This window comes from Astatotilapia calliptera, chromosome 3 (genome assembly GCF_964374335.1).
Source record: "Astatotilapia calliptera chromosome 3, fAstCal68.1, whole genome shotgun sequence".
Taxonomy (NCBI): Eukaryota; Metazoa; Chordata; class Actinopteri; order Cichliformes; family Cichlidae; genus Astatotilapia; species Astatotilapia calliptera.
In genome coordinates, this window is record NC_137424.1 from 30,271,991 (window position 1) to 30,332,938 (window position 60,948).

Consider the following 60,948-nt stretch of genomic DNA (forward strand, 5'->3'; position numbering starts at 1 on the left):
ATGTTCATCTTTCAGACAAGCACTACCTCAGTGTCACTAACTGAACTGTGCTTCGGTAAAAGTGATCTGTACGTAAAGAGGCGGGCTGTGCTTTTATATGTACAGTCAGACTGACAGTGACGGTGCTTTTAGGAGCACGAGTGCAAACTGACACTGAGTAAGAAAACTAGGCATCGTTAAAATCCAGTTTGATACAATTTTTCATGTAAGTAAAGTTTTAGGGTAAAGGGCTAACTGCTTACAAGAGACGTGTCAGTAAATTTATACAGTATTAGATATTCTTTGTTGTTTTTTTGTCTAATATTTATCACAGTCATTATTCAGTTGGTTTTGTTACTGTTCACAAGTTTTGGTGCAGACTGCTCACTTCACATCTGTCTACAGACGTGAAGTTAAGTGTAACTTCAGTAAGTAAGCTCTTTAATCACTCGTTTGCTTTCTCTGTGTTTGACTGCTGGTTTATTCTTTATCTCACCTCCACTTTCCCAAACTGTAAAACTCAATGCTGACATCATTGTTCCAGTCCAATCATCTTTTTGCCCACCTTCTTCAAGTCAGTCAGTCAGCCTCCATTCTGTGTACTTGAAATCACACTCCTCATCTTTCATTCTTGCCTGCAACCTTCTTCGTAGGGACTCTCCAAGTCTTGCAGTGCTCCAGCCAACCCTCTATTCTACCTTTAACACCACACTCGGGAGGGTCCTGTCCTAATTCCAAACCCCACTTCGTTTTAGTTCTGCTATAATGAGCCACAGAGTTTTTCCAAATACCATCATTGAATTCCCTTTACCAATAAACGATGTTCAGTGTCTTCTAATGACCTGTCCTTTTTGAAATGCTGTGCACATCAGTTCCATTATTGAATTCCATCCGAGTGTCTGGAGGTTTTTCAGGGTGTGCACCAGGTGTAGGAAAAGATTGGATGTCATGTTGAATTTGCCATTTTGAAATCCTTCATAGAAAGTCACATTGCTCTCAGGGCTGATAATTGATGAGATCCAGCTAGCGTTGAATCTGTTGGTCATTCTGAACCAGGATAAGTAAACACAAAAATGCTAAGGTTGGAGCACTGCAGTGTGACTGCTTCACCAGGCTGAACCTCCACATAGTGAAACTCGAAGGCTAAGACAGAGATCCAACCTGGAACAAACAATGAGTATTAATAAACTTAATATTCAATAACAGTCCCTGTGACATGTCAGCCTGCATAATTATAAACAGTATTAGTCTTTATCTTTATCTGAATAGGACTCCCTAAAGTGTTATCAATTCCTGGAAGAAATTAGTTTAACATTTAAACCTTTTTTCTGCACATTCCAGCACATAAAATAAAACATTTCTTTGTGTTTACACTCACTCTTTCAAATAGATGCAAGTAAAACACAGCAGAAAATAAATAAAGTCAAAGACTAGCGGTCCTGTTGCTCTACTTTCCACCTATAAAGCAGGAGTACGGTAGGCGGAGGTTTACCCTGGTGCAGGTGTGCCGCAGCGGTCAGTGGAAGAATCCGCGAGTTTCTCTGTGAGTTTCCCATTACGTCATAGCGCACTCGGTGCTTGCTCGGAAATTATGGGGTCTTTTTCGCTGTAAAAAGAAGTTTTCTTCCCACGCACAACGGACACTAATGTTTTTGTCACTTTTTATGGAATCAAACTCAAAGTAAGGTCAGTGCTTCCACGCTTTAAACGCTGCACGCTCACACTCTCTCCTGCACTGATATATTATCCATTGTTGATCTGCACACAGCTGTTGTCACGAACGTCGCACTCGCTTACGTCACTGTGATGAGACATTCTTGCAAAAAAATCACGGTTTTAGTAACGCAGTAACGCAGCGTGCTTACGTGAAAGTAACGGTAATCTAATTACCGTTTTTATAATAGTAATAGTAATAGTAATTCCTTACTTTACTCGTTACTTGAAAAAAGTAATCGGATTACAGTTACTGCCCATCTCTGGTTATAATGTCCATAGTGGGAGGGTGGGAGTGAAGCAAGATCCAAGGTTGTCAGCTGAGAGACACTTTAATCTGTTATTAATGTCCCCATGTTTTTGATTACTGTTTTTGTTTATTCAACGTCTTTTTTTATTAAAATTAAAAGTTAAAAGAAGTTAGACTTTCTCTATGTATTCTTGTGTCTATTTTTCATTTAAAGAGTAAATATAGGAGGCATGTCAGGAATATTCAGAAACAGCCTTGAGAAGAGCACACAGAGAAACACTAGTGTAGTGCAGGGAGTGATTGCCTGAATGTCAGACTTCAAGATCAGTCTTTCCAGAGCCTGACAACTTCCTGCTGGAGTTTTCCATCTCAGACCCTCCTTCACCTTCTTTGAGGAGTAGGTCACACTGCCATTCATATTGTTTACCCCAAATTCTGACCCTAACAGACCTGAATAATGTGACAGCAGTTTGTCAGATCAGGGACTGTTTTTGTCCAGTTTTACTGAGCCTGTTTAATTTGATTTTAAGCTTTGTATTTTTAGGTGTCAGCACCATTTGTGGTCTTCTGCTGCTGTAGCCCAATGCAATGGGAATAACATGCTATGTGTAAGGTAACATCAAAGTAATATAATGAAGAATATAACAAATCACTTCAACAAAGAGTACAAACGTAACGTAATGCACTGTATTTAAAAATGTAACAAGTGTAATATGTTTCTTTTAAGTATTTTGTGTAATTACACCCCTAACATATACTGAAGTGAATCTGAATTGTTCGTGACCAATCAATCTGTTATGGGCTGTGAACACCAGGCAGAGAAGATGTCTCAATAGCAGACAAGGATTGAAAAGTGAAGCATTTTCAGTCTCAAGTCTTTATAAACACAAGAGGAAATAACAAAGGAATCGAGGTGATAGTCAAGGTTAGGAGGGAGCGCCACTTAGTGAAAGTATAGTTTGGTTATTGGTCAGAAACGGATATTAAGATGTCTCTGAATGTGACTTGGGCAGTGAGAGGGGATTTTCTGCCTTACTTGGTGCCAATGGCAAGTGTGATGTGGAGGGAGGCAGGTGGTTTAAGGTAGGAAAGGAGCGCCAAGAGGTCAGACAAAAAAAAGTGTGCAGAGTGTAAGTGGAAGCTCAAAGCAAGGACATAAACATCTTAGAACTTGGAAACTGGAGGTTTACAAGAAGTCAATTTACCATGCAGAGTGAGCTAACTATCTTGCAAAGACTGAGTACCCACGTCATTCAAGTACATTGTGTGTGTGTTTGGATTAAAGTTTTTGGGTTTTTTTTTACAAACTGAGACCAAATCACAGTAGGACTAGCCTGTCACTGTCACTGCTTCCATTGCTGCCACTGCTACTGGACTCTCATTGCACTACTAATAGAGTAATGCAACACAGATATGCTGTATAAGGTAAATGAACCACAGGCATCAACTAGAATTATGTGAAAAGTGTAGCAATGACACTGAAGAACTGCCTCACTGTGAACGTATCATCCATAAATAGAGTATAATCTGCTGTATAATCAGGGAACACTGGTGACACCAGTAATGTGTACTGATGCGTGTTGTGTGGCGTACAGTCATAGACAGTGCAAATGCCACAAACATGTTGTTAACCTGCACAGGTGATTGAAGCTGTTTCCGATAAAGTGTGAGGTTTTCAAAATTCATTATAGTTGGAAATTTTGTGTTCAAATGATGTAGAACGAAATTTTTTCCACCAAAATTATGAAATGAGCAAATTTTTATGCTCAGAAAACAATTTTCATGTCACAGTTGGTGACCATATAGAAATACGGCTGCTTTCCCCCTCTATTTTGTTGAATTAAAATTGCGTATACATGCTGAATGTTGTTCTTGTATTACCATTTATATTTCTCTACTTGACTCACTGATATTTAAACTGGTAAGATCCATTTGTAAAGCATTTTTTCCAACACTTTTAAATACAAGCAGCATTTTGTTGTAAACCATCATATGTGTAAATATATCCTTTGTGCTATGTGACTACCTGATTAGATATTTCTGTTAACTAGCAGTTCAACAGGCCTACTAACAAAGTATGCTAACAATAAAGACATTACAGAATATCTATTTATAAACTCCATTTTAATACTAGAATATTAAAATACAGTTTAACTACTCCTTGTATAATTCCTACAGTGGTTTCAACCTTTATGTTCAATGACACTGCATGACCATAACCACAGTCATTTTAAGACAGTCATGGCGCTCAGAAGATTATGACCTAAAAAAACAAATGTTTGTAAGACAGCCCTGTGATATTTTCAGTGGTATTCAGACCACAGCGTTTTGTCTCTTCCTGTTCAACATATCTTAAACACCTTTATGCCCCTCTCACTATTAAACTAAAGCAGAGCCTCACTAACTCTCAATACAAAAAATAGTCTTCATTATTTATCAGTCTTCACTAACTCCTCCTCCATTACCTACCTACCAATCACAATGGTTTGCTCTCAGATAAAGTCAAAGCAGCTGCGTTGGGAGACGGAAAGATAGCTAGAAAGTGAGAAGGTATTAGCAGTTACTGCACATTTTTGTATTAATCTTTATTAGAAAAAGTGTTTTTTTGTTAAAGGTGGTTGTAAAAATTTACATACACCAACTGTACAGAACTCCACAAGCAGATAAATATGATAGCTTTCACTTTGTGCTGGTGTTCCTGTTATTTTGTGAGTCTATCTCGTAGCAGCGTACAAAACATTTGGCTCCAGCTCCCTCTGTGGTGCAGGCCTTCTCATTTTTGTTCTGGTATGGAAACTCAGTGCTGCATAGTTCATGGCATCAGACTCTGCATTCTGTAATGGAAAATGTTTAAAGTCACTCCTCTCAAAGCATTAAATGTTAACCTGTTGACATCCACCAGGTCACAGGCAGTCCATCAATGGATAGAGCTGTGGTTAGTATAAGATTGACATCCAACTGCTATTTATTGAAATTTAATCTATTGGCAACGCCCAAATGGGAGAGATGGAAATATGGTAACATTTTCTGCATTTTCAGCATGCAGCTCAAAATATTAAACCATAACTTAGATGGATTGCTGTTGACTGATGGAAGCTAACAGTTTAAATAACTGAATCAGACAATATATCAATAAATCAACTGGAATCCAAGGTTAAAATAGATTACCTCACTGTGTTGCAAATTCTGCATCTCGTCATGAGCTAAATGACAGAAACAGTACATCTATCAGTTCTTTACTCAAAAACTTTGCAATTTCAGTTTAAATTCAAACACATAAATACCTGTATGAAGTTTCCTGATGCTAACAACCAGACCAATGATGACCAGTAAAAGGAAAACAGTTAAACTGCCGAGGATCACAGTTGATAGATTGGTTAACCCATCTTCTAAAAGAACGTCAACTGAAAAAAAGAAATAGTACATATAGGATATTCTGCCTTTGTGACAATTACTCAAAAATCAAAGCAAAAGAAAAATCTTACCTTGAACCTTCAAATATGTTGCAGTATAAACCTTTGGCCTTCCCATGTTCAACTCTCCACAGAAATATAACCCAGAGTCAGATGAATCCACTTGTTTAACTTTGAGAAATAGCACAGAGGTGTTGGATGTCATCTTAAATTTAGTATCTTGAAATCCATCACAGAAGGTAGCACGACTATTAGCAGTGGGCATAAAAGAGATACAACTGGCATTGAGTCTGTCGGCCAGTCTGAACCAGAATATGTGGGTTGCAAAACTGCTAAAGTTGGAGCACTGCAGTGTGATTTCTTGTCCAGGCTCAACCGCCACAGTGTAAAACTGTGCGAGTGAAACAGATATCCAGCCTGAAACAATCAACAAGTATTCATAAAAGACAATTTTCCAAAGAACGAAACAACACCTAAAATTTATGTTGTCAATAAACTTTTGTAAACGTAATTTAATGGCAACAACAAATTGCAACTAACTACTGATAAAAAAATAGATAGGTGTACTTACTGAGAGTATAGAGTAGAAATGATAGCAAGTTGAAGTTCACCATTGTGCACACGGCCACTGCAGTGGCACTAACTGAATGGTGCTCCTGCAAAAGTGATCTCTAGACAAAGAGGTGGGCTGTTCTTATATATTTAAACTGACTGCACTGACTGCAGACCAACTGCACGGGTGCTTGTAGAAAAGCGCAGCAACTAAAATCAGGATATCATCGCTTGTTTGTTAGGTTTGTTTGTTAGACAGTCTCAGTAATGCTTTTGTAAACCTTTCCTGACACTGGCACATTAACTTTGTCTTTGATTTTTATAACTGCAGGACATGATAATAGTCTATGTGATTAAGCTTTGACTAAACCAGCATCTCTCTATCTAGCTAGCTGGATAGCTCCTGCAGTTAAAAGTTTATATTCAGGTTAGTATTTTAGAAACAGTCATGCAATAAGAAAGCCAGTTGCTTCATAAATTGCAGGCTGGCGTACATGCACACAAATAACACAAGCAAATTAACAACATGATTATATCTTTAGTGGATATCTGACCTCTATAAAAGTGATAATTAATTGATAGCAATGGAATGATACCAGTATAAGTTCAACCTTGAGGGTAGTGATGTTAGTTTATGCAAGTCTTACAGTGGCTTGCAAAAGTATTCAGCCCCCTTGAACTTTTCCTCATTTTGTCACATTACAGCCACAAACATGAATTAATTTCATTGGGATTCCACGTGAAAGACCAATACAAAGTGGTGCACACGTGAGAAGTGGAACGAAAATCATACATGGTTCCAAACATTTTTTACAAATAAATAACTGAAAAGTGTTGTAGAACCACCTTTTGCTGCAATGACAGATGCCAGTCTTTTAGGGTATGTCTCTACCAGCTTTGCACATCTAGAGACTGAAATCCTTGCCCATTCTTTATTGTTCCTCATTTTAACGTAAGATATCATTCTTAGCTAAGAAAGAACTTGACACATGTTGTGATAAGCTAAACTTCAGAGCTACCAGGACACACCCACCTAGAGGGAAACAGTACTGTTGTTATTTGCCCTCCAGCCATCCTTTGATTTTAATTTAGCCAGAATGCCAGACAGTTGCTGTGCTAGATGTGATAGGTGTTTATTTACAGCTGTCAGAAGGGCAAAGAGTATAGCACCAACACTTGAATACACTTCTCCTGACCCTACCTTACAGGCCACATCGTATGAATCCCTGCTTCTCCACAGCAATTATGGCTGTCAGTCGTAGCTCATTTAAACGGTAGGAATGCTTTGCCCGACACTGAAAAATACTTGGTCAACTTTACTGTTATACCACAAATTAATGCTACCTGAACTTTTCTGCCCCAACACTGCAAATGTCCAAGTCAACAATATGTAAGATTTACATGTGGTAGTTTGTTTAAGCTAGCTATGTAGCACTGACCTTTGCTTTAACAATGAACATTTCTTTTGTTCTTCTCCAACACAGTGGAATTATTTACATAATCAGACTGAAAATACATGTAGCTGTCTGCACTTGCTTTCAACCTCAGTCCAGCAGGTGGCAGTAAAGAGTATTTGAAACTACTGGCTAAGAGTAAGTGTAGATTTAGTAAAATTGAATTTACATTGGCAACAATGACATCTGTTTGCTGTAATTGGAGGTCACTAAAATTAATGTTGAGCTGGTGTGTAACTTTGCAAAAATAATATTGGACGAGTTTTCTCTGGTCTTCTGTAATTAGAGCAGTAATGACACTTTTCTTTGTAACCCACTGGCTGTCTCAGTGATGCCCATAACAGGGCTTGACTCTCTGGTATCACTCTTACACACACAACTTAAAGCATTTAACACAAAAACTGTTGAGGTTTACACTCATTTAAAAATTTAATTGGCCAGGAAAAGCTGTTTGTTAGCTATTAAAAAAGCCCTCAGCAAAGCAAAGCCATCTTACTATTTATCACTTATAAAAGGAAATAAAAATGGCCCAAGGTTTTTTTTTAGTGCTGTACCCAGGCTGACAAGGAGTCAGTCTGTCTGAAGTTTTAAGTGCTGAACATGCATGCATTTCTCCTGTTGTGTAGAGATATTTACACCAGAAGTGTCAATGAGAATAAAAAAAACCCCACATTTGTTATGAGGATGATCTATTTATTGGATATTGCTTCTAAATATGTTTATTTAGGCTTTCACAGTTTATTTCCCTACACAGAAAAGCTGCCTGTTTTATCATCTACTCGAAACCACAGACTGTTTCTATTGTGATTGTCATACTGCAGTGTGCTGCTCTCTGCTGATAGAAGTCAATGAAACTCACCCATTTGTCTCTTTCTTTCTGCAAATTAGGATGTCCGGTGCAAAATGAAAAGCAGAAGTGACAACTCTACCCACAGGTGTCTCACAAACAGCAGGGGGGAAATAGCCATTCGTTACACTCTGAGCAGCAATTCACTTCCCTTCTGAACCTGTCTGGTGGCAGCATACACAACAGTTGCCTGTGGCCCTCTTTTGTTTTTGATAAAAAGTTACTGTGGCATCGTCCCTAAATATAGCATGTTTAAGGTATGTTAGTTTTGTTTAACTAAGTTGTATGTTTAAAATATCAATAAAAGACAGTATGCAATAACTTATCATATCAATATCATAAAACTGCATTTTATTTGACACAGAACACAGAAACACGCATGTTTAAGCTTTTTAAGTAAAAAAAGAAAGGTGATTTTTTTGTTAACAAGTTAGGTATAAACAAAGTAAGTGTATGAGTCAAAGTATAAAAGACAGCATAAAATCTTTTCAGTCATGAAGACAGATATATATCTAACGGACACACAGCGCTGTGTGTTACCACATCGGTTCACATGTATTTGTATTAACTGGTATCTTTGATTCAGATTCAGACATGTGGTTGCACATGTAGTATGCATATATATATATATATATATATATATATATATATATATATATATATATATATATATATATATATATATATACACAAGTCAAAGTTTGATCCAGGTTCCACAATGAAATACTCTGTTGTTCAGAAATGTAGGTGGAATTTACTGTTTTATTAGAGATTCTGTAACAAGAAAGATGCAACTTAACAGGTGTCAGAATTTTCATCACAGTTATGTTTAAACCATGCACCAAAAAAGGGCCACTAAAAAAGGAGAAAAACTAGAGACTATCTGGTAGCAGCATAGATCACACTTAAATTTAGTCACCTCACTTTGGTCCAGATGTTGTTGTTCTTTAGAAGCTAGAAGGCAAAAACACCACAGTTACTGTCTGTTCATTACTGCACATCATGAAGATTAAATACAAGAAAAGCTGTTGTATGTTTTAAAAAGTACCTTGCTTAAGTTTCCCGTTTTGAACAACCAGTCCAATGATGACCATTAGGAGGAAAACAGACAGAACACCAAAGGTGACGTTCGTCAGCTTAGCTGCAACGTCAGACTCTTCTACAAGAAAAATGCAGAAAATTAAAGCCTCCAAAACTGTTTTATAGCTTTTAAATCATGTACATGTGCACAATAAAATACATTTTTAGAAAAATCTTACGTTTACATTTGCTGTCCATGTCATCCACAGGCTCATCAGTGTCTTTTGAAAACAAGACACTGAATTAGTTTTTTATTGATTCAGTAATTATAATTATAAAAATATAGAGCATCCACATTGTTGTACAGTGGAACCCCGACTTATGAAATAAATTCGTTCCAGAGGGTCTTTCGTAAGTCAAAATTTTCATAAGTAAAAGCACCTTTTTCCATCGCCTTTTGAGTGAGGCGATGCTGGTGGAGGAGGACTTTGCTCATATTTATCAATAATTTAATATCAATAATCTCTTTGTTTCCATCGAGACTTTACGCTTCTTTGTTCACTCGAATCACTTGCAGAAAGTTTTTTTCACACCATTATGAATGAACAATAGGCTAAATGCAAACGAAAAGCACATGAAATAGCGCAATGCAACAACAATATGTCTTTCACGTGGAACAGCAAAGTGCAAGTACAAAAGCCAAGGGGTTATCACATCATTCGGAAGGCATTGTGGGCATTCTGAGCTCAGCCAGCGTGGGCATTTTGCCGTACCACAGGCAGAAATATTGCCGTTAAGTGCCTTTGTAACTTGAATTTTTCATTTAATGGGGTCTTCGTAAGCCGGGGTTCAACTATATATGCGACCGTGGCTCAGGGGGTTGGGAATCGCATCTGTAACCGGAAGGTCGCCGGTTCGATCCCTGGGCTCTCTGTCCTGGTCGTTGTGTCCCTGGGCAAGACACTTTACCCTACTTGCCTACTGGTGTTGGCCAGAGGGGCCGATGGCACGATATGGCAGCCTCGCTTCTGTCAGTCTGCCCCAGGGCAGCTGTGGCTACAACTGTAGCTGCCTCCACCAGTGTGTGAATGTGAGAGTGAATGAATAGTGGTATTGTAAAGCGCTTTGGGTGCCTTGAAAAGCGCTATATAAATCCAATCCATTATTATTATTATTATATGCAATGTAGGAAGTGTAGCTTAATGATAAGGCAAGGCAAGGCAAGTTTATTTGTATAGCAGTATTCAACAACAAGGTGATTCAAAGTGCTTTACAGAGACATTAGAAACAAGAACAAATAAAAAGCATGATTTAAAATTGAATAAAACAAGCAAATAAACTAACTAACTAATTAACAAACAAACAAACAAACAAACAACAGTATATAAAATCAAAACAGATAAAATCAGAACAGTAGATAAAATCAGTAGTTAAATGTAAGTTTTGAAATTTAAGCTTAAAGTGTGGATTTGGTGCTTTATTCAAATGCAGCTGAGAACAGGTGAGTCTTCAACCTGGATTTAAATAAACTGAGTGTTTCAGCTGATCTGAGGCTTTCTGGGAGTTTGTTCCAGATATAAGGAGCATAAAAGCTGAATGCAGCTTCTCCGTGTCTGGTTCTGACTCTGGGAACTGATAAAAGACCGGATCCAGATGACCTGAGGGATCTGGATGGTTCATACTGGGTCAGGAGGTCATTGATGTATTTTGGTCCTAAACCATTCAGAGCTTTATAGGCCAGCATCAGAACTTTAAAGTCTATCCTCTGACGGACAGGCAGCCAGTGTAAGGACCTCAGAGCTGGACTGATGTGGTCCACTTTTTTGGTAAAGAGAAATATTCAAAAAATGGGAACCAAATCAAAACAAAGACTACAATAATACAATAATCTTACCACCAACGTTTAAATGCGTCACACTGAAAACCAGACATCCATCATAAAATCCACAGAAATACAGCCCAGAGTCAGATTGATCCACTTTCTTGATTTTGAGGAAAAGAGTGGAGATGTTGGTTGTCATTTCAAATTTTCCATTTTGAAATCCATCACTGTATGTAACCTCACGTTTAGAAGTTAAAGAAAGAGAGATGCAGCTGACTGTGGTACTGCTGACCATTCTGAACCAGAAAGTCAAAGAGTCCCATTTGGAGTTGTTAGTGCACTGCAGAGTCACATCTTCACCTGGCTGGACCTCTACAGTCTGAAAATCAGAAGCTGAAATGGAAATTCCCCCTGAAACAATGAAAAAAACAGACAAATGTTCTTTAGAGACTTACTGTCAGATAACATGATGGGGAATTCGATTTTCTAAATAGTAAAGTTGGTAATAAGCAAATGTAGTTGATGATGGGTTAAACAAACAATAATAAGTTAATATTGATGTTAAGTGTAATAAACTATACTTACAGAAGCTACAAAGACTTAAAGCTGTTATAAAGCAGAAGTTCATCGTTGTGTGTCTGACGCTCTGCAAGCCCGCAGTTGGTATATTCACAAGAAAGGTTGCTCTCAGTGTACTACTGTGAATGCGATAGAGGCGGAGTGTCATGTTTTACTTAAACCATTTCAAAGGGGCCATGTGAGCTTTCTCAAGACAGTGTTTATTCCTGTTTGGCCATTTTGTAGATAGTAACATCGACCCACACATTACTGTTAACAAGTAACAGCAAATTTTATTTAATCTTCATTTCCTTTCACTTAATTTTCCCAAGATGAATATCTATTTGATTTACCACTTTCTAAATACAGATGTTTGCCAATAGGGTCAATAAAAACTTAAACAGAACAAAATAAGAATATATTAGATGTGAGCAAACAGGTCAGTAACCACACCCTAATTTAATTACCCTGCTAACCCTGATAATACTGGCAAGTTTTAGAGCTTGAGCATGTTTGGATCACTTCCTCGAAGTCCATTCTTGATACGTAGAAGAATTTACTCCACTATTCAAAATGAGCTTTGTAGCAGGGCACCTCAGTCAAACACTGCATTTCTGTACTGAAAAATCAAGTGTTGTGAGAACTGCAGAAGGTGTATAGCCAGCTTCTGTCTTCAAGTAACTGGTAGTGATGGGATTTCCAGCTCTTTTTAGAGAACCAGCTCTTTCGGCTCCCAACCGGCTCTTCAGGTTGTTTTGCTGCATTACAGTGGCTTGCAAAAGTATTTGGCCCCCTTGAACTTTTCCACATTTTGTCACATTACAGCCACAAACATGAATCAATATCACTGGAAATCCACATGAAAGACCAATACACAGTGATGTACACGTGTGGTACTATATTAAAAAGCTGGCAGTTGTTACAATGCTGATAGTGTCATGGTTGGCTGTGTGGCAGGCAAAGGTTGGTCCCTAATGAAGGATGCAGAACACAAAGGGATGTACAAAAGGAGGGAGTTTTATTGCTGTAAAGTTATAAACCATAGCTAAACACAAAACTTTAAAACTAGAAACTAAGAACTGGAAACAAAGAGCTAGAATAAAGGAGCATCGATGGAAACAAGGGAAACAAGGAAACAAACAGCTATGTGAAAGACACGTAAGCAGAGGAAAACATGGAACACAAGTAGAAATAATCAAACCAACAGGATAGTAGGAAGCAAAACTGAACAGAGCCTGTCAATCCCCCCCAAAAACAAACAAACAAACAAACAAAAAACCCAAAAACAAACAACAAACACAACAGGAAACAGGAAACAAACATAGAAACACTGGGTCATGGACCAGGAACCATGACAGATAGTCACAGTCAAAGAGTTCTTGAGTTAAGATAAGTCAACACTTTTTTGACAACAAAAGATATGCTGTTATATCATGAAGTTGGGTTTCAACTTCCATTTGATTTACAACTTCATGTTCCATAGCAAATGTTTTTTTAAAAAAAAAAAAAGAATACATGATCAAAAAATGCCATCTACAAAAGACCGAAACACAGCGACAGGAGGTCACTGAAAAAACTGTTCTCCATCATGGATAACCCATCACACCCAGTCCACTGTGGTCTGAAACTTAGAACCTAAGACAGAAACCCAGCCTGAAACAGTAGAAAGATGTTTCAAATGAACATGATGCAAAATCTGTTGTAAATTTACTTTACAGCCACCACCTACATGCTTAAAAGCTGGTACAGTTTGAAAGACTCACCAGTCCTCCAAACATACCTCAGTTTTTGTCTTATCTGCCCATAAGACCTTTCTCCAGAAAGCAATTATTCTTTATTCTTCTGATAAATCGCAAGAAAGAAAAAGAAACAGAGTCCACAGTGTAGCAGGTGTGGTCTGCGATGCTGCTGCATGTGAGATGGATGCATCTGTGTGTCCCAGGACCGGGCCAGCCAGGGAAGGAGCTGGCCCAAATGGTGGCCGAAACCTGCACAGCCCGACGTTGGGGAGATGGAGGGACTGACGCCAGCCGAGCCGCCTGGGAGCCCCGGCGCACTTCCACGGCTCTTGTGCCTCCCCTGCCACTGGATGCGCGGGCAGTCCAACAGAATCCAGGCAGCACAAACAGCCAAGAAAAGGATCCAGCAGCACAAGAGTCAAGGGACAGTGAACTGACCAGAGGCCCGTGAGGAACACCAGCCGGGTTAATGTGACACGATGAGATAGAGATGATGCTCTTATTTCCCTTTCTTGCAAATAAGATGCAGGTGCAGTAGCAATAGCCTTACTACATAAACTTGATGACATGACTTTAATAGAAATACCATAAATCCAATTAGAGCCATCATTGAGTTCTGTTATTTCTTATTAGGAGACTCAAAAGCACATCAGGGTGTTTAGTTTTAAGTACCATCACTTTTGTACCTGAATTAAACAAAGTCATTTGATAGTTGTTGTCAGTGGTTAAGTTCTCCTGTGACAGACAGACTTTGATATCAAAGCACAAGTAATAAATAAAGTTTTAGAGGTGCAGGAAATTTAATTTTTTATTACTTGACTGGGCAGCACGGTGGCATGGTGGTTAGCACTGTTGCCGCACAGCAAGAAGGTCCTGAGTTCAATCAGGCCAGGGTCTTTCTGTGTGGAGTTTGCATGTTCTCCCCGTGTTTGCGTGGGTTCACTCCGGGTACTCCGGCTTCCTCCCACTGTCCAAAGACATGCATGGTTAATTGGATAATCCAAATTGCCACTAGGTTTGAATGTGTGAGGGAATGTGAGTGCGAATGGTTGTCTGTCCCTGTGTGTTGGCCCTGCGACAGACTGGCGACCTGTCCAGGGTGTACCCTGCCTCCAGCCCCATGACAGCTGGGATAGGCTCCAGCACCCCCCGCGACCCTGAAAAGGATAAGCGGAAGCGAATGGATGGATGGATGGATATTACTTGACTTAAATTTAATTATATCCCAAATATTCCCATATGGAAAAGAAATAGTAAAAACGTGATTACGGCTTACATGATTTACTCATGAAAGTGGCCACTTTCTCATTACTTTCATATATTGTTTTAGTATCCAAAACATACAAGTTTCATTATATAATTTTTCAAGGGATCTTATATCTGTTTTCACTCTTATATGCTTTTCATACAAGTTTCACACAAGACAGATACAAACTTTATAAGATTTATATACATCTTTTCCATATGGGTTTATACACATACAACATCTCATATTATCGTGTACATTTGTTTTGAACTTGGCTATAATGCTCTGCTGTATGTAGAGGCCTTGTGAGTTCACTTGTGCTCAGGCCACAGCCCTACCTCCCCTGGAGGATTTGACTCTCCTTTTGAGTACAAAAAACAATCATCATTTTCCATTTTGTCTGCTCACCAAAAAAATGAATATGCCCTTTTTTTCTTCTTCTCTTTTTTCAAATAAAGATCAGGGGCAGAAAAAATACGAAAACGAAATACAAAATCGCACTAAATAGAAAAAGGGACACTAGCATTGAAAACTTTTGCGAGATCTCGCAACACTTTTGCGAGAGTTTTTTTTGCGAGATCTCACAAAAGTTCATCTTAATTTTTTTTCTCCCATGTCAGAGTCTACAGTAAAAAAGTGAGAAATTGTGTAGTTTTTTAATTTGTGTGCACACGTGTGCACAAAATTGAATCCTTGCTCCTCGCCAGCTGTGAGCACCAAGCATCCTGTTTCTCTATAGTAGTTTGTTCACATTTGAGGTGACTCTGGGGTATAAACTCAAATTATTACATGGACACAGAACTGTTTTTTATTCCTGGTTTATTGCTAAGTGTAGATATTATTCAAGTTACAATAAAGTGTGGACAAGAAAGTGTTTTCTTGCACTTTGAATGTGCACAAAGAGAAATTAGGATCTCCAGTGCATTATGAAAAGTAACAACTCCACCCACAGGGGTTTCACAAACAGCAGGTGGGAAAAGGCGTTTCTTCTACTCTGAGCAGCAATTCACTTCCCCCTGAACAAATCTGGTGGCAGCATACAAAACAGTTGCCTATGGCATTGATTAAAAGTCACTGTGGCATAGTTCATATGTGTAGTATGTTTAAGTTATGTTAGTTATGTTTAACATATAAATAAAAGAAGTATGCAATAACTTGTGAATCTCATAAAACTGCATTTTATTTCTAACAGAACACAGAAACATAGCAGGTTTAAACTTTTTAAGTAAATCTTTAACAACTCCGCAGTTGGTGTGTTCACTAGAAAGGTTGCTCTCAGTGTACTACTGTCAATGCAATAGTGGCAGAGTGTCACGTGGTGCTTAAACTATTTCAAACTGGCTCGCTCAAGACAGTGTTTATTCCTGTTCAGTCATTTTATAGATAGTAAAATGAACCCCCACATTACTGTTAACAAGTAACAGCAAATTTAATTTAATCTTTGTTTCATTTCACTTCCTTTCCCAAGATGAATATCTATTTGATTTACCACTTTCTAAATACAGATGTTTGCCAGTAGGGTCAATAAAAACTCAAACAGTACAAAATAAGCTTTAGGTTTTCCTGCCAGAAGAGCAGGAAAACACGAGGGACATAACTGGATTTAACAAAAAGCAAGTCTTTAATTATGGCTGACAGCGAAATGTAGAAACAAAAGGCAATGATGAAACTAAACTATAGCCTAAACTGGGGAAGCTAGGATTAACTATGAAAACGGTGACATGAAACATAAACATGAACATGAATCTGAACCCAAGCTTGAAAGTAATCCTGTGACTTGAAGTACGTGATGCTAGAAAAACACATGACCCAACACTTAACAGAGGAAGACAGGGGCTGTGTCCCAATTCAGAGACCGCACGCTTGAAGTACGCATTTTTTTTTTCTTAAATTTTATTTCTGCATTTAAATTAAACATAGCATGCTTATACAAATCAACCGAGAACAATTACTGTCTTTAACATTTGTGAACTTATAAGCATGAAAAGAAAAAAAAGAGAAAAAAAAAAGAAAAAGAAAAAAGAGGAAAAAAACAACAACCAAAAAAAATAAAAATAAAAGTAAAAAAATTATAACAATATTAACTAAATAAAGAGTGAAATAGACTAAAAAATAAATAAATAATAATAATTCACGTGGAGTGTGAGGCATAAATTATGATCAATTATTCTTTTAAGAATTCTAGAAATGGTTGCCAAATCATACAAAAATTCGCCAGTTTCCCCTTTCTATCAAATCTTATCTGCTCCACCCTGGCCACAGACACCATCTCATTAAGCCACCTGTTAAAACACGGGGCCGAAGAAGACCGCCACTGTAAAAGAATAAGTTTCTTTGCAGCCAGCATACCCATTGTAATTATCTGTTTTTGTGAAAAGGAAAAAGATTCGATTGATGCAAATGATCCAAGTATAGCCAATGTACCATCACGTGGTATTTTTTTCTTAAATTGGTTTGAAAACCAGATAAAAATCTGGCTCCAAAAAGCATTCAAAACAGGGCAATGCCAAAATAAATGTGCAAGGGAACCTTCACCAACTTTACATCTGTCACATAAGGGAGATACAGCATTATAGATCCGGTTAAGTTTGAGTTTAGAAAAGTGTAGTCTATGAATGACTTTAAACTGGATTAGTTTATATCTGGCATTTATTGAGCCTTTCTGAATATTGGACAAACAATTTGACCATTGCTCTTCAGACAGAGAGACCCCGAGGTCTTCAGCCCATGTTTTCCTAATTCGGTCGGAATCAACTGGGATTGTAAAGCACTTAACAAACTGAGATATCAAATGTTTAAAATTTGCTTTCCGAATTATATCAAAGTAAGTATAACTTCGTGGCTTCAGTGGAAAGTCTGAAAAGTTTTGTTGAACAAAATTCCTTATTTGAAGATAACGAAAAAAATGTGATTGAGGTAACTGAAACTTTTCTTGAAGTTGAAGGAAGGACATAAATTTGTCATCTGTATATAAGTCCTCAATGTATTTCAATCCCTTTTCCCCCCATTCTAAAAACACCCTATCCATTTTACCTGGTTTAAACACGTAGTTATGTGTTATTGGCATTCCTACTGAAAAATCAGGTAGTTTGAGAGATTTCCTAATTTGATTTAATATCTTTAAGGAGTGTTTAACAACAAAATTACGACTGAGCGAATTATTACAAGAACCCGTGTTTGAAAACAATAAGACCGGTAATGAGGCTTCAGATACTGTTGTTGCCTCTACCTGGAGCCAGATCGGAAGCTTGTCATGACAATAATCAAAAGCGAACCCCACTGCCAGTACAATAGAGCTCTTGAATTTGCTGCCCAATAATAATGTCTAAACACAGGGAGACCTAACCCCCCGCAGGAAGTGTTTTTTTGAAGATGAGCCATGGATATCCGAGGGGGTTTTCCTGCCCAAATGAATGAGTGAATCAATGAATCAAGCTGCTTAAAAAATTTAAGTGGCAAATGAATAGGAAGGTTTTGAAAAAGATATAAAAATCGTGGCAAATACACCATCCTAACTGCATTTATTCGACCGATCAGAGACATAGGAAGCAGTTTCCATTTTCTAATATCCTCTTTGAGCTTATCCACCATTTCCAAGAAATTCAATTTATAAAGGAGTTTGGGATTTTTAGAGATCTTAAGACCAAGATAAGTAAAGGACGTAGTTACTAATTTGAATGGGAGTGAGCTGAGGAACTTTGGGCATAGATTATCTGTTATTGGCATAAATTCAGATTTATCCCAATTAATCATATATCCTGATAATTTCCCAAAGTGTTTAATACAATTTAAAAGATTAGGGAATGAGATTTCTGGTTTGGAAAGGCAGATCAGTAAGTCATCTGCGTACATATTAACAAGACTTTCCACCTTCCCAAATTTAACTCCCTGTATACCTGGGTGGTTTCTTATATTAATGGCTAGGGGCTCCAGGGCTATATCAAAAAGAAGCGGTGAGAGGGGATCCCCCTGTCTCACCCCGCGTTGTAATTGAAAGGGAGAGGATTTATCTGCATTAGTAAGAATACAGGACACCGGACACAGATAAATCATTTTAATCCAATCCCTAAAGTACTCCCCAAAACCAAATTGTTTTAGAGTTTCAAATATATAAGACCATTCAATCTGATCAAACGCTTTTTGAGCGTCCAGAGAAAGTACTGCTGTTTTAACCTCTTTTCCATAACCTGAGTAAATTGTATTTAATAATAAACGGACATTATTAAATGACCATCTACCAGGAATAAATCCTGTTTGATTAGGATGTATAATTGTTGAAATATGTTTACTCAATCTTGTAGCTAAGATTTTGGTTATGATTTTATGATCACAATTTAAAAGAGCAATGGGTCTATAATTTGCTGGGATGCCTTCCTCCTTTCCAGTTTTATGAAGCAAACAAATATTTGCCTCATAAAGTGAAGCTGGTAACCTTTTATTTTTAACGGAATCATTTATCATCCTAAGCATGAGTGGAATAATTTTGTTTTGAAAGGCTTTATAGAATTCATTACCAAATCCATCTGGGCCAGCTGTTTTTCCAAGTGGTAAGGTTTGAATTGTTCTTAAGAGATGTTTTTCAGAGATAGGGGAGTCAATTTCATCTCTCAGGGCTTTGTCTAATTGAGGAATAGCTAACCGATCGAAGAAGTTGCTAAACTCACTTTGAGATGGTTTAATTTTACTAGAATAGAGATCTTTATAGAATTTGGTAAAACAAGTATTAATTTCCTTTGGATTGGTACTTACCTTACCCGATTTCATTATCACTTTTTGAATTGCTCGTTTTGCTTGTTCCCCTCTAAGCTGGTTTGCCAGCAGTTTCTCTGGTTTATCTCCAAATTCAAAATGTCTCTGTTTGAGCTTCAAAAGAAGATTGCTAACATGTTTATTTAAAATTGTGTTGTATTCATACTTTAATTTCAAAATTTCATTTAAATCAGTTTGCAACAAAGATGATCTATATACTTCTTCCAATTCAGGAAGCTTATTTTCTATTTCTTTAAGTCTTTTTCCCAATATTTTTTTCTTGGAAGATTCAAAGGAAATAATATGACCTCTCATCACGACTTTAAAGGTCTCCCACAAAATAGAATCTGAAACTTCTCCATTATCATTAGTGGCAAAAAACGTATCCATATTTGCATTAAGGTATTTAATAAATTCTTGATCATTCAGAAGGGAAGGGTTAAAACGCCAATTATATTTTTTGGTCAAAATGTTTTTAAAGATCATTGAAACCGGGCAATGATCAGATATTACAATATTATGGTAATTAGAATCAACAACTATGGGCATCAGCTCAGAGGATATCAGAAAATAATCAATTCTAGTATAGGTTTTATGAACATGAGAGAAAAATGAATAGGCTCTCTCAGTAGGGTGTTGTAAATGCCAGATATCAATTAAATTTCTAGTTTTAATTAAATCATTCAAAGTTTGCACTGACCTAATATTGGAGGGGGCTTTTGTAGATAATCTATCCAAAAAAATGTCGAGAAAGCAGTTAAAATCACCACCAATAATAATGTTGGCGGTAACTGTCGGTATTAAGTTGAAAACATTCTTAAAAAAATCAGGATTATCCACATTTGGAGCATAGATGTTAAGCAAGGTTATCGGTATTGAATTAATTTGACCAGTGACTATAAGGTATCTGCCATATGGGTCAGCGACCACAGAGTCTGGACAAAATGAAACATTCTTTTTAAAGAGAATCGCAACACCTCTGGCCTTACTGGTAAAAGGAGCTTGATACACTTGAGATATCCACTTTGCTCTTAATGTTTGTTGGTTGTTAATATTTCTATGAGTTTCCTGAAGGAATATTACATCTGCTTTAAGTGATTTAAGATGTGAAAAAACTTTACCTCTTTTAATTATATGTCCAAGACCTTTTACATTCCAAGAGACTATTTTTACATCATTTCCCTCAACGCAAGACTCTTTGTTTAACCCAAACATCATGTATCAAACTCGCTCAGATATCGACTTCCATCGCCATCCACGTACAGATACACACATACAAAAAAAAGAAAAAAGAAAAAAGAAATAACCCCATAGGCACTCCCCAATCCCCATCCACCCCCACCCCCCGCATAAAGCACTTCTAAACTGAAGTACTGGCCTCCCTCTCGGCTCAAGGCCACTGGGCACACGGCCTTCAACACATTCCTCCACGGAGTATTCCATTCAATCAGAGAAAAGAAAACACTACGCTTAACTCCGTGCTCAAACAAACTGTTAAATAGGAAAGAAAAAAATCAGTATACCGGTCTCTCAGAACATTAAGGAATCTTTAACAAAAGAAGCTTAACTCATACAGCTCAATTACGTACTATTCAACTCGGAGTTTATAAACACAGACACCTCACCCGGTGTAGCAAAGACCTTCAGATGTCCATTGTATTTCACATGAAGTTTAGCAGGATACTGAAGACTGTGTTCCATTTTTTTCTCCCGTAATGTCTTCAACACCTCGCTGAACTCACGCTGTTGCTGCCTCACCTCCGGCGTATAATCCGGAAAGATGAGCACCTTGTGACCCTGGTATTCCAACGCTCGGTCTCTTCGCAGCCGCAGAATGAGTTCTTTATCCCAATAAAAGTGGATTCGTACAATCAATGGTCTTGGTGCTGCGCCCGCCGCCGGTGGAGGTCTCAACGAGCGGTGTGCTCGGTCAACAATAACCGGGGATTTAAAATGACCCTCCCCGAGGAGTTTAGGGATCAAATCTTGAATGAATTCAGCCGGTCTGGGTACCTCTACTTTCTCAGGGATGCCGATGATCATAATGTTATTTCGGCGCGATCGACCCTCCAAGTCATCCACTTTTAATGTCAATGCTTCATTCTTGCTCTCCAAGATGGAAACCACTTTCTCCAAGCGGGACAGTCGATTTTCCTGATTTAGGGCTTGCTCTTCCATAGATTTCACTTTCTCCAGTAGATCTCTTTGGGATTCCTGTAGTGCTTGAAGAGTATGATCCAAATTATCAAACCTTTCATTTATATGACGGAGAATTTTGTTAGAGATCTTCTCCCATAGTAGCGGCATCTCTTCAGTATCGCTGTCTTCTTTGTCCTCGGGAGAGACCATGCTAACGGTAGGGTTAGCCTCAGCACTAGCAGCGTTGACCGAAGTCATACTTCGTAATGAAGAGTTAGTCTGTTTACCCGGTTTTCTGGGCATCCTTAGTTGTATACAATAAAGATTACAATAGTTGGCTTCTTTTTTTCTCAAATTAGGAGACCGTAAAAATAGATTTCTAAGTTTGGCACGGAGGAGCGTCAGGGAACGCGTCTATTCCATGTGCTACTCCGGAAGTGACCTTTTTTTCGCATTTTGAGTGCGATTACGTCACCGCCACGCAACGACGTCTGTCCCAATCCGAAGTGTACTTCAAATGCATACTCCAAATGCGCCGTCGATTTCCCCAAATATCAAGCGTGGTCCGGTGCACGCTTCGTGGTCCCATATATCCCACAATTCATAGCGCGGCGGTGGGTGTGGATAATTTTGTGGCAAAATACGATGTTTGATGTTTCTACTTTCAGCGTTAACTTGGTTTTAAAGCCTCTACTTCAAAAAAAATATATATAGTCGACCTTAATCTTACAGAGAATGTGATGATTTTATGGATAATTAAAGTCAGTCATATATCCACAAACACAACAAGCTGAAAGTCAGTGATGCTGCTCGGTTTGCAGTCCTGAATATCACGGCACAAGCAGGATTCACTGCACTGTTAATGTTAGCTATATTATATTGCTGCCTCTGTTCGGTGGTGTCGAGCCAAACGGACTTTAACGTGTGTTTGAATGAGCTGACGGTTCACTCGTTAAGCTGAAAGAAAGATGCTTTATTCACAGGAGTCACACATGTGTCCACTGTACCATCTGGAAACTCTTCTTGTTTAGCACTCGTAATAACACAAACACTAAATCCTCCTTCTCTGGTGCTGTTTTGTAGCAGTGTATACACCTGAGACTGTCACCTGTCTGTCTGTCCTGCACTCTCTCTCCTTGTCTTTCTCTCTGATTGTGCAATAAAAGTATGAACATTCATTTATAAGTTACACTTGTGTTTGAATCCTGCAGCTTATCACACATTTGATTTCCATGTGTGACAACTGCAAGTGTCCAAAGTGAGGACAGACTGAGGGACCCACTGCTGCACATCATCTGTGAGGCTTTGCACCCCTGATGAGCCACCAGGACAAACTCAGCAGTGTGTGAGGAAGAGGAGGAGGAAGAGCAGCTGACAGACGGAGAGAATAGACAGACTGTGCCCTGTTTGTGAAGGACTGCTAGGAAAGTTTAACATAACTAATTGTCTGTCCTGAATCAGTCTTATTAGGCAATGTTCAAATAATTTTATCATCCCAGCGTTTTCAGTGTGGGAGAAAGTACTCAGGGCCTTCAGGTTACACACTATGAAAGGCAGCAACAAGTGTAATATTCAGAAATCTAAAGTCTGTATCAGCAGCAGAATGGAACTAAAAATAAATGTTTGTTTCAGTTCTATAAAGCTTTGAGTATTTTGGATTAGTAGCACTGCTGTGTTTGTTGCATCATATTGCTGTAATTGTGTATATGCTTTATATATTCTGAGGTAAGTTGATCTATAGTGTTACATCATATTCTATAAGGATGTTATGTGTTTGTATACTTTCTGCCCAGTTTGACCCATTTAGCAGAAGTCAGCCCGTTTAAGGCTCTGATATCTATTCTGTATGACTTAAAGCAGTTATGACATGGTCTGATTTTCTCACCTAATAAAGGAATATTCAATATATCAGTCTACTCTTCATTTTATCTGAAACAGTTTTCACAGCTCATACATTTTGTTTTTACACTCCTGAAGAAATTCTATGACTCTGTTGTGGCTTCTGCTATCTTTTATGGCGTGGTCTGCTGGGGCGGCAGCATCTCTGCTGGGGACAGGAAGAGACTGAACAGGGTGATCCGAAGGGCCAGCTCTGTTCTAGGATGCCCTCTGGACCCAGTGGAGGTGGTGAGTGACAGGAGAACGGCGGCTAAGCTGTCATCCCTGATGGACAACATCTCCCACCCCATGCAGCAGACTGTGACAGCACTGAGCAGCTCCTTCAGTGGGAGACTGCGGCACCCACGGTGTGGGACGGAGAGATTTCGCAGGTCTTTCCTCCCCACTGCTGTCAGACTCCATAATAAAGACTTTAACTGATCAAGCACACACATCCATACATATGCAATAATACTAAGTGCAATAATCCTTTCTGTCATCGTTGTATTTTTACTTAGTTGTATATAGTATTTGTATTTGTATTCTATTTTTATCTTATTGTATATTTATTTTATTTTATTCTACTGTATATAGTATTTTATTTTATTCTATTCTGTACAGTTGTGTACTGTATTTATTCTTATTGTATTCTAATTTTTGCCTCATAACTTTTGCACTGTCCACTTCCTGCTGTGACAAAACAAATTTCCCACGTGTGGGACTAATAAAGGTTATCTTATCTTATCTTATCTTATCTTATCTTATCTTATCTTATATGTAAGTATTGAGCCAAATGTAATGTAATGCAAACATATTAAACGAACAATATTTGTCTCTTATGTATAATGCATTTGTATATACACTGTCAAAGGTACTTGTCTTTGAGTGAAGATTTAAGGTGATAGGAAATATAAATAACTGCAATTTGAATCTTTGACCGAGAGTTCAAGCTCACTGCTGTAAGATATCCTGTAATATATATACATATATATGTATATATAAACACCCAGCACGCCTCTGCGGGCAGTTTATCCTTCAAGCTCGGGTCCTCTACCAGAGGCCTGGGAGCTTGAGGGTCCTGCGCAGTATCTTAGCTGTTCGCATGACTGCACTCTTCTGGACAGAGATCTCCGATGTTGTTCCCGGGATCTGCTGGAGCCACTCGCCTAGCTTGGGAGTCACCGCACCTAGTGCTCCGATTACCACGGAGACCACCGCTACCTTCACCCTCCACATCCTCTCGAGCTCTTCTCTGAGCCCTTGGTATTTCTCCAGCTTCTCGTGTTCCTTCTTCCTGATATTGCTGTCATTCGGAACCGCTACATCGATCACTACGGCCGTCTTCTTCTGTTTGTCTACCACCACTATGTCCGATTGGTTAGCTACCACCATTTTGTCCGTCTGTATCTGGAAGTCCCACAGGATCTTAGCTCGGTCATTCTCCATCACCCTTGGGGGCATCTCCCATTTTGACCTCGGGACTTCCAGGTTATACTCGGCACAGATGTTCCTGTACACTATACTGGCCACTTGGTTATGGCGTTCCATGTATGCCTTGCCTGCTAGCATCTTGCACCCTGCTGTTATATGCTGGATTGTCTCTGGGGCATCTTTACACAGCCTGCACCTGGGGTCTTGCCTGGTGTGATAGACCCCAGCCACGAGACAGATTAATATGAAGGCATGCCGGCTCGGACGTCGCCCGGATCAACAAGGTCCGCGTCAGGTGTTGAGGAACCAGGGCACCCTGAAGAGAAGTGGGCTACTGGAACAAGACCGGACGGAGCAGTTGTCAGCCACCTCCTGTACATGGATGACATCAAGCTGTATGCCAAGAGTGAACGAGACATCGATTCACTGATCCACACTACCAGGCTATACAGCAATGACATTGGAATGTCGTTCGGACTGGAGAAGTGTAGTCGGATGGTAACAAAGAGAGGGAAGGTAGTAGGAACTGAGGGGACTGAACTACCAGAAGGCAACATTGCAGACATAGAGGACAGTTATAAGTACCTGGGGATCCCGCAGGCGAATGGGAACCATGAAGAGGCCGCTAGAAAAGCTGCAACCACCAAGTACCTGCAGAGGGTCAGGCAAGTCCTGAGGAGTCAGCTGAACGGTAAGAACAAGATCCGGGCCATCAACACCTACGCCCTGCCTGTGATCAGGTACCCTGATGGGGTAATAGCCTGGCCAAAGGAGGAAATAGAAGCCACTGACATAAAGACAAGAAAGCTCCTTACCATGCATGGAGGGTTTCACCCCAAGTCCAGCACCCTGAGGCTGTACGCTAAGCGGAAGGAAGGGGGCCGGGGACTGGTGAGTGTCAGCACCACAGTCCAGGATGAGACAAGAAACATCCAAGAATACATTGGGAAGATGGCCCCAACTGACCGAGTGCTCAGTGAATACCTCAGGCAGCAGAAACCCAAGAAAGAGGAGGGAGACGAGGAACCATCATGGAAGGACAGGCCCCTGCACGGTATGTACCACCGGCAGATAGAGGAGGTGGCTGATATCCAGAAATCCTACCAGTGGCTGGACAAAGCTGGACTGAAAGACAGCACAGAGGCACCAATCATGGCAGCACAAGAACAAGCTCTGAGCACAAGATCCATAGAGGCTGGGGTCTATCACACCAGGCAAGACCCCAGGTGCAGGCTGTGTAAAGATGCCCCAGAGACAATCCAGCACATAACAGCAGGGTGCAAGATGCTAGCAGGCAAGGCATACATGGAACGCCATAACCAAGTGGCCAGTATAGTGTACAGGAACATCTGTGCCGAGTATAAGCAGCCTGTAATTAAATATATATAGAGAAAAACAAAAAACAAAAACAGACAAAAAACAAAAGCAAACGAACAGGAAAATGATGTTGTGTTGGCTGTATTACAACGAGAGGGGAGAAACACCGGGACCAGGCCCTGTGTCAGCCTTCTCTCCCCCTTTTTTTTGTTTTTTCTCTCCCGATATAATCAACTGCTAACCCACCAAGTTGACAGGACAACATGCACCTTGCTAAAATTCTTAAGATCATGTTTAAAAGCCCAAAAAGAAATTTTCTTTCATTCAGTAATCACTTGTATCAATCAATCAGCAGAAAACATGTCTTCACTGGTTGGTCAGACCAGTGTCTTTGAAGTTAAATTGTTGTCCTGCAACCCAGAGAGTTTATTTGTCAGTAATGTATTTATCCTTTAACAACAGATGTATGTTAAGTTTCGCTGCTTTAGCCTTGCTGGAAAATCTTCACGTGTTCTTGAGTGTAAGCTGTTTCTTCATTGCATGTGTGCGCATTTGTAGGCAGGCAGGTTAATTTTATCTTTTTCTCAAACTAGGCGTTACCTTAAAAGGAGCCTTTCTCTCAGATTTCTCTGCTTGTGTGTGTTTTTGTTTCACCTTTTTGTTGTGATGCTCCGGACGCCTTCCCAACCTCCACAAGTCCATTGGCCCCAATTTTATGTGTTAAAACTTCTCTTAATTTCTCCTCTAATTCTCTCCTCGCTGCTGTCTTTTTCACAGCTGCTGATTCTTACTGGGTGTGGCTCCCATTACTTATAATTTTGCTTCGGCCGCTGTGCTTGTGGGGGCAGTTGGTCCAGGTCCGCAGCTTCCTGTATTGACACACTAAGAGATTTATTAGTGTGAATGCTTGAAAAGCATTCACAGTATTGTTGTTGTAATCTTTATTATTATTATTATTATTAGTGTGAATGCTTGAAAAGCATTCACAGTATTGTTATTCTAATCTTTATTATTATTATTAGTGTGAATGCTTGAAAAGCATTCACAGTATTGTTCTTCTAATCTTTATTATTATATTTTATCTATTCCGTACGTTTTTTGAAAGCCTACTCCTTCAAAACCGTTCAACTTAGAAAAACCATTCAAACACCATTAGATTCCTATTCTTTTGGACACTGTTGCTTGTATTTTTCTCATTTTTAACATTTATATTTTTAATTTTATTCAACTTTATTCAACAAAAATTTCCCATGTATTTCAATGGGGAGACCCTTCAAATTCTCATTCAACTTACTCATTTTTAAACTCTTACTACTTCAACATACGTTCACATAGAGCCACCATTCAAACTTTAAAACGAAGACAAGACATTCAACTATTCAACTTGTATTTATCTTTTCAATATCTATTATACTTTTTCTTCAGTTCCAGTTTAAGTTTCATGATGTTTTTTCACCCGTTTCAGAGTTTATAATGGGTGTGTATGGGACGGAATGTTGGGGCTAGAGTGAGGCAGCTCAACTGCTAGAGTGAGAGGAGCAAAAAAAATAATCTTAAAATCTTTTTTAAAACTGCTGCTGTGTCCGCAGCGTTTGCTCTACAGGTATGATTTTACCCTCAAAACGTAGCCATGGCTGTCCTCTTTCATCCAATGTGTTTACTATTGTACTAGGTGTTATGGTTCTTTCATAAATGTCACCAATGCACAGCCTCCTCCCTCAAACTCTTCCATAGACTCTAATGTTAAAATGGCTCAGAAGGTTCGTTTGAAAATCAGAAGAGCATGGTGTCTTTCCACTGTCACCACGTGCATATAATAAACTCCACAGACATGAAAACTGAGAATTTGGTAGACTAGACATTGCTGTCGCTCACAGTGAAAGAATTTTGTCAATACGACTTTTACTTTTCATTTGGGAACGATTTGTTTCGGCCTGACTTTTCTGTTCATTTTAAGCAGCAAAAGTGAGGTGCATGTCTGTGTGCGTGTGTATGGAGCCATTGGGTGCGGTCACTATAGCAACCAGGCCCACACCTGCCTGCTTAACGAGCTCTCTCTCTCACTCTGCCAAGATTCATCTTAAACACTTCTCTTTCAACTGCTGCTGTGTCCACAGTGTTAAAGCCATCATTTTACCCTCAAAACGTCGCCATCGTTGTTCTTTTTCCAACATCTTGTCTTTCAAAGCTCAGAGATGTAAACTTTTTAAACTGTGTGGGTCCAAGTGGAGGGATCACATTTGAGTCATTCAGTGATTCAAAGAATATGACCTTTTAATATTCTTTCAGATGTTTTCTGACTCTAAATGTTCTTTTCTCATTTCTTAGGTTTTTCTAATTTACAATTAAAACATTTTCAGCTTTTTTCCAACTTCTTCTTCTGTGTAACCTTCAGCTTTTAGCAGTTCAGCACTTTTGTTTTCAGGTTAAATTCGGGTTGTTTTTTTTTATCTCATTCAAAATTTTTAACTTAAATTCAGTAATTATTTCATTTCAATGCATACATTCAGATTCAAGCATTCACACTGCAGTTTCTTCAGAAAATGCACTTTCTAGTTATATTTTATTCTGTATTCCGTACGTTTTTTGTAAGCCTACTCCTTCAAAACCGTTCAACTTAGAAAAACCATTCAAACACCGTTAGATTCCTATTCTTTTGGACAACACTGCTTCTATTTTTCATATTTTTAACATTTATATTTTTAATTTTATTCAACTTTATTCAACAAAAATTTATAATGTATTTCAATGGGGAGACCCTTCAAATCCTCATTCAACTTACTCATTTTTAAACTCTTACTACTTCCACATACATTGACATAGAGCCACCATTCAAACTTTAAAACGAAGACAAGACATTCAACTATTCAACTTGTATTTATCTTTTCAATATCTATTATACTTTTTCTTCAGTTCCAGTTTAAGTTTCATGATGTTTTTTCACCCGTTTCAGAGTTTATAATGGGTGTGTATGGGACGGAATGTTGGGGCTAGAGTGAGGCAGCTCAACTGCTAGAGTGAGAGGAGCAAAAAAATTAATCTTAAAATCTTTTTTAAAACTGCTGCTGTGTCCGCAGCGTTTGCTCTACAGGTATGATTTTACCCTCAAAACGTAGCCATCGCTGTCCTCTTTCATCCAATGTGTTTACTATTGTACTAGGTGTTATGGTTCTTTCGTAAATGTCACCAATGCACAGCCTCCTCCCTCCAACTCTTCCATAGACTCTAATGTTAAAATGGCTCAGAAGGTTCGTTTGAAAATCAGAAGAGCATGGTGTCTTTCCACTGTCACCACGTCCATATAATAAACTCCACAGACATGAAAACTGAGAATTTGGTAGACTAGACATTGCTGTCGCTCACGGTGAAAGAATTTTGTCAATACGACTTTTACTTTTCATTTGGGAACGATTTGTTTCGGCCTGACTTTTCTGTTCATTTTAAGCAGCAAAAGTGAGGTGCATGTCTGTGTACGTGTGTATGGAGCCATTGGGTGCGGTCACTATAGCAACCAGGCTCACACCTGCCTGCTTAACGAGCTCTGCCTGCCACTGTGCCAAGATTCATCTTAAGCACTTCTCTTTCAACTGCTGCTGTGTCCACAGTGTTACAGCCATCATTTTACCCTCAAATTGTCGCCATTATTGTTCTCTTTCCAACACCGTATCTTTCAAAGCTCAGGCATTTAAACTTTTTAAACTGTGTGGATCAAAGTGGAGGGATCACATTTGAGTCATTCAGTGATTCAAAGAATATGACCTTTTGATATTCATTCAGATGTTTTCTGACTCTAAATGTTCTTTTCTCATTTCTTAGGGTTTTCTAATTTACATTTAAAACATTTTCAGTTTTTTTCCAACTCCTTCTTCTGTGTAACCTTCAGCTTTTAGCAGTTCAGCACCTTTGTTTTCAGGTTAAATTCGGGGGTTTTTTGTTTGTTTTTTTAAAATTTCATTTAATATTTTTAACTCAAAATTCAGCAATTAATTCATTTCAGTGCATACATTCAGATTCAAGCATTCACACTGCAGTTTCTTCAGAAAATGCACTTTCTAGTTATTATATTTTATTCTGTATTCCGTACGTTTTTTGTAATCCTACTCCTTCAAAACCGTTCAACTTAGAAAAACCATTCCAACACCGTTAGATTCCTATTCTTTTGGACAACACTGCTTCCATTTTTCATATTTTTAACATTTATATTTTTAATTTTATTCAACTTTATTCAACAAAAATTTATAATGTATTTCAATGGGGAGACCCTTCAAATCCTCATTCAACTTACTCATTTTTAAACTCTTACTACTTCAACATACGTTCACATAGAGCCACCATTCAAACTTTAAAACGAAGACAAGACATTCAACTATTCAACTTGCATTTATCTTTTCAATATCTATTATACTTTTTCTTCAGTTCCAGTTTAAGTTTCATGATGTTTTTTCACCCGTTTCAGAGTTTATAATGGGTGTGTATGGGACGGAATGTTGGGGCTAGAGTGAGGCAGCTCAACTGCTAGAGTGAGAGGAGCAAAAAAATTAATCTTAAAATATTTTTTAAAACTGCTGCTGTGTCCGCAGCGTTTGCTCTACAGGTATGATTTTACCCTCAAAACGTAGCCATGGCTGTCCTCTTTCATCCAATGTGTTTACTATTGTACTAGGTGTTATGGTTCTTTCATAAATGTCACCAATGCACAGCCTCCTCCCTCCAACTCTTCCATAGACTCTAATGTTAAAATGGCTCAGAAGGTTCGTTTGAAAATCAGAAGAGCATGGTGTCTTTCCACTGTCACCACGTCCATATAATAAGCTCCACAGGCATGAAAACTGAGAATTAGGTAGACTAGACATTGCTGTCGCTCACGGTGAAAGAATTTTGTCAATACGACTTTTACTCTTCATTTGGGAGCGATTTGTTTCGGCCTGACTTTTCTGTTCATTTTAAGCAGCAAAAGTGAGGCGCATGTCTGTGTACGTGTGTATGGAGCCATTGGGTGCGGTCACTATAGCAACCAGGCTCACACCTGCCTGCTTAACGAGCTCTGCCTGCCACTGTACCAAGATTCATCTTAAGCACTTCTCTTTCAACTGCTGCTGTGTCCACAGTGTTACAGCCATCATTTTACCCTCAAATTGTCGCCATTATTGTTCTCTTTCCAACACCGTATCTTTCAAAGCTCAGGCATTTAAACTTTTTAAACTGTGTGGATCAAAGTGGAGGGATCACATTTGAGTCATTCAGTGATTCAAAGAATATGACCTTTTAATATTCATTCAGATGTTTTCTGACTCTAAATGTTCTTTTCTCATTTCTTAGGGTTTTCTAATTTACATTTAAAACATTTTCAGTTTTTTTCCAACTCCTTCTTCTGTGTAACCTTCAGCTTTTAGCAGTTCAGCACCTTTGTTTTCAGGTTAAATTCGTTTTTTTTTTTGTTTTTTTTTATCTCATTCAATATTTTTAACTCAAAATTCAGCAATTAATTCATTTCAGTGCATACATTCAGATTCAAGCATTCACACTGCAGTTTCTTCAGAAAATGCACTTTCTAGTTATTATTATTATATTTTATTCTGTATTCCGTACGTTTTTTGTAATCCTACTCCTTCAAAACCGTTCAACTTAGAAAAACCATTCAAACACCGTTAGATTCCTATTCTTTTGGACAACACTGCTTCCATTTTTCATATTTTTAACATTTATATTTTTAATTTTATTCAACTTTATTCAACAAAAATTTATAATGTATTTCAATGGGGAGACCCTTCAAATCCTCATTCAACTTACTCATTTTTAAACTCTTACTACTTCCACATACATTGACATAGAGCCACCATTCAAACTTTAAAACGAAGACAAGACATTCAACTATTCAACTTGCATTTATCTTTTCAATATCTATTATACTTTTTCTTCAGTTCCAGTTTAAGTTTCATGATGTTTTTTCACCCGTTTCAGAGTTTATAATGGGTGTGTATGGGACGGAATGTTGGGGCTAGAGTGAGGCAGCTCAACTGCTAGAGTGAGAGGAGCAAAAAAATTAATCTTAAAATCTTTTTTAAAACTGCTGCTGTGTCCGCAGCGTTTGCTCTACAGGTATGATTTTACCCTCAAAACGTAGCCATGGCTGTCCTCTTTCATCCAATGTGTTTACTATTGTCCTAGGTGTTATGGTTCTTTCGTAAATGTCACCAATGCACAGCCTCCTCCCTCCAACTCTTCCATAGACTCTAATGTTAAAATGGCTCAGAAGGTTCGTTTGAAAATCAGAAGAGCATGGTGTCTTTCCACTGTCACCACGTCCATATAATAAACTCCACAGGCATGAAAACTGAGAATTCAGTAGACTAGAAGCTGCTGTCGCTCACGGTGAAAGAATTTTGTCAATACGACTTTTACTTTTCATTTGGGAACGATTTGTTTCGGCCTGACTTTTCTGTTCATTTTAAGCAGCAAAAGTGAGGCGCATGTCTGTGTACGTGTGTATGGAGCCATTGGGTGCGGTCACTATAGCAACCAGGCTCACACCTGCCTGCTTAACGAGCTCTGCCTGCCACTGTACCAAGATTCATCTTAAACACTTCTCTTTCAACTGCTGCTGTGTCCACAGTGTTACAGCCATCATTTTACCCTCAAATTGTCGCCATTATTGTTCTCTTTCCAACACCGTATCTTTCAAAGCTCAGGCATTTAAACTTTTTAAACTGTGTGGATCAAAGTGGAGGGATCACATTTGAGTCATTCAGTGATTCAAAGAATATGACCTTTTAATATTCATTCAGATGTTTTCTGACTCTAAATGTTCTTTTCTCATTTCTTAGGGTTTTCTAATTTACATTTAAAACATTTTCAGTTTTTTTCCAACTCCTTCTTCTGTGTAACCTTCAGCTTTTAGCAGTTCAGCACCTTTGTTTTCAGGTTAAATTCGTTTTTTTTTTGTTTTTTTTTTAATCTCATTCAATATTTTTAACTCAAAATTCAGCAATTAATTCATTTCAGTGCATACATTCAGATTCAAGCATTCACACTGCAGTTTCTTCAGAAAATGCACTTTCTAGTTTAATTTCATTTTCATCACTGTTAAACAGATAAGCAGGCAACACGCCTACCTTGACAGCGTAAACTGTACGCCAGTCTCCCAACACATTCCTCTCTCTACTCCTCCATAATTCTCCACTACACACCTCTTACTATCTCTCTTTTTTATTTTTTATTTTTTATTACACCACAGAGTAATACACCCAATTATGCCCGTCTATCTCTATGTGGCTCCAAATTCCCTCTTTATTTAATTTCACACTCGTCAGGGGACAGGCACACAACAATTTTAACCACTGAAACGAGGAATTCAACCTTTTTATATTTCTTTACTAATCTAGACTCAACCTTTGTTCGCAAAATGTGTCTTGTTCTAGTCCAGAATAAATGTGAACCCGTGATTACACTGCGGTTCCAGTGTTATTCTGTAGCTATGCGGGAGTCCTCAGTTCCCAAGTTGCCACCTTGGCATCCAGACGCCGCTGGGCCTGGCCGCGCGTCCACGACCAGGAGGGTCGCCACACCTTGAACAAAATTATTTCCACAGGTACACTAGGCATCAACCTTTGATCCTAAAATGTGTCTTTGCTCTAGCGTCCTCCTAATCAAACACATCAACCGTCACTGTCACTGTGTTCAGACTTCACAAACAGAAACACACTCAGCGCGCGCCTCACACACAGCCAGAGCGCGCGTTACACACACAGCACGTTACACCATCAGTGAGACACACAGAGAGCGCCTCTCATCAGCAGAAATTTGCACAGAAACCTCTGAGCTCAACTGTTAGACTCTTCTGAAGCACAACAACCATAGACCAAAATACCCCTTTCTCTGCGCTTATGGCCGCCACAACGGGGCAAAATCGCATCATAAAAGTGATGCCTGCGTCCCCTGAAGTTATACTGATACCATAAACCAGGTTTTGCTCTTGGCAAGTAAAATTTTACTTTGTTTTATGACCGCAGCCCTTAAGATTCGACTGACGCCATAAACCACCGTCAAACCTCTCTTCAATGTACTGAAACCAGCACCAACCACTACTGCACTTCACGGCCGTACCACCGGAACACGGCCGTATCATAAACCAAACCTACGGACGTGTTTCGCTTTCGCGTTGCCAGTGTTTAACCGCACCGTGAGCCAGCATCTGCTTTTCCTTAAATCAACTTCTATTTCATAGCCGGCAAAAGCCAGGACTTAACCGACACCATAAACAAACTTCAAAACCTCGACTTCAATGTACTGAACTAATGGCCGCGTCTCCAGAAGAAATTCTAATGTATTATTGCTACAGAAGCCAGTCTTAGACAAAATTGAATGTGGAAGGTAAAGTGGCTGCAACTAGTCCAACGTAGTATGTTATTAGTATCTCGGTAGAAGCAGTTTACTGCAACTAGTCTAACGTAGTATGTTATTAGTATCTCGGTAGAAGCAGTTTATTTAACACACTGGAATTCAGCCTCAACTTATGTTGTTAGTATCTTGCGCCAAAAACCAGACACCGACAAATTTACTGTGAAAATACATGTGACTCAGCGAACAGATTAATTTGGAAAGCCCAATATGCACATTTGGTATTTCTAATACAACAGGCTGTGCTTACCTTTTTATATTTTGACCGGTCCTCTGTTCACCTCGCCTCACGATCTCACCAAAGGCCAAATCTGCACCTCCTCAGCACACCAAAGATCCGGGTCACACGGCACCAAGTTGTTGAAATCTCCCAATTCTTTGAATCTTTGGGCTGAAGGAAGGACAATACTCGGTGTATTTATGCTCAATCAACAATCATTTATTTCCATACAATTCAACACTTAAGAGCATAAGGACCATCATGATGGGGAGACATGCCTGAAGAGGGTCACAGCAAGTCTCAAAATGGTGACGGGTTGCTCAGCTTTTTATAGTCTCTAGTGGCCCCCATCTAGTCGTAAAAGACCAAACATTAACATTCTTTCTCTCTTACGGCGCCTAAGTTATGACCTCGGCAGTTGTTTCTCTGCTTTCTGTAAGGTGGGGGTGTGGAATGTGGTCTGTCTATCTCCCCTGTCTTAGACACAGAGTCTCCTGCTTACAACCTTCTCTTCATGATTCAACAATTAAGCATGTAATACATTCACAGCAGATCAAGGATACAGAGTGATGCACACTTATCTAATAAACTAATAAGTGAATATGTTCTGTTAACTCAAAAGTATAATGAGAACTAAACTACATACAGCTCACACACTCTATATTAAAGGGTATAATATGATCTACAGCAGTATCATACTTCAACTACTTTGATTACAGATATAAGGTAACATATGATAACAGAATAATATCACACCCTCAAAGAGGGACAAAAGGACCCCCCGTGAAAACGGGTGTGTGCCACAATCAGCCAGGGTTTCGGGTGAGCTCATTGTGAAACCTGGCCCCACCTTATATCATGTGATTTCCTGACTGTATAAAATGATATATTATCCAGTGTCACTAAGTCGCCCTTACCTTTAAACATAACCTCATTTCTTACTCTTCTGCCAAGTATCCTTGGCCGAGTTGCTCTGTGTGTGTATATGTATGAATATATATGAATGTTAGATAGAAAGCACTTACCTGGAGGAAGCTTATAAAAAGTGCTTTTATGAATGTGCGAATGAAGCAAGTTATCTCACACTTTTTTCTCTCCCTGGAAACACAGCAGCTGTACCTTTTGCTAGCATATGGAAATGACACAGATATACAGTCTGAAATAAGCAGAAGCAACAAACAGTTTACTTTCAACTAACCAAAAGATGCATGAACAGTTCCTGAACAGCACTAGAGAATTTCTACATTTGAGAGGAATTCATGACAAGAAGTTACTGAAGCTTAAGGAGAGTAAAGTTGTTATAAAGATGAAGCACTTCATAATGAATGATTGTTGGAAAGCAATGACCACTAATGAACACTTCAGAATTGTGCTGTTAAACTTTTATAAGATTTTTGGAGCATGTTTACAAATGTATTTATATTACCAGAAATGATGAGAATTAATAATACAGCACATACAAATGTACAATTACAGTAGCATCGTTTCTTCACTGCAGAGTTAGATTTTTTTTTTTTTTTTATCAAGAGTTGCCGCACTATATAATTAATATGATACAGCAGCATTTCCATTTACACAGCGAGTCCATCTGGTGGCAGCATAGATCATATCTGACTCGATCTCTCTTCTTTTTGCTTTTGGTCAAAATATGCTGCAGTGACATTTTGACCAAAAGCGAAAAGAAGAGCGATGTTCAATTTTTTATGATTGGTAATACAATAAGTCAAATAAGTCAACTGAACCCATCACTAATTTATTGATCTTGAGGCTAATTTTTGGTAAACAAAAACAGAAGCTGCCAGAAGTCTTGCTAAGTCACCACCAACAAGGACAAGCTGAGACAACTCAGCTGATTTTTATCTGCATAGATAGCAAGGTTTCAACCAGAGGAAATGTTTCATATAAGTGTGTAGTCAGCAGTAAAAACAGGTCTTTTGCAGGAAGAGGAAGTATAATCTTGCATTGTTTTGTCTGTTGATCAAGACATATAATAGCATAAGATAATACATACAGTATCCAGTCACAGTTATATCCATGTTCCACATGAATATAGTCTTTATTTTTCAAGAACATTTATAGTCAGCAAGTATCGACTGTTTCTGTTCAGGTTGTGTGCAGATTTTTGCAAATTTCCATTTGATTAAAAATCACGTCACGTCTTTGTTTGGCTACATACACTTTGATGGATGAAGTAATAACTCAGAATTAACAGGAAAACATACAAATATTCAGTTAACATACAAATATTGGTTCACCACAGCAAAGTTGTTGTTTTTTTTTTTTTTAACAAAAGTTTTCCATTTCCACACTAAGTCATGATGACATCATCAGTCAGTTCAAGTCGCCTGCTGATTCTATCTGGTGGAAGCATAGATCACATTCGGCTCGATCTCTCTTCTTTTTGGCTTTGGTCGAACTGTCACTGCAGCATAGTTCACCTCATCAGATCCATGATTCTGTGAAAAGAAGATTTATTATGAGTATTATATACATATTAATTATAATTATAGACAAATATAAGCAATAACAGTGAAGTGTTTATGTTCCATTTCTAAAGGAAAGAAGACAATTAGTCAACAGCTACTTGGAAAATACAAACCAAAAATCTTATTTCTTCCTGTATACGATATGTAATTGGCACTGTAATGGTGTACAATAACATTTTGTTCAAATACTGACAATCAGAGCATAAAAGTACATTTTTAGATTGACTCACAGTGCTGTGGTCCGGATACTTTTCTTCTTTATTTGCTAATCCATGAATAAAACAACATAGTATTACTCTATTTCAAAAAGCAATTATAAATTTAAGAAGATCAATAAAAAGTAAAGATTATGAGAGAGATTGTGTAGCTGTTAAAAAGTACCCGTCTGAAGTTTCATGTTTTGAACAGCCAGAACAGTGATGACCATTAAGAGGAAAGCAGACAGAACACCCAGGGTGACACTCGTCAGCTTTGCTACTTCATGAGCCTCTAATACAAAAAAAAGGTAAAAAGTGACACGGCTGAAATTTATTTCACATTCATGTGTTTTTAATCATCTGCGCAATAAAAGAAATGTTGACTTACGTTGAGAGATGCAGTCCATGTCATCCTGATGCTCATAGGTGCCTATTGAAAAAGCCTTGATTTTATTAGTCCTCATTTCTATAATAATCTTAATATAGAACCACCATATACACAGGGTGTTCACAATAATTACACTGTACATGCAATATAAACAGAAAGAGTAATAACCGAAGAATGAGGAGGCAAAGACTTTACAATAATCTTACCTCCAACCTTTAATTGCATGACGCTTAAATTTAGACGTCCTTCTGAGAAATATCCACAGAAATACAGCGCAGAGTCAGACACATCCACTTGTTTGATTTTGAGGAAGAGAACAGAGGTGTTTTTTGTCATTTCAAATTTTCCAGTTTGAAATTCAGTATTGTACTTAACAATGCTAGCCACTGGCTTAACAGCAATAGAGTTGACTGTGGTTCCGTTGACCAGTCTGAACCAGAAAGTCGTAACGTCATATGTGAAATTCTTGGTGCACTGCAGAGTGACAGTTTTACCTGCCTGCACCTCTGAGGTCTGAAACTCAGAACCTGAGGCAGCAATCCAGCATGAAACTGTGGAAACAATGAGATGTTTAATTACTTCAAAAGAACATGAGGCTAAACCTGTAAAGTTACTAATAAGCAAATGTGTTTAAATTATTACAGGTTAAAATGCAGTGCTAGATTAGCTAATGATGTCAAAGAGTAATAGAGCAAACTTACAGAAACAAGAAAGAGCTAAAGCTGTTATCACATTCATCATCCTGCACATGACTGCTGCCCTGCAATGTCCGCAGATGGTGTGTTCACCAGGAAGGGTGCTCTCAGTGTGATAAATGTGATAGAGGTGGGAGTTTTGTGTTGCTTTCAAAGCTAAATGCATTTAGGTCATAGAGTCATGACACACGTGTTTAGTCATAAAGTGTTATTTCAAGGTTTTATTATGTCTTTATTTTAAAAAAGAAGAAGAGTGATGTTTCAGTTTTCTCAGTTTTAAAAACATGCATTATTAAAAACCTGGCTATTGTTACAATGCTGATAGTGTCAGGGTTTGCTGTTTGGCTGGCAAAGACTGGACCCAAATGAAGGACTGAGAACACAAAGGGTTTAATAAAAGGAAGGAGTTTTATTGTTGTAAAGTTAGAAACCATAGCTAAACACAAAAGCAATAAGCAGAGGAAAGCAGGGAACATAGCTGGAAGCAATCAAACTAACAGAATATTAGGAAGAAAAACTGAACACAGAATGAGAGCCTGTCAAAAATAAAACAGGAAACACATGGAGACGCAAACCAAAACACACAGGCGACACGAAGACAACCAGATCACAAAAGGGAACAGATTAAATGAAGAAGACACTAAGAACTAGAAAAACATGATTAAAGTAGGAAGAACAAGAAAATATCAAATGAGAACTAAAGAATGTAGAAACACTGGGTCACGGACTGGGAACCATTAAAGTCACAGTCAAAGAGTCCTTGAGTTAAGATAAGTCAACACTTTTATGACAACAAAAGCTGTTATATGACAAAGTTGGGTTTCAACTTCCATTTGACTTAAAACTTCATAGGCCATAGTACTTTTATTATTTTAATTTTTTAAAAGAATGCATTAAATAATAATCAAATAATGCTACCTACAAAGGACAGAAGGTCACTGAAAAAACTGTTCTCCATCATAGACAACCCATCACACCCAGTCCACTGTGGTCTAAAACGTACAACCTAATACAGAAATCCAGCCTGAAACAGTGGAAAGATGTTTCAAATGAACATGATGCAAAATCTGTTGTAAATTTACTTTACAGCTACCACCTCCATGCTTAACAGCTAGTACAGAGTTTAAAAGACTCACCAGTCCTCTAAACATACCTCAGTTTTTGTCTTATCTGCCCATAAGACCTTTCTCCAGAAAGCATTTATTATTTATTCTTCTGATAATTCATTAGCCACTAAAAATACACATATATATAAAAAACTTATTAAAAAAATGAACATGCTTTCCTCTCCAACATCCCACCCCCACCAACCATCTCCCTTTAAAGAGAGCCAAGTCCACCACAGTGTCACAGTCTGGCAGAGACAGACTATGTATTGTGAAGAGTGGACCCAAAATGTAGACATGAAGGAACTTGGACCAAAACTTGAGTATCAACAAAAAGCAAGCCGTTTAATATGGCTGATAAAAAAGTACAAAAACAAAAGGTAGATGCACACAAGAAAGAACCTAACTAGAACCAAACTGGGAAAACTAAATGCTAAACACAAAAAGAACAAAACCTTGAACATTGCAAAAACCCTAAACATGGAAAATCCTGGAAACATGGAACAACAGACGACAGAAACACACAGACTAAATACACAAAGGGTGATTAGGGGAAGTGGAAACACACAGGGAAACAGCTGACACTAATCTGATATAAGGAGACAAAGGAAGCAAAGCTGACTGCACTGAACTAGGACAGACTTTCAAAATAAAACAGGAAACATGAGACGCAGACATATAAACTTGACAACATAAGACATGCAGCTTGAACACATAAAGGGCAAAGGGAGACTAAAACACAGGGGTAGAAGACACAAGGGTAATCGAAATAAACAAATGAGCTTAGATAAAGATGAATGTAGATAAAGAACTTAAAAATAAACCATAAACATCAAAAGACCCAGGATCGTGACACACAGTGAAATCCAAAAAAAGCTGGCCCAAATGGTGGCCACATTGCAGGACCAGTGTCACGCCACCAGTGGTTGGAACTCCAAGACCAGCTTGAGCACGGTGAGCGGAGGTTTGAGAATCTGGCAGCGCTTGGCTGCTGGAGGTGTCACGATCCGCAGTGGCAGGCCGAGTGGAGAGTGTGTGGAGGACTCAGGTGCAGACACAGGCGAAGACACGAAGCTGAGTTCAAACGAAAAGCGAGCCTTTATTTTGGCTGATGCCATGGGGGTCAAACAAGGCAGAAGCACAGTGATGAAACTAAACTGGGAAGCTGGTACTATGATGCCACAGAAAACTATGACTACAAACATGGTGGGTGAGAACACAGACGACACGACACAGAGTGCATGAAACACAGAGACTAAATACACATAAGGGATGATCAGGGGAAGTGGCCACACATGGGAGCACAGCTGACACACATGAACCTAAAGACAAGACAGGAGAAGTGAAACTAAATACCCTGACATTGAATACAGACTTTCAAAGTAAAACAGGAAACATGAGGATTAGACATGACATGAACTAAACATAACCACGCAGACATGACGCATGAACCAGGGAGACTGAGTACAGGGGGAGATGACATAAACAACTAAGAAACAAAGGACTAAACAAAGAACTAAACATCTGAAACTAGATGAACTAAACTAGGGCACAAATGAATACAAAAGATACATAAAACTCAAACACTGGGTCGCTCGACCCAGGACCATGACAGGAGGCGCCTGCTAGAGATGGAGGAGGAGCTGCGCGAGGGGCTGCTCCAACTTAATAGGAACATTTTTTCACACTGCCTTATCATCTCATCTAATCGACTGCGAGAAAGCAAAAAAACATATTTATCAACGTGTCAGAGCACTCCTTAGATTGTGGTACATCTTATCACCTGTTGTGTTTTGTAGACAGAGGTCCACTTGCTAGGGGAGGCTGCTTGGCCTGAGCCTGAGGTCAAGGCGCCCGAAAGACCTGCGCGGTCCGAGGTTGGGGAGATGGAGGGACTGACGCCAGCTGGGAGCCCCAGTGCACTTCCACGGCTACTGTGCCGCCGCTGCCACTGGAGGCTGGGGGCACCAACGGTTCAGGGCACTCCTTTCAAGCGGGAGAGGGAGTAGATTCGCCTGGATGTTCCCTAGCCTGTCGGGTGATGGGGGTATGTGGCAGGATGTGGTCTGCAATGCCGCTGCAGGTTCGTCTTTGGTACAGGGACTGTCATGGTCCTGGGCCATGTTGGCCCAGTGTTCTTAGTTTTGTGTGTTTTTGTATTTTGTTCCCTATTTATGCCTTGGTTCCTAGGTTATTTAGTTAAGATGTTCCTTATTTGGTTACCTCCTGTGTGCCCCTGTGTATCTGTGAGCCCTTGTTTCTCCTTGTGTTTTATTCCATGTTTTCCCCAGCCTGTTATGTCTGTGTTCTCCCCGTGCTCTCTCTCCTCCTGTCTGAACCTCTGTGTACTTCCTGTTTTACTTTGACAGTCTCTCGTCAGTATGCGTCATGTTGTGTTCACTCCTGCCCTGTCACGTTATGATTATCTGTGTCAGCTGTGTTCCCCGTGTGCTCCCACTTCCCTCGTTAACCCTCTGTGTATTTATGTGCATGTCTCCATCAGGTCAGTGTCGCGTCGTCAATGTCTTCTCCCCGAACCTGTGTCTTTCTGTCTTCCCACGGTCTTCTGTTAGTATTCCCAGTTTAGTTCTGTTCCTTTGTGAAACCTGCAATAAAGCAGTGATTTTGAGTTCAGTTCCTGCCTCCGTGAGTTTTGCGTTTGGGTCCTCATCTGCCTCCACACAGCCAGTTCATGACAGGGACGAGGCATGATGTCTTCCACAGCACTGAGACCCTCTGCAGACTCAGACTCAGAATGAACAGTTTATGGAAGACACAGCTGGGGGTCACAGGCCTTGAGGATGTGGGGACACACTTCTCCAGCAGACGTGCCTGAGTAACGTTGTAAATTATTAACCTTTACAAGCTCATTGAGTATGAGGAACAATTTAAAGGACTCAAAGAGGCACAACTTAGTTTTGCTGCTTTTTGTCAAATGAAACCAGCCTGGACTTTCTTCTCTAAACTCTGTCGCTAACCAGGCATTTGGATTCAGAGTAGAGCCTCTTACTGGACCAGTATGTTTTTTTTTCTCTAAAAGCATGTCACTCTTTTCAAATGCATTAAAGCAGTTGACCTAAACAGCTGAAAGACAGATGTGAAACTTTTGTGTGAAAGCAGTTCAGCTATTTTTGCGTGTGGTTTCATTGCAATGCTAAAAGCCTTTGATAAACAGTGTTGCTACAAACTTTCTGTTTGTTCAAATGTCAGGAAAGACAACTTCTCTTTTCTCATACAAGATAATAGAAATGTCAGTGTATTCAAACTAAAATCACGTTTGTGTTTTATATGAAACTTGATGGAATTAATTTCAGAGAAACATACCTTATACCATAGCTCCTATGATTTCATTATTTTTGTTTTTTGCGTTACTCATATAAGACCAGCAACAGGAAAGTTTTGTAAATAACCTCTCTCTTAGTCTTTGAATCAATAAAGTCATTTCATATTTGTTGTTAGTGTTGAAATCTTCCTGTGGCACAGGCTTTATACGTTACCTGCAACCTTTGTCTTCAAAGGGTGCATGGCTGCAGTCTTAATCACTTTCATTAAAAAATTGTAATTCTTCTCAAAGTCTGCAATCTTGGACATTATGTAATCAAAACAAGTAGATGAGGTTTCACAGCTTCTTTTTAAACTTTACTATCACTTTACTATCTGCTGGCAGCTTAAGCAACATGAACTTTACTTCTCTCTCAGCTGCAGGCTCTCTGTCTCCTGTTGGTTCGAGGTTGAGGTAAACACAACAAAAAATCTAGAATCACATACTGAAAAAAGTGCCTGATCATATCTGTTAAACGACAGTGTACAGCAGCTTCCTGCATACAGTGGCAGGCAGTCTATGTAAGAAACAAAACAAATAGGGGCTGATGGGATGCAGATGCAGCCGAAACACACTGTGCTAAATAATTAGCAGAAGAAGTGCTGAGATAAAGTTTAAAAACTAGCTGAGGACCTGCTTGCTATATAACTCTCTTGTCAGGTAACCAGAAGGTTGGTGGTTCGATCCCAGGCTGCTCCAGTCTGCATGCCAAATATCCTTGGGCAAGATACTAACCCCACGTTGCTCTCCGATGCATCCATCGGAGTGTGAATGTGTATGAATGTTAGATACTTAGCACTTAAGCTTAGAAGTGCTTGTGTAACGCATTGTCACAACTGGATGGAATTATCACACTTGACTATCTGAAAGAGTCCTGGCAGTGTGACCTTGGTACGAGAATTACAGACAATCAATGGACAAAAGCCCAGGAAAAGGTACACTCTTCCTCTGTTTGCATTCGTCATGGACTCTTACAGTTTAAAGTGCTACATAGACTCCATTTATCAAAGTTGAAACTGTCAAAAATGTTCCCCAATGTAAACTCCTGCGAAAGATGTAAACAGCAACCTGCTTCACTGGTGCATATGTTTTGGAATTGTCCCTGTATAGCAACATATTGGAATAATGTCTTTCACATCTTGTCTAAAATTCTAAAAAAACCCCACTTAAGTCAGACCCAATCTGTGCTTTATTTGGAGTGAAGCTGGTTGTTGTAGACCTATCAGCCACCCAAAATAATGTGATATGTTTTGTGATGCTGCTGGCACGCCATTTGATTCTACTAAATTGGAAACAAAAGGTGCCTCCTACCACATCAGCGTTAATACAAGATGTATTGAGACACTTGCAACTGGAAAGAATTAAACTCCTACTAAAGGGGAGGTTGGAGGAATTCCATTCAACCTGGCAACCTTTTATAGATCTCTTCAATACTGTACAGATATAAATGATCACTGAGCCTCATTGGTAGTTCGATAAATAGCATCCTCTGTCCAACGTTCTTTCGTTGTTTGTTGTTGCTTTCTTTGTTTTGTTTTGTTTTGACTTTGTTTAATTTTTATTGTATATATGTAATCATTTATATTTGAATCTTAGTTGCCTCTATGATAAAGAACACTGGAAAACCAAATAAAGAGATTTGAGAAAAAAAAAGAAAGAAGTGCTTGTGTGAATGGGTGTGATTGGGTGAATGAATTAGCTGTATAAAGCGCTTTGAGTGCTCGGACAGAGTAGAAAAGCGCTATAGAAGAACCAGTCCATTTACCAAATTAGTATTAGCTACACCAAAACATGGCAATGAATTTTAAAATAAAAAACGTTTATGCACAGTCATAAAACGACTATACTACTATACATATAAAAGAATTTACACTGACTTGAACTGGACTAATGGTACAATCATCAAAATATTTAAACATTAAAACCAGTATAAAATGGACCCCAACTGTTGTTTCAGATACTTGTCTTCTTCTTCTTCTTTAGTTGCTAATCTAAAGAGACAGTATAACTGATGAGTTAACAGAGCCATGTGGTGACATTAAAAGATAAAACTTTGGTCTGTTTTTGCAGCAACATTCATACTTTTTCCAGTTGTAGGTTGTAGATCTAAAAAGTGTCTGTCTGAATGTTCTTTGTTTAAACAACCAAACCAGCGCATATCGTTAACAGGAAAATAGTCAGACCACTCAGCTTAACACTCATCAGCTTTAAGGGATCTCACAATTTTTATTTACTCACACAAACTTCTGGGCAAGAAGGAATTTCAAGAAACCCAACCTGAAAGTTTAAGATATCCATCCATCCATTCTTTTCCATTTCGCAAGGGAGCTGGAGCCTATTCCAGCTAACATAGGGCGAGAGGCAATGTACACTCTGAAAAGTCTGTCACAGGACTAACACATACAGATAAACAACACTAACATACATTCACTAATTAACCTAACCCCACTAACTGTCTTTGGACTGTGAGAGGAAGCCTGAGGACCCAGAGAAAACCCATGCAACCACGGGAAGAACATCGAACTCAGGACCTTTTTGCTGCGAGGCAATAACTAAACCACTGTACAGCAAAGTGTGAGATAATTATCAAAATTTATGAAATGATTGCCTGAAATTTAACTTACAGATGGAAAAAATACTGTTCAAAGTGCTAATATCGGAAAAAATAAATACATACAAAGTTATCACTGAATTAATTCAGTTCAGTTAAATTCAATTACATTTTTTTTATTGTTTGTTTAAAGGACTAGGTACATTATTTATATCACTAAACTGTATACATGAAACCTGCAAGTTAGACTATGGAGCTGTCGACTGAGTGGTGGAGTCTTTTTTGATTATCAAGTGGGCACCCTCCTTCCTTGATGTTTCACTGATAAGCCCACCACGTCTCCGGAAGGTTTAGCGGTCAATCCCAGGCTCACCCCCAAAACACCATCTACCCAGTAGAGGCCTGGCTGAAGTCCAGCAAGTGTTTATGTTCCTTACACAATGGAGACCAAACTAAAGTTCTGTCTTTTGAGCCAGAACCAATGACTGCCTTTATTTTTAACACTTCTGGATAGTTTCTTCACCACTTGCTGATCTACTCTCACACTCCCAACTCCCGGAAAAGCCTTGCAACCTGCTCATCGGCCTCCTCCAGTGCATCATCTTATGGTACAGTAAGGTCAATGATGTAAACAAACTGGAGTGATGCCCACCATTGCACAATGTCAGGTTAGTGTAGACAATCTCAGGTGGGAAGTACAGTTTTTGGCCCAGGTCCTCCAGCAGCTATCAGTCCTGTGTACCACTTGGCTAACCAATGTCTGCTTCAGTGTTGATGGTGATGAGTAAAGCAAGCATGTGAATCTCCTCCATACCACTGGCTAAGATTTTTGGAGATGGAAATATATCATAGCTAAGCAGCTGCTCCAGCTTCTCCAACTTGGTGACCAGAACCTACCTCATATGAGGTTAGTGGCCACATGAGACATGACCTCATGGAAAGAGGCAAAGGTCCAAAGCACGCACACACACACACACACACACACACACATACATATATATATATATATATATATATATATATATATATATATATATATATATATATATATGTATGTGTGTATGTATATGTATATATGTATGTGTGTATGTATATGTATATATGTATGTGTGTATGTATATGTATATATGTATGTGTGTATGTATATGTATGTGTGTATATATGTGTATATATATATATATGTATATGTATATATATATATATACATATACATATACATATCAAAAGACAGAACTTTAGTTTGGTCTCCATTGTGTAAGGAACATAAACACTTGCTGGACTTCAGCCAGGCCTCTACTGGGTAGATGGTGTTTTGGGGGTGAGCCTGGGATTGACCGCTAAACCTTCCGGAGACGTGGTGGGCTTATCAGTGAAACATCAAGGAAGGAGGGTGCCCACTTGATAATCAAAAAAGACTCCAGTACGGCGACGAGCTGGAGTCAGGACGACGGGCATGCAGTTGAGCGTCCCTGAGACGGTTTCTGACAGTTTGTGCAGAAATTGTTTGGTTGTGCAAACCAATTGTTCCAGCAGCTGTCTGGGTGGCTGGTCTCAGACGATCTTGGAGGTGAACCTGCTGGATGTGGAGGTCCTGGGCTGGTGTGGTTACACGAGGTCTGCGGTTGTGAGGCCGGTTGGATGTGCTGCCATATTCTCTGAAACGCCTGTGGAGACGGCTTATGGTTGAGAAATGAACATTCAATGCACGGGCGACAGATCTGGTTGACATTCCTGCTGTCAGCATGCCAATTGCACGCTCCCTCATTGCTTGTGGCATCTGTGGCATTTTGCTGTGAGACAAAACTGCACATTCCAGGGTGGCCTTTTGTTGTGGGCAGTCTGAGGTACACCTGTGCACTACTCATGATGTCAGATCAGCATCCTGATGTGGCACACCTGTGAGGTGGGATGGATTATCTCAATATAGCAGATGTGCCCACTACCACACATTTGGACTGATTTGTGACCACTGTTTGGGAGGGATGGTTATATTGTGTATCTGGAATGAATTTTAGGTCTCTACGTCCATCCCATGGGGAATGGGAGCAGTAACAAAGGTGTTGCGTTTATATTTTTGTTGAGTGTATATATGTATGTGTGTATGTATATATATATATATATATATATATATATGTATGTATATATATGTGTGTGTGTGCCCTCGAGGCCTGGAGTTCGACGCCTGTGTCTTAAACTGGTGAGTTGAACCTCTTAGCCGTCACTCACTCTAGCCTTAGGTTCTCTTTGTGGTTTTTGATAAAAGGTCACTTTATCGTTTATTTTTTTTTAAAAAGTAAAAAAAAAGAAAAGTACAATTTTTTAAAAAGTAATTAATCGTCCAATTTCTGTAATTAATTGCGATTAATCGCATTTACTTGATCAATATCCTGGTTGCAATTAAATTTTTTCAACTTTATATTTAAGCTTGTAACTGACATTTATGCAATATAATGAAGTTAATTCAGAATAAACACAAAGAATGTATGCTTAAATTCAAACAGAAATTGAATAACAAACAGAATTTGCATGAGCAAACAGTCTCGAGAAAAAAGGGAAAACATACACACTTAACATGTTTATTGAACATCTTGAACATTCATGCTAACAAAGAAATCTTTCATTTATCCGCTTTTTCTCCTTAAGTCTTGGGGAGGCACTTCAAGTCCTTGAAACGAGGAATCAAAGCTATGTAAAGCGCGTCTTGTCAATGATATTAATAGGTCCGTAGTTTGTTGTAATCCACTTGGCATTGTGTCAGTAAATATGACCATGGTAGACTTACTGAGTCCCCGATGCTCCGTGAGTGGTTTATCGCAAGCTGGGTGAAGCATTACTCAAAGTCCTAGCGGCATCTCGGACTAACGTATGCATCGCGTCAATGTGATATTTCAAGCTGGAAGTGCTTTGGTGAAAAGAAAATTCCTTCTTCCACAATGTGCATAATATTTTATGTCAGTCGACTATTCCGTCTTGTAATTTTTTTAATACTCAAATTTCCAATGTGCGTTTATCATCTTCCATACTGAGTTGATTGGTTCAGCTGCCCGTCACTACCAGATCAACTACCCATTTGCGCATGTGTGAAGGCAACTCCACTTGGACAAACTGCCGGAAATGTGTTGACAGTAACATCCACCGATTTTGAGTCATTCTGCACTCCAGATGCGTTAATTGTGTTAAAAATTTTAATTGCGTTGACCATGATGGAGGATTAATTTGCGTTAACACATTAATGTTGACAGCACTAGTATGTTTCAGTTATGTTAAACCAAGTTATATGTTTCAAATATAAATTTAAAAAAAAAGTGTACAATAACTTGCAAACCTCATAAAACTGCATTTTATTTGCAACAGAACACAGAAACATAGCATGTTTAAACAATTTAAGCAAAAATAGAAAGATAATTTTTTTTAACAAGCTAGGTATAAACAAACTAAGTGTATGAGTCAAACTATATAAGACAGCATTAAATCTTTCCAATCACGAACAAAGATATATATCTAACTCAAACACAGTGCTGTGTGTTACCTCATCGTTCACATGCGTTTGTATTATTTGGTAACATATAAACTTTTACCATATGGTTCCACACATGATATAAACAATATACAACTCAAAGTTTGATCCAGGTTCCACAATGAAATACTCTGTTGTTCAGAAATATAGGCGGTATTTACTGTTTCATTAGAGATTCTGTAACAAGAAAGATGCAACTTAACAGGTGTCAGGATTTTCATCTCAGTTGTGTTTAAACCATGCACCAAAAAAGTGCCACTATAGAAGCAGAGAAACTAGAGACTATCTGGTAGCAGCATAGATCACATTTGACTCCATTTGGATTCTTTTTGCTTTCGGCTGAAACGTTACTGTAGCATAGTTCAAGTCATCATTGTCTCGACTCTGTGAAAAGAACATTCACAATGAATAATAATTACTTATGAAGTAATTATTATTTTTCATTAATTATTTTAAGTATATGATGGATCAACAGCCATTAAGTTTTGCTTAGTAGAAAATGTGCAAGACAACATACAGACATACACAAATAGATTTACCAAAATACATGTAGCAACACATCAAATGTTAGTTTGTGGTATATGAGCTAGTTTTGTTTGGGCCTTGTCAAAGTACAAAAGTACATTTTAAATTTAGTCACCTCACTTTGGTCCAGATTTTGTTGTTCTTTAAAAGCTAGGAGGCAAAAACAACACAGTTACTCTGACTGTTCAGTAGAGCACATAATAAAGATTAAATACAAAAAAAGTTTTGTAGGTTTTAAAAAGTACCTTGCTGAAGTTTCCCGTTTTGAACAACCAGTCCAATGATGACCATTAGGAGCAAAACAGACAGAACACCAAAGGTGACGCTCGTCAGCTTAGCTACAACGTCAGGTTCTTCTGCTAGAAAAATCCAGAAAATTAAAACCTCCAAAACTGTTTTATGGCTTTCAAATCATGTGCACATGCACAATAAAATACATTTTTAGGAAAATCTTACGTTTAAATTTGCTGTCCATGCCATCCGCAGGCTCATCAGTGTCTTTTCAAAAACAAGACACTGAATTTGTTTTTTTTATTGATTCAATAATAATCAAATTATAGAAAATTGTTGTATATGCAATGCAGGAAGTGTAGCATAATTAGAAAAAGAAGTATTAAAACAATGGGAACCAAAACAAACCAAAGACTACAATAATAGTCTACAGAACAATAATGCAATAATCTTACCACCAACGTTTAAACGCGTCACACTGAAAAGCAGACGTCTATCTGAGTGAAATCCACAGAAATACAGCCCAGAGTCAGATTGATCCACTTTCTTGATTTTGAGGAAAAGAGTTATGATGTTGGTTGTCATTTCAAATTTTCCATTTCGAAATCCATCACTGTATGTAGCCTCACGTTTAGAATTTACCAAACGAGAGATATATTGGACTGTGGTACTGTTGACCAATCTAAACCAGAAAGTCATAGAGTCCATTTTGGAGTTGTTAGTGCACTGCAGAGTCACATCTTCACCTGGGTGGACCTTTGTGGTCTGAAAATCAGAAGCTGAAATGGAAATCCCCCCTGAAACAATGAAAAAAAAAACAGACAAATGTTCTTTAGAGACTTACTGTAAGATAACATGAGGAATTCGATATCTCTAAATAGTAAAGTTAGTAATAAGCAAATGTAGTTGATGATGGGTTAAACAAACAATAATAAGTTAATGATCAAGTTAAGAAACTATACTTACAGAAGCTACAGAGATTTAAAGCTGTTATAAAGCTGAAGTTCATCGTTGTGTGTCTGATGCTCTGCAAGCCCGCAGTTGGTGTGTTCACTAGAAAGGTTGCTCTCAGTTTCCTACTGTGAATACAATAGAGGCGGAGTGTCACCCGGTGCTTAAATAATTTCAAACTGGCTCACTCAGACAGTGTTTATTCCTGTTCAGCCATTTTATAGATAGTAACATGAACCAACACATTACTGTTAACAAGTAACAGCTAATTAGTGTGAATGCTTGAAAAGCATTCACAGTATTGTTCTTCTAATCTTTATTAGTGTGAATGCTTGAAAAGCATTCACAGTATTGTTATTCGAATCTTTATTCTATTTTATTATTATGGATTCCGTACGTTTTTTGTACTCTATCTCCTTCAAAACCGTTCAACTTAGAAAAACCATTCAAACACCATTAGATTCCTATTCTTTTGGACATGACTGCTTCTATTTTTCTCATTTTTAACATTTATATTTTTAATTTTATTCAACTTTTTTCAACAAAAATTTCTCATGTATTTCAATGGGGAGACCCTTCAAATTCTCATTCAACTTCCTCCTCTTTAAACTGTATCTACTTCCACATACATTGACATAGAGCCACCATTCAAACTTTAAAACGAAGACAAGACATTCAACTATTCAACTTGTATTTATCTTTTCAATATCTATTATACTTTTTCTTCAGTTCCAGTTTAAGTTTCATGATGTTTTTTCACCCGTTTCAGAGTTTATAATGGGTGTGTATGGGACGGAATGTTGGGGCTAGAGTGAGACAGCTCAACTGCTAGAGTGAGAGGAGCAAAAAAATTAATCTTAAAATCTTTTTTAAAACTGCTGCTGTGTCCGCAGCGTTTGCTCTACAGGTATGATTTTACCCTCAAAACGTAGCCATCGCTGTCCTCTTTCATCCAATGTGTTTACTATTGTCCTAGGTGTTATGGTTCTTTCATAAATGTCACCAATGCACAGCCTCCTCCCTCCAACTCTTCCATAGACTCTAATGTTAAAATGGCTCAGAAGGTTCGTTTGAAAATCAGAAGAGCATGGTGTCTTTCCACTGTCACCACGTCCATATAATAAACTCCACAGGCATGAAAACTGAGAATTCAGTAGACTAGAAGCTGCTGTCGCTCACGGTGAAAGAATTTCGTCAATACGACCTATACTTTTCATTTGGGAATGATTTGTTTCGCCCTGACTTTTCTGTTCATTTTAAGGAGCAAAAGTGAGGCGCATGTCTGTGTACGTGTGTATGGAGCCATTGGGTGCAGTCACTATAGCAACCAGGCTCACACCTGCCTGCTTAACGAGCTCTGCCTGCCACTCTACCAAGATTCATCTTAAGCACTTCTCTTTCAACTGCTGCTGTGTCCACAGTGTTACAGCCATCATTTTACCCTCAAAATGTCGCCATTATTGTTCTCTTTCCAACACAGTGTCTTTCAAAGCTCAGACATTTAAACTTTTTAAACTGTGTGGATCAAAGTGGAGGGATCACATTTGAGTCATTCAGTGATTCAAAGAATATGACCTTTTAATATTCATTCAGATGTTTTCTGACTCTAAATGTTCTTTTCTCATTTCTTAGGGTTTTCTAATTTACATTTAAAACATTTTCAGTTTTTTTCCAACTCCTTCTTCTGTGTAACCTTCAGCTTTTAGCAGTTCAGCACCTTTGTTTTCAGGTTAAATTCGGGTTTTTTGTTTTTTTTTAATCTCATTCAATATTTTTAACTCAAAATTCAGCAATTAATTCATTTCAGTGCATACATTCAGATTCAAGCATTCACACTGCAGTTTCTTCAGAAAATGCACTTTCTAGTTCTATTTTATTCTGTATTCCGTACGTTTTTTGTACTCCTACTCCTTCAAAACCGTTCAACTTAGAAAAACCATTCAAACACCATTAGATTCCTCTTCTTTTGGACATGACTGCTTCTATTTTTCTCATTTTTAACATTTATATTTTTAATTTTATTCAACTTTATTCAACAAAAATTTCCCAAAATTTCCCATGTATTTCAATGGGGAGACCCTTCAAATCCTCATTCAACTTACTCATTTTTAAACTCTTACTACTTCCACATACATTGACATAGAGCCACCATTCAAACTTTAAAACGAAGACAAGACATTCAACTATTCAACTTGTATTTATCTTTTCAATATCTATTATACTTTTTCTTCAGTTCCAGTTTAAGTTTCATGATGTTTTTTCACCCGTTTCAGAGTTTATAATGGGTGTGTATGGGACGGAATGTTGGGGCTAGAGTGAGAGAGCTCAACTGCTAGAGTGAGAGGAGCAAAAAAATTAATCTTAAAATCTTTTTTAAAACTGCTGCTGTGTCCACAGCGTTTGCTCTACAGCCACCATTTTACCCTCAAAACGTAGCCATCGCTGTCCTCTTTCATCCAATGTGTTTACTATTGTCCTAGGTGTTATGGTTCTTTCATAAATGTCACCAATGCACAGCCTCCTCCCTCCAACTCTTCCATAGACTCTAATGTTAAAATGGCTCAGAAGGTTCTTTTGAAAATCAGAAGAGCATGGTGTCTTTCCACTGTCACCACGTCCATATAATAAACTCCACAGGCATGAAAACTGAGAATTCAGTAGACTAGACATTGCTGTCGCTCACGGTGAAAGAATTTTGTCAATACGACTTTTACTTTTCATTTGGGAACGATTTGTTTCGGCCTGACTTTTCTGTTCATTTTAAGGAGCAAAAGTGAGGTGCATGTCTGTGTCGTGTGTATGGAGCCATTGGGTGCAGTCACTATAGCAACCAGGCTCACACCTGCCTGCTTAACGAGCTCTCTCTCTCTCTCTCTCTCTCTCTGCCAAGATTTATCTTAAACACTTCTCTTTCAACTGCTGCTGTGTCCACAGTGTCACAGCCATCATTTTACCCTCAAAACGTCGCCATCGTTGTTCTTTTTCCAATATCTTGTCTTTCAAAGCTCAGAGATGTAAACTTTTTAAACTGTGTGGGTCCAAGTGGAGGGATCACATTTTAGTCATTCAGTGATTCAAAGAATATGACCTTTTAATATTCTTTCAGATGTTTTCTGACTCTAAATGTTCTTTTCTCATTTCTTAGGTTTTTCTAATTTACAATTAAAACATTTTCAGCTTTTTTCCAACTTCTTCTTCTGTGTAACCTTCAGCTTTTAGCAGTTCAGCACTTTTGTTTTCAGGTTAAATTCAGGTTGTTTTTTTTGTTTTTTTATCTCATTCAAAATTTTTAACTCAAAATTCAGCAATTAATTCATTTCAGTCCATACATTCAGATTCAAGCATTCACACTGCAGTTTCTTCAGAAAATGCACTTTCTAGTTTAATTTAATCTTCATTTAATTTCACTTCATTTCCCAAGATGAATCTATTTCAGTTATCACGTTCTAAATACAGATGTTTGCCAATAGGGTCAAGAAAAACTCAAACAGCACAAAATAAGAATATATTGAATGTAAGCAAAAAGGTCAGTTATCGTACCCTCCTTTAATTAGGCTGCTAAGCCTGATAATGCTGATTAATTTTCGAGCTCTACTGTTATTGCCGGGATGTCCGGTGTGTTTGTGGTGCAGACCCAAGAGCAGGAAAACACGAGGGACATAACTGAATTTAACAAAAAGCAAACCTTTAATTAAGACTGACAGAGAAACATAGAAACAAAAAGGCAATGGCAAAACTAAAATATAACCTAATCTGGGGAAGCAAGGATTAACTATGACAACAGTGACATGAACATGAATCTGAACCCAAGCTTGAAAGTAATCCTGTGAAAATCAGATTTGAAAAAACCTCCATAGTGCTGAGTCAGCACTCTTAAAGGTTATTAATGGGTGTGAATGGGTTAATGACTGAATGTAGTGTAAAGCGCTTAGGGACTTAGGGACTAAGTAAAGCGCTATACAAATACAGGCCATTTTAATGATATTTTCCTTCCTGTTTAGGTTTTGTTAGTTTAGTTATTGTATTTCTGAGTTTTTGTTTATGTTTGCTCTCCCTCAATTAAAGGCATGTTTTCAGCTTAAGTATATTGTCAGTGTTTGCATTAGGGTCAACATTTTCTCTACTATATGGCAGACGTGACAATGGCAGATTTATCTGCCTCTTTTTGGTCTCAGGTTCAGAATGTATTGAATATAAATTTTTTTTGGACCTTCCTCCCAGTTTTGCTTAACCCTTTATGGCTGGTCAGAGCAGGCACGCTCCATTTTACGTAACTATTTTTAAATCCCGGTAGAACTGCAACTGTTAGATTTGTATTTTTTATTGTCATTTATGCTTAGAAATATTTAACCATATATGCTTAGAGGTGTATAATCAATTGTGTAGTGATAGGATGTGTGATCCTTAATAGTCTGCAAAGGTTTTGTGTGCATTCCAGAGTGTTCTGGCTTTCACACCCACATCCTGGGAGCATGGGAGAGGGCATACCTTCTCTTATTGTTTTATGGTAGGATAAACGTAGCTATATCTGTTTTAGTCTAAGTGCCTTTTGTTTAGATGAACTGCTGGACTTCCAGACCAGCAGGTTTAGGTTTAGGTTTATGGGGTCACACTCTGACCACACACACACTTACACAACGCACAGGCAAGCTGCTCTTTGTTTGTGTAAATGCTGTTAAAATGTTCTGTGTAGATTTCATGATGTAGATGACTGATTTATAATAAGTTACATAATTTCATGAATATATATAGTTTGTGTTGAAATGTCTTTATTTGAAATGTACATGTGTAAAGTGTAAGAGGTAGTATCTCGTGAGAATACCCTTAACGAGAGTACACGAGACTTTTCATGGACTGCGAGGGAGCAGATGTCTCTCATGAAGCGATTTTAAGCTAAAAGTTTGCTAAAAGAAAAGGCAATACAAGGACTTAAGGACCTCTTTTCAGGACAAGCAGCCAACGAGGTATTTGTCATTTGAGAAATGTTTTTTTTATTTGTGTTTGACTTAATATGTGTACTGTAAAGTTGCTAATTGGTTTGTACTGTTCGCTCGTGACCAGTTCTCACGGCGTATTGGCGTAATGGCGTATCGGCGTACTGGTGATGGTGAAGCTGAGGAGAGAAGGCCCAAGTAATAAACGCCCATTTCAAAGAACCGACCTGTGTCTGTGTTGTCGTGAAGAGAGCTACAGTTTGTATGTAGACGTCATATGTTAATGAACCTATGCTTATTCATGTAACCTGAATAAAAGAGCAGTGTTACGGGGGAGCAGATGAGAATCTGACAGAGGTCAAGTGGGTGGATGCATGAGTAACATGAAGAACTTTGCCTACTTGGTGTTCAATGCTTTTGCTGTGTAATTAAATTATCTTGAATGTTCCAGTGAATAGGTTTAAGCTACAAACCTATCAGCAACCACATAAGCAAGCGCAATAAAGTTTTTTTTGCATATGAAACCGGAGGAAGTGTACTTCCAATTTATGCATTCAGCTTGTCCTAGGTCACGGTTTCCCTCCACATATGGCTTTGCAAAAATTGTCTAAAAAGAATTTGCAGCAACAAAAACATAATATTCCAGAAACACCTTTTGCCGATCTGATCAACTATACATAACTCTTCCTACGTTGGAATAAATGTCAGCACGATCTGTCTGATGTCCGCCATTACCTGCCCGAAACCGGAAATGACGTCATTTTTGCGGAAAATGCTTCAGAGGCATCTTTCTGGCTCTGAAGCAGAAAGATATTTCTGCTTGTCTATTAAACCACTTCTGGAATGTCTAGATGATATTAAAACTTTGATGGCCCTAAATTTTTTCAAATGTAATTCATTCAAACAGAGGTGATCGTGTTTGGTCCTTGCAGACCTTGTGATTCTTTCTCTATTGATTTTGGACCCCTGGCAGAGTATTTTAAACTTGTTGTTACTAACCTGAGTTTTAAGATGGACTGGGATTTTAAACTGGACACCCGAATTAGGGCTACTGTCAAGTCCACTTTTTATCATTTAAGGCATTTGGCAGAGGTAAGACCTATTTTATCCAGGCCTCATTTTGTAACAATAATCCATGCTCCTGTTTCATACAAAGTATACACCTCAGTTTGTTCTTTGGATGTTTTACAATATGAAAAAGACGTAATTTCACATACTGTAAAGATTCAATACCTGATTTAAAAATGATGTATTATCCAATGTCACTAAGCCATCCTTACCTTTAAACATAACCTCACATATTCCTCTTCTGCCAAGTATCCTTGGCCAAGTTGCTCTGTGTGTGTATATGTATGAATGTATATGAATGTTAGATAGAAAGAACTTACCTGGAGGAAGCTTATAAAAAAGTGCTTTTTGAATGTGTGAATGAGGCAAGTTGTACAAAGCACTTGTTCTCAGAGTAGAAAAGTGCTATATAAGAACCAAGCCATTTACCATGTCTGAGTAAAATGATCTCACACTTTTTTCTCTCCCTGGGAAACACAGCAGCTGTACCTTTTACAAGCAGATACACTGTGACAAACTACACACAAGCAGTTTGTGTGTTTGTACTGATTTCTTGAGCGCTTCAGTTTGTTGTCCACATGGAGCTGACACAGATGTACAGTCTGAAAAAGCAGACGCAAAAAACAGTTTACTTTCAAATCACCAAAAGATGCATGAATAGCACTGAAGAATTTATACACTTGAGAATAATTCATGACAAAAAGTTACTGAAGCTTAAGAAGAGTAAAGTTGTTATAAAGATGAAACACTTTATAACTGTTGGAAAGCAATGACCACTAATGAACACTTCAGAATTGTGCTGTTATTTTAAAGCAGGAATCAATGTTATGTACAAATGAATATAAAAGCAATGTGCAACAAGGGTGATATTGCCAAGGTCCTGGCTCGGAGACCCAGTGTTTTTGTTTTTTGTACTTTTACTTTTGATTTTATTATGAATCATGACTGTTGGTGTTTTGGTTTCCCAGTGTTTATTCTGTGCTCCCTCTGTTTTGTGTCATCCCTGCCTGTGTGTCCCCTCTAGTGTAGTCAGGTCTCTGTGTTAAGCCCGCATCTGAGTCTGTGTCTTTGCGTGTGTGTGTTTCCTGTTTTACTTTAAAGGTCCGTGTCTGATGTCAGTGTGTTTACGTTTCCCCCTGTCCCGTCGTGTCTGATTACTCCCAGCTGTGCCCTCCTTCTGCGTCTCATTCTCTCGTTATCACTCTGTGTATTTAAGCCTTGTGTCTGCGTCTGTTAGTTGCTGGTTCATCTGTGTTATCCCCCTCCGTCATCTGAAGTGGTTTCCCTGCATCTGTCTACGTCTCCTTGCATCTCCATTTGTGTCTCTAGGTTTCAGGTTTGTTTAATGTGTAGTTTTCCCAGTTTGGGTCCAGGCTCTGTTCTGTTTTTCGCCACCCACCCCTTTTTGTATTTTCAACCTCCATTACTAAAGCTCCCTCACATCAGAAGTGCCTGCATCTTGGGTCCTTTAATAATTCCACACAGGTTGCCCCGCGAGCCTTGACAGATATATGAGACCTTATGTTGTATCGTCTGATGAAAGAGTTTCAGATGTATTTATATTAACTGGACTCTATTTTATTTATATATGTTATGTTTGTTCAAGACATTTAGCATTATGTTTGTTTGGCGACAAAGATTTTAAATGAGCAAGAAAATATTAAGAATTAATAAAACAGAACATACACATGTACAATTACAGTAGCATTGTTTCTTCACTGCAGAGTTAGAATTGCTGCATCATATCATTAATATGATACAGCATCATTTCCAGTTACATAGTGAGTCCGTCTGGTGGCAGCATAGATCGTGTCTGTCTCGATCGCTCTTCTTTTTGCATTTGGTTGAAATGTCACTGCAGCATATTTTGGGCCATCAGAGCCATGAATCTGATTTGAGATTTATAGTCATCAAGTATCGACTGTTTCTGTTCAGGTCATGTGCAGATTTCCATTTGATTAACAATCACATTACATGTTTGTTTGGCTAAATAGACTTTGATGGACAAAGTAAGTACTTAGAATTAACAGGAAAACACATGTGAAAATTCAGTTAGCATTGGTTCACCACAGCAAAGAATTTTATTTTTTTTCTAACAAGAGTTTTTCATTTCCACACTAAGTCATGATAACCTCATCAGGCAGTTCAAGTCGCCTGCTGATTCTATCTGGTGGAAGCATAGATCACATTCGGCTCGATCTCTCTTCTTTTTGGTTTTGGTCGAACTGTCACTGCAGCATAGTTCACCTCATCAGATCCACGATTCTGTGAAAAGCACATTCAGTGTTCATTTATTATGAGTATTATATACATATTAATTATAATTATAGACAAATATAAGCAATAACAATGAAGTGTTTATGTTACATTTCTAAAGGAAAGAAGACAATTAGTCAACAGCTAATTGGAACATACAAACTATAAATCTTATTTCTCCCTTTATACGATGTCATTTTGCACTGTAATGCTGTACAGGCACATTTTGTTTAAGCGCTGCTAATCAGAGCATAAAAGTACATTTTTAGATTGACTCACCGTGCTGTGGTCCGGATTCTGTTCTTCTTTATTTGCTAATCCACAAAAAACAAATTAGTGTTATTCTATTACATAAACCAATTATACATTTGTGAAGAGTAAAGACTATAAGAGCGATTTTGTAGCTGTCAAAAGTACCCATCTGAAGTTTCATGTTTTGAACAGCCAGACCAGTGATGACCATTAAGAGGAAAACAGACAGAACACCCAGGGTGACACTCGTCAGCTTTGCTACTTCATGAGCCTCTAATACAAAAATAAAGGTAAAAAGCCACACGGCTGAAATTTATTTCACATTCATGTGTTTTTAGTCATCTGCGCAATAAAAGAAATGTTGACTTACGTTTAGAGATGCAGTCCATGTCATCCTGAGGCTCATCGGTGCCTATTGAAAAATAAAGCCTTGATTTTTTTAGTCCTCATTTCTATATTTATCTTAATCTATAACCACCATAGTCTTTGTATACAGCGTGTTGACAATAATTACATTGCATATGTAATATAAATTAAAAGAGTAATAACTGAAGAATGAGGAGGCAAAGACTTTACAATAATCTTACCTCCAACCTTTAATTGCATGACGCTTAAATTTGGACGTCCTTCTGAGACAAATCCACAGAGATACAGCGCAGAGTCAGACACATCCACTTGTTTGATTTTGAGAAAGACATCAGAGGTTGTTTGTGTCATTTCAAATTTTCCAGGTTGAAATTCAGCATTGTAGTTAAGACTTTCAGACTTAACAGCAATAAAGTTGAGTGTGGTTCCGTTGACCAGTCTGAACCAGAAAGTCATAACGTCATATGTGTAAATCCTGGGGCACTGCAGAGTGACAGTTTTACCTGCCTGCACCTCTGAGGTCTGAAACTCAGAACCTGAGGCAGCAATCCAGCATGAAACTGTGGAAACAATGAGATGTTTAATTGCTCTACATGGTGCTACATCTGTGAGTGAAAAGTTACTAATAAGCAAATGTGTTTAAATTATTATAGGTTAAAAATGCAAAAAAAGATTAGCTAATGATGTCAAAGAGTAATAGAGCAAACTTACAGAAACAAGCAAGAGCTAAAGCTTGTATCACGTTCATCATCGTGCACATGACTGCTGCCCTGCAATGTCCGCAGATGGTGTGTTCACCAGGAAGGGTGCCACAGTGTGATAAATGTGATAGAGGGAGGAGTTTTGTGTTGCTTTCAAAGCTAAATGCGTTTAGGTCATAAAGTCATGATACACGTGTTTAGTCTTAAAGGGCTTTTTGCAAGGTTATTTTTTGTCTTTACTTTAAAGAAGAAGAAGAAGAGTGATGCTTCATTTTTTCTCAGCTTTAAAAACATGCATTGTTGTTAAAATGCTGATAGTGTCAGGGTTGGCTGTGTGGCAGGCAAAGGGTAGACCCAAAAGAAGGGAGTTTTATTGCTGTAAAGTTATAAACCATAGCTAAACACAAAACTCTAAAACTAGAAACTAAGAACTGGAAACAAAAAGCTAGAAACTAGGATAAGCGATGGAAACAAGGGGAACAAGGAAACACACTGCAGCAGGAATGACACGACAATAAGCAGAGGAAAACAGGGAACACAGCTGGAAATAATCAAACTAACAGGACAGTAGGAAGCAAAACTGAACACAGGATGAGAGCCTGTCAAAATAAAACAAGAACCATGCAGACCAAGACGCACAGGCTTGACACTTGGGGAAGAAACAGGCATGGGTGATAG

The 60,948-nt window shown here is 38.4% G+C and overlaps 3 protein-coding genes and 1 long non-coding RNA gene across 4 annotated transcripts; all 4 read right to left on the reverse strand.

The window, feature by feature from the left end:
- Positions 1-4,512: 4,512 nt before the first annotated feature.
- Positions 4,513-6,053, reverse strand: LOC113011623 (uncharacterized). Its single transcript, XM_080299612.1, has 5 exons — positions 5,927-6,053; positions 5,428-5,772; positions 5,227-5,346; positions 5,111-5,145; positions 4,513-4,776 (listed from the first exon to the last, which is right to left on the reverse strand). Exons 1-5 carry the CDS (start codon positions 5,967-5,969, stop codon positions 4,657-4,659), a joined length of 663 nt encoding a protein of 220 aa, XP_080155738.1. The 5' UTR covers positions 5,970-6,053; the 3' UTR covers positions 4,513-4,656.
- Positions 6,054-37,017: 30,964 nt separating this feature from the next.
- Positions 37,018-38,619, reverse strand: LOC145426226 (uncharacterized). The gene is made up of 7 exons (XM_080299811.1): positions 38,497-38,619; positions 38,290-38,346; positions 38,002-38,088; positions 37,796-37,837; positions 37,592-37,699; positions 37,441-37,475; positions 37,018-37,180 (listed from the first exon to the last, which is right to left on the reverse strand). Exons 1-7 carry the CDS (start codon positions 38,543-38,545, stop codon positions 37,079-37,081), a joined length of 480 nt encoding a protein of 159 aa, XP_080155937.1. The 5' UTR covers positions 38,546-38,619; the 3' UTR covers positions 37,018-37,078.
- Positions 38,620-48,786: 10,167 nt separating this feature from the next.
- LOC145426227 (uncharacterized) lies at positions 48,787-49,764 on the reverse strand. Its single transcript, XR_013906951.1, has 2 exons — positions 49,627-49,764; positions 48,787-49,370 (listed from the first exon to the last, which is right to left on the reverse strand). It is a non-coding gene; the product is annotated as an uncharacterized LOC145426227 (long non-coding RNA).
- Positions 49,765-58,747: 8,983 nt separating this feature from the next.
- Positions 58,748-60,557, reverse strand: LOC145426061 (uncharacterized). The gene is made up of 6 exons (XM_080299614.1): positions 60,281-60,557; positions 59,791-60,129; positions 59,574-59,615; positions 59,369-59,476; positions 59,231-59,265; positions 58,748-58,960 (listed from the first exon to the last, which is right to left on the reverse strand). The coding sequence occupies exons 1-6, from the start codon at positions 60,327-60,329 to the stop codon at positions 58,859-58,861; spliced, it is 675 nt and encodes a 224-aa protein (XP_080155740.1). The 5' UTR covers positions 60,330-60,557; the 3' UTR covers positions 58,748-58,858.
- Positions 60,558-60,948: the final 391 nt, after the last annotated feature.

Bases quoted from the DNA above. Each gene is read 5' to 3' on its own strand.
- LOC113011623 (XM_080299612.1), bottom strand. From the start codon at position 5,969: ATGGTGAACTTCAACTTGCTATCATTTCTACTCTATACTCTCA. The intron at 5,347-5,427 runs GTAAGATTTTTC...TCTTTTTTTCAG, and splicing joins AACATATTTGAAGGTTCAAG to TTGACGTTCTTTTAGAAGAT. The intron at 4,777-5,110 runs GTAATCTATTTT...TTTCCATTACAG, and splicing joins AGAATTTGCAACACAGTGAG to AATGCAGAGTCTGATGCCAT.
- LOC145426226 (XM_080299811.1), bottom strand. From the start codon at position 38,545: ATGTGCAGGATGATGAATGTGATAACAGCTTTAGCTCTTTCTTGTTTC. The intron at 37,700-37,795 runs GTAAGTCAACAT...TTTTTGTATTAG, and splicing joins CATGGACTGCATCTCTCAAC to AGGCTCATGAAGTAGCAAAG. The intron at 37,181-37,440 runs GTGAGTCAATCT...TTCTTTTCACAG, and splicing joins AGTATCCGGACCACAGCACT to AATCATGGATCTGATGAGGT.
- LOC145426061 (XM_080299614.1), bottom strand. From the start codon at position 60,329: ATGTGCACGATGATGAACGTGATACAAGCTTTAGCTCTTGCTTGTTTC. The intron at 60,130-60,280 runs GTAAGTTTGCTC...TTGTTTCCACAG, and splicing joins TTTAGCTCTTGCTTGTTTCT to TTTCATGCTGGATTGCTGCC. The intron at 59,477-59,573 runs GTAAGTCAACAT...TTTTTGTATTAG, and splicing joins CATGGACTGCATCTCTAAAC to AGGCTCATGAAGTAGCAAAG.